The 72,089-nt window shown below is 42.1% G+C and overlaps 1 protein-coding gene across 1 annotated transcript; it reads left to right on the top strand.

Annotated features, from left to right (window-relative positions):
• Positions 1-50,405: 50,405 nt before the first annotated feature.
• Positions 50,406-64,414, top strand: Trmt9b (tRNA methyltransferase 9B (putative)). The gene is made up of 3 exons (XM_035452165.1): positions 50,406-50,559; positions 58,245-58,418; positions 63,107-64,414. The coding sequence occupies exons 1-3, from the start codon at positions 50,406-50,408 to the stop codon at positions 64,108-64,110; spliced, it is 1,332 nt and encodes a 443-aa protein (XP_035308056.1). The 3' UTR covers positions 64,111-64,414.
• The last annotated feature ends 7,675 nt before the right edge of the window (positions 64,415-72,089 follow it).

Genomic DNA, 72,089 nt, shown 5'->3' with positions numbered 1-72,089 from the left:
TGAGCTGAACTCTGGAATCCAGTTGCAGAGAGGAAGGAGTGATGAACAAAGGGATCAGAACCAAACTGGAGAAACCCACAGGGACAGCTGACCTGAACAAGGGGTTGCTCATGGACCCCAGGCTGATAACTGGGAAACCAGCATAGGACTGTTCCAGACTCCCTGAGCCAGGATGTCAGTTTGGAGGTCTGGGCAATCTATGGTGCCTCTGGGAGTGGATCAGTATTTATCCCTAGTATATGCATGGACTTTGGGAGCCTTCTCCACATGAAGGGATACTCTCTCAGCCTAGACACACAGGGGAGGGTCTAGGCCCTGCTCCAAATGATATGACAGTCTTTGAAGATCCCCCATGGAAGGTCTTGCCCTCTCTGGGGAGCAGAAATGGGTTGGGATGGGGAGGGCAGGGGAGGAGGAGTGGGATAGGGAACTAGGATTGACATGTAAAAGAACTTGTTTCTAATAAAAAAAAAAAATAAGTCTACACACCCACAACCAGGAAAAAGACAGGAAGCCCACACACACACACACACACACACACACACACACACACACACACACACACAGGAAAAAGACAGGACACACACACACTCTCACAACCAGGAAAAAGACAAGAAGACCTCCTCCCAATCAGGGAAACTGCACTTTGCTGTCGTCTTGGAATAATTGGCCAACAGCATTAAAAATTAATCTCGTGAGAAGCAAATCATGTTTTCTGTCCCTCAGTAAGAACCTAAACTATCTTTTCAAGTACTGGCCCAGCCCATTTTTCTCTAATATTCACCTGGGTCCAAAACCCCTGGGTCCAAAACCAGTATTTTGAAATACTTCCAAATAATTTCTCATGTAAAATTCTATTTACCTAAGGTTGAAAATGACAATCAGTGATACACTGCAAACCATTCCAAGCTCTCCTGAAGCAAAAACTTAACATATATTGAATTTATACATTTACTCTAGCAGGCAACCTCAGGTATAATTGAAAATTTGGGGAAAGAGATTCATTTGTATCAACATAGATGCCTTCCTGGGTGCATGGACATTTCCATTTCTCAAGTATAGTTAAATAAAGGATTTTGTTTTCTTGTGTACTCAGCTTGGACGCAGGGGAATTGTACTTGACTTTTTGCTTAAGTTGCTCACTTTAGGGTACACCGATTTGATTTAAGCCCAGGTAGACATGAGCTGGTGAGGGAAGGCTGCATTTGCTACATCATGCATTCCTGTATGCAGTCAGAATCACAAATGTCGAAAAGCTTTTGTCTTGCAAAGCTGCAATTGAAAATGGCCTATGAATCTGTGGCCTTACCACGCTAAACGAGCCTGATCTTCTCTGGGAAAATGATCAAGAGTTCCCACCTTCAATGTTAAAAAGTACTTTTCTGCCCCATGACACAGACTTCAACCTTTGTCTATTCCATCTGAAATCTTGTCTAGTGAAAGGTATTTACTCCTGTTCTGGTACCTTCCCCCACCCCTGGCCTTGAAGTCCCTAAGTAGTTGGGGATGACCTTGAACTTTTGACCCTTCTGCCTTCACCTCCTGAGTGCTGGGATTACAGTCATGTGCCACCACGCCCAGTTTTATGCAGTGCTAGAGATTGCCAGACAAGTACTCAGCTAACTGAGCTACAGTGAGGTCAGGGTCACAGGTGCTGGTCCCTAGAACTTTGGGGGGCAGGCAGGGCTGTAGTTTACCACTGTTGTCTTGCTTATCTCAGAATATAAACTACAACTATTATAAATTGCTTTCACACATATATGTATATGTGATAGATATACAGATATATATATATATATATATATATATATATATATATGATATATACATCTATATGTTTCTCTTTTAACTCAGTTTTCTGAAACTATTCTCCACTAAATCAATTTTTTGTAGCACACATTGGGACTTAAATCTTTTTACAGAAATTTTTTTAGATTTATTTATTTTTATTTTATGTGTATGAGTGTTTTGTCTGCATGTGTATCTGTGTACCACATTTGTCCAGTAACTGCAAAGACCATGAAGGGGTGTCAGAGTTCCTGGAACTGGAGTTACAAGTGATTCTGAGCCATCATGTGGGTGATGGGAATTGAACCCCCCAGTTCTCTGGATGAGCAACAAGCAGAAACCCCAGGATTTCTTAAATATTAATTTATTCTAAAATGTTTCAGAGCTTATTTTCCAAAAATGGGGTTAGGGAGAAGGCTCAGTGTGTAAAGTGTTTGCCATAAAACAATAAAGACCTGAGTTTAGACTCCCAGGACTCCCATAAAAGCCAAAAGCAGTGGCCCACTTCTGTGCACTCTACTCTTAGGAGGCAGAGACAGGTAGATTCCTGAAGGTTATTGACCAGTCAGCCTAACCAAATGAAGAGCCCCAACCACAGTGACAGACTCTATTTCAAAAAATCAGGTGGTTGATACATGTGTATACACCCACATGAACCATAACACAGAAAACAAAATGAAAATTGCACAAAGTGATTGTAGGAGAAAATATAAACCAGCCACCTTAAAAATCTGCTTTCTACTTTCCCCCAAATTATTAGGTCTCTAGGGACTCCACATTCCTTCAGCATCATGAGCACACACTGTACATGCTGTGTCATTTTCCTACCCCTATTTTTTGGGAAATAAGTCTTGAAACACTTTAGAATAAATTAATATTTAAAAATAAGTCATGAGATGGCTCAGAGTTAAAAGCACTTGTTGCTGGTCCAGAGAATTGGGAGGTTTGATTCCCAGCACCCACATGGTGGCTCACGACCACTTGTAACTCCAGTTCCAGGGACTCTGACACCCCTTTATGGACTCTGCAGTTACTGCAGAAACATGGTACATGATACATGTGCAGACAAAATGATCATAAATATAGAAATATTAAAAAATCTATATGAGATTCTACATCTCCACTCATTTTTTTTCTCCAAAACTGACTTTCATATAGACTCAATTTCACCATTATCACCAGCTATCTGTATTCAAGATACTTGGGCAAAGAGTCAATATTGACCTTACTCAGTGTGTTACTTTCTTGTTGTGGCTGTAAAATATCCTGAAAAAAAAAAAAAAAAGCAATGAAAGTGGCAGAGAAAGACCATTACAGAAAACCACAAACCAGTCAAAATGCAGAGTGGAGAAACACAGTCCCAACTGACACATCTGCATAACAATTCCTGCACCTAAGGCTTGGGGATCGTTTAGAAAGAGGAGGCAGAAAGACTGTTGAGAGACAGAGGAACAGGGAGTTTGCTGTGAGATTGTGTCTACTAGAAATGTCAGAGATGCTACATCCATGAAGTCTCATCAACATGACTACCTAATCACTACCTGAACAAGGATGGCACCAACAGATGCGGTACCATGGAAAATAGATAGCTCATGAGGCCTCCACCCTAGACAAAGAACTAATAGGCAACTGAGGAGCACACCAATTGGCTTTCTGATACCAAATGGTCAGCCTGGAAAACATACACATGTGGTGATATGTTGTTTGTGATCTAACAAATAAAGCTTGCCTGAAGATCAGAGTACAGAACTAGCCACACTAGTTAGCCACAGAGGCCAGGCAGTGGTGGCACACACCTTTATCCCAGCACTCAGGAAGCAGAGGCAGGCACATCTCTGTGAATTCAAGACCACCTTGGGCTACCAGAGGCTGGTTCGTCTAAAAGGGAAACAGATCCAGGTGGTGGTGGCTCATATCTTTAATCCGAGTATTTGGGAGTCACAGGCCTTTAATCTCAGCACGAGGGAGGTGGAGACAGGAGCCATATGGCTGGGCAGAGAGAGGAGAGCATTGCATTCAGTCTGAGGATTCCTAGAGACAGGATTGAGCATTCAGTCTGACAGGATTGCCCCTCTGGTCTGAGGATTCAGTAGAGGTAAAAACCAGTTGCTGGCTCCTCTGCTTCTCTGATCTTTCAGCATTAACCCCTATATCTGACTCCGGGCTTTTATTATTAAAATAAAACTCGCACTACATATACATACAAGTAACATTATACAGACTAAGCCAGTTGTATTTATACATTTTGGAATATATATCAACAATTAAAGAGAAAGGAGCCATGTTTTAAATTGAGATTAACAGGTAGTACATGGGAGGAGGAAATTGAAGGGGGAAATGTGATGATATTATCTCAAAAAAATTAATTATAATTTTAAAAAGCAATTTAAGAGAGACAGGACTTATTTTGACTTACAGTTCCAGGGACCTGTGGAAGACAAGATACGTAAGCAGGCCAGAAAGGTGTGGTACAGAGGAAGGAAGGAAGCTGGCTGGTCACGTTGCATCTAGAATCCGGAAACTGGGGTGATGGGGAAGTAGGGCCAGGCTATGAAGCTTCAAGACCTGCCCCAGTGACCCACTTCCTCTAGAAGGTTCCACCACCTTGCCAAACTGTGTCACTAGTATATTGAAAACACACAAGACTATGGGAGATGTCTTACATGCAAAGCACATACAATGAACATACAAGATTACAATCCGATATGGTGCACATGTGACCAACTGATATCTTGGACATAGCTGTGAATAGCAGTTTACAATAAGAACGCTGTGGTAATTGTGACCATTGTACTTAAAATAATTACATTCTCTTGTGTTGCTGTATTTGAGAATTGAAAACAATAGTAAGGAAACAAGAGGGCAATGTGTGGCCACTGTTTTGAACATATTTGATTGCTCAGAGCAGTGATGCAGGAACACAAGCTCCTGCAGGAAGAACTGTCACTGTAAATAAGGGTGTACTTTGCTCCCAAACAGTGTGGGCTCCTCCCCCTTAAACATATATAGATGAGCATAAAAATGAAAAGTCTACTGCTTGGAAGAAAATAGCAGAATTTTGGCATGCTTATCCAATTTTTTCCCTGCACATACATGTTAATATTTAATATTTGCAAAAATTGCATAAAAACCCTGCTCACTAAACAGTCTGTTCTATTTCCAAGTCATTCAATCGTCTTCAGAATCATGTTTGTCTTTTTCCATGTGTAAATGTTTCATGGCTTATGCAGCTCATTCTCTGTTTGCGGTATGCATTCTTTCATAGTCACTATCTTCCTATTATGTCAGGCAAGGTCACTAGTTCAATGCCCTGTCCATCCCCAGCTAAAATACACACACACACACACACACACACACACACACACACACACACACACACACACACGGTGGGGGGAGGAAATTCTATATCTGAGAGCCTGAGAGCATTTCTTGGGAGAATAATATAATCAATCCTGGAAAAAAGAATTGAAATATAACCAAAATGGGTGCCACTCACTGTTCTGGGGGTAGGGAGTGACTCCCAAAGTTTTATGCCCACAAATAGTGGGTATTTTGCTGAGAAACAGAAGATGCGTAGAAAACCTCCAAAGTCCCCAGAAGACTGAGAGAAAGTGGGTGACCAACACAAAGGCTAGCTGCAGGTAACCTAGTTTCTTCTGTTAGGCAAAGCAAAAACAGCCTCCTCTACAGTTAAAACAAACTGGTGGAGAGTAATAGAGGACACACAGTTGACACCCTCCTCTGACCTCTGCAAGCAAGCAAGCTCACACACACACACACACACACACACACACACACACACACACACACACAGTATAAACTGAGAGAGTGGATGAAGATGGAAAGCAATGGGACACAGACAGCTGGGGTAGAAACAATAAGAAAAGAAAATGCAGATTAAAAAGTATTACAAAGATAAAATTGGCAGACTGTAGCTGCCGATGAGAGACAAGGGGTAAGAAACACCAGTCTAGGGACACACCAAATGCCTGGAGGATAGCGATTCATAGACTAAACAACTACAAGTCCAGTGAGGTCCACTGAGGGCACAGGGCCTGTTCCCAGTATGCGTCATCCTGATAGAGATGTCAAATAAGACACGGGTCACCTGGATCTGGAGGTTTCGGAGACTTTTGAGGCATCTTCACAAAGTCTACCCTGCAGGGATAGAGGTGGCTGAGGGGGAAAGATCAGAGACAGAACAGCAGAAGATGGAAAACAGGTGACTGGGAAATAGTGAGATTTGGCAGATCAGTTTTTATACAGTATAACAAGACAGAGGAAAATGGTTCGTTCTCTCCTTGGGTCCTAAAATCCTATCAAATAAATGCTGGGACATGCACTATAGACCACCAGGAAGCCCCCAGACTTCAGAGATGTGGGGTATCCGGTCCTCCGGTCCTCTGGGCAAAGACAGAAGCTCCAGAACTTGTACCCAAGGGGCTGGAGAAGTGAAGGGCACAGGACTAAGTCATAGAGCATGTCCCCCAAATGCCTGGGTGGCTCAGGTGACTCTCCCATGTCCAAAGCGTACTGATTTACATTATAAACAGCTGTGTGGGCTCTTTGTTCCCCAGACCAGTCCAACTGGTTTGTGTAGTTAATGCTTTAAACCTGTGAGGTCTCCTAACCTTGCCCATCTCTCTCAGGGGTGTGTTTTTCTCACTACAGAAACCACCTCACCATTTCTCCCCATGACCTCAAACCAACTTCTCCCCCATTCATCACCCCACACCGTCTCTTCCCTATGCTTCAACATGGTCTTATGTAAAGCAACTAGAGTCACTCAAAATGCTGAGGGTGACTTTGAAGGGATAAAAACAGTCATGTTTGTAATTAAAGTCTCCATCATCAAAATACATTGTATACATGCATGAACTTTTTGAAGAATAAATAAATGTTACTTACGAAAGACTGCACACCTTTAATCCCAGCACTCAGAAGGCAAAAACAGGTGGCTATCGGTGAGTCGAGGCCAGCTTGGTCTACAAAGAGAGTTCCAGGACAGGCTGGCTCCAAAGTTACACAGAGAAACTCTGTTGAGAAAAACTGAAGGGACCAGCTCCCCATTTCGGCAGCCATAACAGCCGAACACGTGCTTGTCTGACCTTGTCTTAATCACTAGGAGGTCAGATGCCTGCCTCATGGGAAGGAACCAATCAGAAGTTAGCTGGTGGTGCTATGCTTTATGGCTCTGGGTGTGCTTTACGGTCTAGCACACAGCAATGATGAGCAGAGCCTAGCAACCACCTTGGGAGGGCCTATGAGCCATAACAACCAGTTGACCAATCAACACAGGGCAAGCCCTCCAAGCCTGGAGGCACACCAATCCTGAGCCTGTGCGTACCCCTAGACACTCACCTTACGCTGCCCTATAAGATCTCTATGCAGATGCTTCAAGCTGTCTTTTCTAGCCATCCGCCATGGTGGATGGATGGAAGGCCCGAGCTAACATGGGGTTAGCTCGTTAAACAACAATAAAGCCTCATGCAGTTTGTATCAAGCTTTCGAATCCGCCTGGTGATTTGGGTGACCAAGGTCCTGGGCTGAGATACAGATACTGGAGGCCTGAGCTTCCGGGGATTTTACAAAACCAAAACCAAACAAACAAGAAGACTCCAACCTACCGATATATAAGTAAATGACAAGTAGCAAAAAGGCCCAGTGCTAAGATCAGAGTCTTGAGAGTGGAGTTAGCCCTTGAACCTCATCAAAATCATGACGTTGAAGTATCATGTAGAGTATCAGGAGGCTCAGGGCAGTCTGTGTGAACCCAATTTAGGTGTATGCATTGAACTTTAAATACCTGAGGCTGTGGTAAGCAAGGGAGAATTAAATAAATCAAGCAATGCCCAACAGCTCTAAAAGAAAGACCTCGCACAAATTTCTTACCAGAAAATGCACAGCACTTTAGAGATGAGGAGGATAGAAGGTGAAACTATATAAGCTGGAAATAACTCATGGTTTTCTTTGGACCCAGAGACATAGCCAGGCAGGGCCCAGGTCTTGTGGAGTAGTGCACTCCACTATAGAGGATTCATGGTACATTCTAAGACATGGAAAGATAGCAATGAATGTCAGACAAAAGGACCATGGAATAATTTGGTTTTAATGTTTATGGATTAGATGTTTATTCTATATTTCCATAAAATAAATGATTTAAAACATTAGCTGCTGCATTCTGGTTATGGTTTTTATAATGGTTCAGAAAAACATACTTTATGAGAAATTTTTTATTTTTCTAGAAAAAAATTAAACATCTGAGAGATCTAGAGATGGTTCAGAGGTTAGGAGATTATATTGCTCTTGCAGAGGATCCAGGTTTAGATCCCAGCACTGACACAGCAGTTCAAAATCAACCTTTAACTCTAGTTTTGATGCCCTCTACTGACCTCTAAGGATCCCAGGCATGCCTGGGGTGCACATACATGCAGGAAGGCGTAACATTCAGACATGTAAACCAAAAAGGGAAGAAATAATGGTGTTTAAAAGTTTGATTGAAAACATGACCTGATTTACAAAAAAAAAAAAAAAAAAAAAAAAATGTCAAAGCAAACATTCAGAAGGTATGGCTTGGCTTGGGCTTTTATTAGGAAAAAGGAAGGAAGCCACTCAGGAAAAGCTACACAAAGGAAAAACTGGATCCCCTTCCTGTCTTGCATCAGGGACAATAAGGAGGCTGTACCATTGCATCAAGTCAGAAAAGAATCCGGTTGTCTCTGTTGCTTTACATGATTATGAAGCTCCAAGAGAAAGAAAGGAAGAGATGACTGTTGCCTCTATACCTATTAGCAGTCCTTGATGAGGAAACAGCTGCCTGAGGAAGTACAGTAGGGCAAGCTCCTCAGTTGCCAAGGCATCTGCTGCTCCCCTACTGTAAAACTTAGTGTGGTACTGTTGCTGCTTCCCCTGAGGCAAAGAACAAAGCAATTAACAGGACTGCTGACAAGCAGTCACAGCCTGGGCTTTAATGCACAGGTCGCTTTTAAGCTGCAGAAAAGACCTGAACCTCTCACTCAGTGTTAGCTAGTTTGAACTGTCGACTTGACACAATGTAATATCACCAGTGGAAGGCCATCTCAAGGCAGAATCTGGGTTGGGTTGGCCTGTGGGCATGTCTGTGAGGGATTTTCTTAGTTGGGAAACTCCATCGTGAATGTAGCTGCACGATTTTGTGGGCTGATCCTGGATTGAATGAAAATCAGAGAGCCAGCTGATCACTAGTGTACATTCACTAATTCATTGCTTTCTGCTCTTGACCATGGGTGTGTTATAATAGCTGCTTCAAATCTCTGCACCTTGACTTCCCTGCAGGGATGAACTGGAACCTGGAACTGTGAGCCAATCAAACCCTTTCCCATGAAGTTGCTTTTGCCTAGGTATGCTGTCATAGTAATGAAAGACCCCCGAAGAGGTACTTTCGTAGAGGGAGACCCGCACCCAGGAATCAGCGAGACCACGAGCTTGGATGCAAAACCGCAAGAGGCTTTATTGGAGATACGGGTACCCGGGCGACTTAGCTTCTGTGAAGCCAAGCACCCCGAGCCAAGGGAAAGGGGTCCTTATATAGGGAAAAAGGCGCAAGCTAGGAGCAGGGATTCTATTGGATAATTCTAATGAGGCATTGTACAGAGCTATTCCCATTGGTCAATGTATATGAGGCGCTATACAGGGTTATTCAAATGAGGCAAAGTACAGAGTTATTCAAATGAGGTGAAACATAGAGTCTTTCAAATGAGGCGAAATACAGAATCATTTCTATTGGATGGTTCAAATGAGACACAGAGCCATTCCAGATCAGCATATTCTCAAGGTCTGGTGTCTGGTACAACAGACTCAATTCCCCCTCCCTCCGCGTCCAGATGGCTGACCTTGGGGGCGGAGACCTTGGGACGGAGTGTTTCTCATCGGGCGGGGGCTCAGGGGCAGGGCTCCAGGCCGGCTCACTTGGTGTTTGTTCTCGTGCCGGCCCACCTGGTGCTCGCCCTCGTGCCGGCCCACCTGGTGCTCGTTCTCGGGCCAGCCCACCTGGTGCTCGTTCTCGGGCTGGGCGTGCGGCGGGTGGCGGGGGAAGTGGAAGCCGCCGGGGGTGGGGATCGGGGAAGCCGCCGACAGGAGGAAGAGGAGACAAACTTGAGAAAGAAAGGGCTAAGGGGCAGGGGTCTTTCAGTAACAGGAAAACAAAAACAAAAAGCTAAAACACTGTCTAATACAGCACAGGCTTGGTGCTGAGCTAGACACCAATATGTCTAACTGAGCTAATCATGTGATGGGCAAATCCGGGCTATATGTAAGTTAGCACTGTGGGTGCCCTTCTCAGAATACGGAGGCAAGCAAGGCATGTACTTGTAACTGAAGTTTTCTTGTCCCACCAGGTCCTGCCACTTCAGCCCCAAATGAACACACAAAGATGCTATATTAGTTATAAAACTGTGGCCAATGGTTAGGGTTTCTTATTGGCTAGATCTGTCTTAATTATTAACCCATTTCTATTAATCTAAGTATTTCCACATGGTCTTATTTTACCGGAGAAGGGTCTGGACCTGTTACTCCTTCCTCCACTACATGGCGTCCCTCTGCGGCACCTCTCTTCCTACCTTTCCCAGAATTCTCCACGTCTCCTAGTCCCGCCTATCTTCCTGCCTCTATTGGCCAAACAGTGTTTTATTCATCAACCAATAAGAAAAACATATATACAGAAGGACATCCCCCATCAGGTACCGAGGTGTGCACATGCATGAGGCAGGTGCTCATAGGTTCAGTCTGCTCCCAGTGATGTATCTGCCAGACCTGAAGAATTCAATAGAGGGTGGAATCAATTAAGTAACACCATCATTGCTGTCACCATCCTATACATAGGAGTAATAACATATAGTGTATTTATAAAAGGAAACATTAAAGGAACCAAGATAATTAGTCAGTATACAGTGAAATATTTTCTGTAATTCCAGAAGAAGCAGGAACAGCTTTTCAGCATTTTACAATGGTCTGGTTTCTGTAGACACTATCTCAACACATAGCATCATTCATTGTAAGAGAATGTCCATTGTTTCTATTGAAATTCTGCTCACCAGTAAGAATGGCATGCATATCCTCACTGGCTTCTTCATATTGTCTTCTTTTCTCCTTTCTTTCTTTCTTTCTTTCTTTCTTTCTTCCTTCCTTCCTTCCTTTCTTTCTTTCTTTCTTTCCTTTTCTTTGTTTGTTTTTGTTTTTCAAGACAGGATTTCTCCTATGTGTAATGGTGCTAGCAGTCCTGGAACTATCTCTATAGACCAGGCTGACCTCGAACTCACAGAGATATGCTTGCCTCTGCCTCCTGGGTGCTGGGATTAAAGGCATGTGCCACCACAGCCCAGCTCATTTCTTTTATATTTTTTAACATTGTATTTATGATTGTGTGAGTGTTTATGTGAGTGGACATGTGTGTGTCTCAGCATGTGGGAGATCAAGTTAGTCCTCTCCCTTACACCACGTGGGTCCTGGGGACTGACCTGAGCCAGTCAATACTTGGTAGCAAGCTCCATTATCCTCTGAGCTATCTCATGGGCACCTCATTTCTTTTATTATATACATATATATATATATATATATATATATATATATATATATATATATCTTCTCCAGCCTAATAAGCAAAGCTAGGAAATCCCATGGACTGGCTATGACTACCCAAGAGCAAAGATTTATTAAATCTATTTTCACGAGAAGTGTCCAGAATCATGAACAATGAGGTAATGTAATGATACACGCCCCCTCCCCAGTCCCCACCGAGCACAACAACCATCAGTGTTTAGACAGCAAAAAGACTCAGCAAAAAGACTCTTAAATGCCTGGGATAAGGTTCGTGAGCCAGGAGAACACCTAGAAGCTTATACCAGAATAGAACAGGGACCTACAGAACAGCTCCAGGACTTCTTACAAAGGTTAACTAGGGCAGTAGAATTACAGGTAACAGATCCAGAAACAAGACATTCAATTATATATACAATAGCTTATGAAAATGCAAACCCAATTTGCAGAAGAATACTTTTGCCTTTAAAGATCAGATCAGCTCTGCTAGAAGAATGCTTTTTGTATGCAGCCAACATTGATTATAATGTGCAAGATACTGGAGCTTGGGTAGGAGAAGCCATTTCAAAAGGTTTAAAAAGGCAACAGGAAATTAAAAGTTCTAGATGTGAGAATGCAAGGGCTTGGGAAGGAGAAGCACCTTACAGAGGTCAACATAGGTACCAAGAGGCTAGAGGTTACTACTACTATGAACCAGAACCTTGGGTAGGAAGAGCCTTCCCCTGGAGACCATGAAGGCACCAGGAACCTAGATGTTTCAACATCTTTTTGCTGAGTTGTGGAATTCTCATATCCAAAAGCACATAAGCTGTTTATTTTTGAGCCCAGCCACGTTTTCCTAGTATACAAATATTCTTTCCATTTCCATAGTCATCATCCGAATCGTCCAACTACAATGATCTACTTTTCTCCCTGCTTCCAGACAAGAGATTGCTAATTCAGATCCACATAGTATGTCAGGAGTGTCCAACTAGAGTCCACATGGGCTCCAAAATAGACATGAGTGTGACCCAACACATTTGCAGATTATGTAATGATGCAGTGTCAATGGGTAACATACTTCTCCCAGTCTGTACACACCCTTAAAATACGTGTATTTTATATAAAAAATGTATACATTCATTCTACAATATTCCAAAGCCCTTGTTGTAGAAGTCTATTTCCTATAAAAGAATAAGAACTTCTGCTATTATCATGTCTCAAAACTCTTTATAATCAAAACATTGATTATAAAACCCTGGCCACTTCACCTGTAATTATTTCCCTCATGTTTCTTATGAGATGTAACCAAGTTGTTTTGCCATTTAATCCCATCCTGTTTATCTCCTTTTCATGATAAGATAGTTATTAGGCCCCTGCCACGTACCAAGCAATATGCTACTGAAATGTGTGTTGCTGTGCACTGTTAGATGAGGTAGGGGATATGTCAGTACCTATGATACATTCTGTTTACCTTAATTGTAGATTTCTTGAATGAAAAGAAAAACGAGCAAACGAGCTTCGAGAGTCCTTCCTGCTGGCACCGAGTTCAAGAAGATAAACAGGCTGGCGGTTCTTCCCATCCCTTTTTAATGGGAGAGGGAGTCTGCTTTGTTATTCTTTTTTGTTTTGGTTTGGATTTTTGCTTTGTTTTGTTTTGTTTTTCGAGACAGGGTTTCTCTGTGGCTTTGGAGGCTGTCCTGGAACTAGCTCTTGTAGACCAGGCTGGTCTCGAACTCACAGAGATCCACCTGCCTCTGCCTCCCGAGTGCTGGGATTAAAGGGGTACTCCACCACCGTCTGGCCATGCTTTGTAATTCTTGACATTGCAATAGAAGTCTAAACAGAAGTTGTCCCTGTGCCACCCCTGCTCCGGAGTTAAAACTATGTGTTCTCCACCAGCCCTCCTGGCAGCACTATAAATGCACATTTTTGTGTTACCGTAGCATTGTCCCCACAAACATCCATATCAGACCAGCAACTCAACATCAGATTCTTATCCAAAGACTTTACCGAATGTGCTGAGCTTCGATTAGGGGAACACTTTTTTGTTTGTTTGATTGTTTGTTTGTTTGTTTGCTTGTTTTTAAGTACACAGACCCCTGCGGGTAACTGCGTTGTTTACTGGTGTAGGTTGAAGGTTATTAGCTGACACTGAAAGCAATTAACACTATTGTTGCAGAAACAATGATCTATGTCCATTTTAGGGGAACTCTTCTAAATTCCACCCTGCACCCATGCTGCCTTTGACCCACTCATTTTGGCAAAACATTGAAAAGATTAACCATGCCTTTTAAATGAAAGAGCTAGAACCTGTGCTGTGACAGCCTGGACTCGATACCTCCGATTCTGAGTCAGCCCAAGTGCACAGGCACCCAGTTGGTATTCCAGTTAGTGTATGTTGCGGTCAGGATCAAAAGGGAAGAGAAGCACTCAGGGTCACGTGGGTGTCAGTCACCACAGGTACTGAGCTGCTCTTGGGGCCGGCCAGGTGTACCCGCCCTGCGTCTCTCCCGCTTAGGAACCGACACGCCACAAGACACAGGAGAAGAGCGAGGCGAGGGACAGGAAGGTCATCCCGATCCCAGCCTCACAACACTGGCACGTCCGGGCGCGGCGATTGCAGGGGACCGGACAGCACAGCCACATTGCCTGGGCTCCGCCGCGCGCCCGCGCCTCAGCGAGCTGACTCCGAGGCGCAGCCGGCTTGAGGTCGCTGCCTAGGGAGAGGTGAGGGCGGGTCCGGGCGACAGGGGCCGCGGGAAGTCTCTGCTGCTGTCACTCTGGCGTCCAAGCCCTGCAGCTCGGCAGGAGATCCCCAAGCGAGCCTGAGCGCGCCTGAGGCCTCGCGGTTGCATTCCAACTTCTCTACCGAGCCGAGCAGAGCCGCGCTCCCGTCCTGCGCGCTCCCGCACACCCTGTCTTTTTATTTTTTATTTTTTTCCCCTCTCCCCACCACTCTTCTTCCTTTCTTTCTCAAGCTCCTAGGCCGACGAGTGGAAGTTGCGTTCTGGACAGCCGGGACTGTGATGCTGAAGAGCTGAAGAGCTCCGATCCAGCGCTCAGCCGAGCTTCCCTCCCGGATCCCGAGCAGAGACTGCCCCCAATCCCGCGCTGACATTCGTCTGCACCGCTCAAGGCGACCCCAGTCTCCGCTGCCCTAGTTGCGGCCGCTCTGCATCCCTAGGGACCGCGGTCGTAGCGGGCTGACTCCACACTGGGGATCTGCACGTTTGGGTGAGTTCCTGGTCTTCCTCGGCCATCCCGGTTGCCGTGGAGAACCTGTTTATCCTGCAAACTTGAAACGTGACCAAAGCAGACCAGCCTGCCTTGCAGGCTGTGCTTCCGATGACCGAGTGGATAATTGGGTACTCAGAGCCCAAGGGGACCAGCTCAGAGGCTTAAAGGTGAAGATGAATTCGTGTTTCTGGACGCACGTGTAGCTTTCCCTTTAAAAGCCGTGACTTGGGAAACGATTTTCCACCCAGCAGGAGGCGGGAACTGCGATAACTCGCAGCCTGAAAGTTTCCAAAGCTGAGGATGAAAATACAGTTTATTGGAAGGAAAGTCAAATAGGGTGATGGGATTCGTATAATGATATTTTCCTTCTGTGCGTTCCTTTCGCATTAACTTGGGCTCTTTATGATATATAACACGTAGAAAGAGGCAAGGCTTTAGACGACTCTGAGCCAAGACTTTCATTGTATCTTTGTTGATGTGCACGGAATCTTTAAAATGCACATAGGAAATTTCGTGCAGGAAAAGAATAGATCGGTATTGTTGGGGAGATTAAGGTTATTGTCAAGGATTAACATTTAACACTTTATTTCCCAGATAAAAGCACTATTATTCACACGGCCCATTGAAGTATCTTATCTTTCTGCTTCCTGGAAAATGAGTGATTAATTTGAATGAGGTTTAGCGAAGGGAAATTTGTAGTAGGGTTTTTCACTGATAACGATCTCTGCCTGGCCTCTAGGGCAGTGTAAACCACTTGGGTGTCTGGTGTCTTAGTGTCACTTGGGGGAGGGTCTCTGGGAGATGAATATCACTGGGGAGAAATGCCTGCTGCTCTTGTCCAAGAGCCACTGACTGACTGGCTGTGGCTGCTTATTTACAAGGAGACTGTGACTAGCTGAAAAGTATCTCATCGCTACGGAAAACATTCCAGAGAACAGTTGCTTTATCGATGCCTTTGGTCACATTTTAAAAAGGGAGTTTTTACAGACCCCTTTTCGAAAGAAATGCTACTTCTAGAAAGATCTGATTAATATAATGATGCTCTTCGGAAATAGTTTGTCCTTAGGTGTGTGTCTTCATATAGCTGAGGTGGTGACAGTGAAAATGTTTCGCCTATATAGTTAAGAACTTAACCTAATTTTAAATGTAGGGGCCAGGTGGCACTGGATTCTCAGGAAACCTTAAGCCTCGGTTTTGTGGGATTTTTTGTTTTGTTTTGTTTTTTTGTTTTTCGAGACAGGGTTTCTCTGTGTAGCTTTGGAGCCTATCCTGGCACTCCCCCTGGAGACCAGGCTGCCCTCGAACTCATAGAGATCTGCCTGCCTCTGCCTCCCGAGTGCTGGGATTAAAGGCATGCCCAGCGGTTTTGTGTTGTTTTTTGTTTTGTTTATTTGTCACTGATGTTTGAGAGGACTGTAAACAAGAAGTGCTAACTGGGCATAATTCTGAAGGGTAGGGGTGTTTGTGCTTCTTTAGGAGTTGGCCTCCAAAGTTTGACTTATCTGACTTTGAAGGTTTTGTTGATGGTTTGAGAAAGCCACAAGCAGACATAGTTAGCCATACACAGCATCTTGGTCTTGAGAGAAAAGTTCATGCCTCAGATATCTAGATTTCTAGCAGGATTTGAGCAAAAGATGTCATTGGAATTAGCACATGGCAGAGTGTATTGTGACAATTAGGCTGTCAGTTATCTTCCATCTTCATTTGTAGATGAATGAGAACATGTTCTAAAAGCAGTAGCAGAAAAGTGTGAAGAAAACTGGGGAAACTGAGCAGAGGCTAGAGGGACTGAAACTAAACTGAGCTCAGCTGTGGCATAATTTGGTCCCTAGGAAGGCACAAAGAACAGCGATTCTAAGTAGCCAGTTGAATGCCCCTTAGCTTTCATGATTCACTTCTCTAGGTAGCCAGTGAGAGAATGTTGCTCAAGAATTTAATAAGAGCTGCTCACAGGAGGTGAATGTCATTCATCTGGGGACTTCTATAGCAAGGAAACTTCCAGCCACCCAAGGAAAGCATTTTGCAATTTAACTAGGTCTCCTAAAGCACAACCCAGCTCACGCCATTTCCTCATGTGTGAAGAGGGCATAATGATTTCTCTGAAGGTGGTTGTGGGGAATGGACAGAATAATGGTTGTAAAATGCCCAGGCTACAGTTAACACACAGTGAGTTGTTATGAAGAGTGGATAGAGGTGCTGGAGAGGTGATTCCATAGTTAATAGCACTTACTGCTCTTTCAGAGGAACAAGAGTTCAGATCCCAGTTCATAAATGCCTGTGACTCCAGCTCCAAGGGATTACACCTCCTTCTGGCCTTTGTGAGCACTTGTGCACACACACACACACACACACACACACACACGCATAAATGGGGAGAAATAGAGAGGGGGAGAAAGACAGGGACTGGATAGAAGAGGAAGTGAACTGGGTATGTTGATGTAGTGATACCTCCTGAAGTTGCACTGCAGATGTCTTAGGGTTTCTATTTCTGTGAAGAGACACCATGACTATGGCAACTCTTACAAAAAAAAAAAAAAAAAAAAAAAAAAACATTTAATTGAGGTGGTGGCTTACAGTTTCAGAGGTTCAGTCCATTATCATCATGGCAGAGAGCATGGCAGCACATAGGCAGATATGATGCTGGGGTAGTAGCTGAGAGTCCTACATCTTGCAGGCAACAGGAAGTAGTCTGAGTCTAACACTGAGGGAAGCTTCAGCAAAAGAGACCTCAAAGCCTACTCCCACAGTGACACATTTCCTTTAAAAAGGCCACACCTACTTCAACAAAGCCACACCTCCTAATAGTGCCATTCCCTTTGAGGGCCATTCTCCTTCAAATGACCCCAGAGGTTTACTGAGTTGTTGTTTAGAAGTGAATATTTGCTCTTGAGCTTCCTGACTACAGAATCACCAGCTAAACAGAATTTTCATGGCAGCCTATAAGTAATATTAGGCACCTAAACTGTAGATAAAAGCACAAATGGAAAATTTGACCTCTGGAGGGACAGAGGTCGGAAATGCTGCTTTCAGAAGCTATGTGAAGGAAGAACATTTAGTGGAAGCTGAACAGTACCTGCCCTAAAATCAGAGAGGCTGGAAGAACTACCCAGAGCTCAGGTGTCTCTGACAGGAGCTGTGTGGTGAAGGAGGCAGGAAGAGTAGGGATGGCCTGGGAGAAATTTTTTTTTTCTTTTATGTAGTCTAAGTAGAAATCTCATTGTATGTGAATGTCTTGCTTTGGGATTGTTTTATTCAGGTTATATACATTATAAACCACAAATGGGAATTTGCAATTTTTAAGCTAATCTGAAATGAAACAGTATTTATCACAACTCATTTGCCAGTGCTTTGCATTAGACTTCAAGAGCGTGTAGGGCTAGAAGTACAATTCAGTACTCAAGCCCAGGTGTTGTCATATGCAAGGCCCTTAGTCTCCCTCCAGACCCTCTCCTTGACCCCAAACAAAGTTTAGATTAGTCTTCCTTTAGTTTTTTAAAGATGAATAGAGTTTGGTTTAAAATGTATGTCATGTATATTTCTGTCAATCACACAGGCATCCAGTTTGAATCTGGGGACCAATTAAGGAGCTGTAGGGAATGATTCATTTTGAAATCTCATGGGGAAGGCTCTCGGTGCTCAGAACAAAGGGCAGGGTAGTGGCATGGAAGCCTTCTGTGATGGGCAGATCTTCTCAAGGTCGTTTGAAGGACTTGTGGTTGGTCATCTTCTGAGCATAAGTGGATTTATTGTTTTTATTTTTATTTGCCTTCCCCCCTCTTTCCTTCTGTCTTTCCATAGGTATCCTTGATTACTTCTCAGCTTTTATAATTATGTTTTGACTTCAACTCCATCCCTTCATTTAGGTAGTCCTGGTCTAGTTTGTGGCCTTATTCTCTGTCACACAACCGTGTGTCAAATGGGCACAAACTTTCCCCTTTCATTTTTCTCCCAAAGCATTTCCGACCATCCGTGTACTGAACTCTCCCTTTCTTGTGACAATCAGGGAATTGTCACAGCCACTTTAAAGCAGGAAGGGGTGTAGTGTAGAAATGAAGTGCACACAGTAAAGTTAGAGTGGAAAGTTGCTATTTAAGAAAGAGGAGAGTGTGAGCTCCATGAGATTCCTGCTAAGCAGCTGGGCTGAAGCAGCCCCAGGTCTCCTGCCTTCATTGCCACTGTCTGAATTCTGAGACTGGGCCACTAGCAGAGGTACTGACTTCATGAATATGTCATTTTTCTGTATTCCAATAATCAGAGGAAGTCCTGCACTCTTAACCCCAGGAACCAAGGGAGGGAATACCATGCCAAGAGCAAAAGCAAGCCAACCAACATCATCCCTAGATACTTTCTGCTTCCTTCTCCAAGCATTCTCTCTGGAAGAACTTAACCTCTTGTTTCACCCTTCAAAGGATTCTGGGAAATGTATTCTACAGATTCCTACACTCAGTAATGATGGAATGAACACTCGAAGAAGTTAGGAATGAGAGTTGAATAATAGGCCATCATGTCTAACACGTATCTAAGATATAGTTGTCAGAGACAGAATACTTAATTCAAAGTAGGCTAAGATTGATTTTGGATTACATTTTGTAAAAAAGAAAAAATAGTTGATAACCAAGGACCCTTTCAAAAAGATTGATATTATAGGTTTAGAGTTGAAATTTCTAGGGGAAAAAAAGGGTTAAGTAAGTAAAACTTACTGTACCTGTCACTATACATCTAAACATAGAATAAATATTCATTGGTTTGGGTGAGTAATCAAAATAAAATATTAGGGCAATGAGTTTTTTTGCCTGTAACTGTGTGTTTTTATGTTGTGTACTTGGTGTATTACTTACTAGTGTGGATGTGTGAGTGTGCAGTGGTTAGAGGCTGGAGGCTGATGGTGGATGTCTTCCCTTGATTGTTTTCCACCTTCATTTTTTGAGACAGGATCTCTCTGTGAACCCAAAACTCATCAATTCAGCTATACTGGCTGGCCAGTGAGCTTGAGAAATCTGCTTGTCTCACCAGCCTCTCCCGACCAATGCTGGGGTTCAGGCACAAGCCATGATGCCTAGCTTCTTACACGAGTTCTGGGCATCCCAACTCACTTCTCCATGCTAACCAAGCAGGCACTTCAGACTAATCTATCATCCACATTCCAGGAAAATGATTTTTACAAGGATCTTTCCCACCAAAGCTTCAGCTGGCCTGGAAATACCTATTCCATGATGACCCACAAAACAAAAGATCAGTGTCCATTCAGAAGCCATGGTATCTGGCTGGCTGGGCCATTCATTAGATAAATCACCTGTGAACGAACATGCATGGGAGTTTGCTGCCTCTTTCCTCTGCAACATTCATAGTGTTCTTTTTAAAGCTGAAAAAGATATTAATGACTTCTTTCTTGGATAGCAAAATAAAAACATGCTTGAATTTATTCCAATCATTTCTTCCAGGCCCTGAATTTGTCTGATTCTTCTTCTTCTTCTTTTTTTTTTTTTCAAATCGCTTCTCTTCTGTTAGAACATTATGAGCTGTTTGCACTCAGAAATTATTGCATTAGAGTATCTCAGAATAGTCTTGATCATTGAATAAAATCATCTTCCCTTTGCTCCTAAAACTTAAGAAAGAAGACCTGAGCAAATGGAAGAGCACTGTGAATTTGTTGGTCTGTTAAATACATTTTCTTGAATTGAACTTATGCCTCAAAAGATGAGAACTGCTTCATTATCTTCCCTAGTAATTGATGAAGGCATTGAAATGCAGAATAGTAAGTGTTAGCTGGGTAAATCATTCCATCATATGACTATATTCTTTAGCTATTGTGATGACACCAATAATTTAGCCACTCTACCTCTTGCCATTAAAAATGAACATAGCTAAATCAAATAGTGTTGTGTCCTATGAAAACGTCCCCAGGTCTTCTATCCCAAGCCATCATCAGGGTGCTGTCCCATGAACCCCACTTATTTCATGGTCTCTTGTGTGTAGCTCTTTGACCCTTTGAGTTGATTAATTATAAAGGAGAGGAGGAAATACTGACCTCTCTATGTTGCAGTGACATGTAAATGATCTCTCTGATTCCTGCTTCTCTTCCTTCCCCCAGTCCTCTTTAATTCACAGTTGAGCAAACACTGGGAGTAGAGCTCTGTAGTCCCCTTTCTCTGGGCTGTAAAGGTGACACATTGTCACCTTGTCCAAACATATTGAGTGTACTTGGAGATAGCACTGTTTATCAAACTGCAGTTGTGAACTGATAGTCAAATGGGATTGAAAACATGACTCAGCAATTAAGAGCAGTCGCTACTCTTGCAGAAGACCCAGTCCCAGTTCTCAGTTCCTAGCACCCACTGGACAGCTCACAACCTTCTGTAACTCCAGTTCCAGAGCATCCAATGCCTCCGTGGACACCAGGTTCATATATAGTACATGCATGTATATAATCATATTTACTCATAGACTCGTATGAGTATATACTTAGATGTATCTATGAACATATACTCCTATACACTCATATACATGCAGACACTCAGACACAAAAGTGTAAAAAGTAATGAAAGAAAACCAAAAGCATCTTTTATTTGCTAAGTATTATACAGTATAAATGTGTATCTATTGTAAATAATAAGAGCCATCCAAATGTGACTCTTCCTGGATAGGTCATTGAGGTGCTGATTTGAAAGGGTGGTGAATGATGAGAGAATGTGTGGGTTTTTGGATGTCTTTTAAAGAATTCTCGGAGAACCAAGACTAGCATTTAATAATATATTTGTTCACTGACTCAAGAAGCAGATATTCTGAACTTTTTTGGTACAAAAACTGGTGCTGAATGCTAAGATGTGTGGCTACACCCTCGAGTGATTGTTGTCTATGGTGTAGATGCTAGTAGTGTTAAGATAGCATGTATCAGCTTGCCTGCATTTATGGTCACCAGGGAAGCACACCTCAGGATATGTCTATGTAGGTGTTTCTTGAGGGGTTTAGATGAAGAGAGATGGTCCACCCTGTGGGTGGCACCAATGTGCTGTGGTTCTGGACTAAACACAAGAAGAAAGTGAGCTGAGTGCTAGCATTTATCTTTATTGACTTCCTGACTACAGATGAAATGTCTTGTGCTCCTGGGTCCATGCCTTCCCCCAAACCCTCCCCGACACTCCTCCCCCCACTCCTTTTCCCTAACTCCTATCCCACCAATCCTTCCCCACCATGCCTTCCCCCAACTCTTCCTCCCCTCCTCCCCCCACTCCTTCCTCACCATGTCTTCTCACCATGGTTGTTGAGTCCCAAGAAAAGTAACTAATACAGTGTGTTTCTCTTGAGTATGGAGAGCAGTGGCTTCCTCACAGAAAATGGTATTGTATTTACTCATGATGATAGAAGATGGAATGAATGGAAATAATATTTCTGACTTCAGAGAATACTTTCCCTGACAATAAAAAGGGATTTGAGGAGTGAGCACAGTGACAGAAGTCTAGGGCCATATATTTATTCTTTTATTTGTATGGGGTTGGGAGTTGAGTAGACATGTGTGTGATGTGTGTTCAGAGGCCAGAAGATGGAGTTGCATCCTCCCAAGCTGGAGTTATAGGTAGTGTTGTGTTGTCCAGTGTGGGTGCTGGGAATCGAACTCAGGTGCTTTGGAAGAGCAGCCAGTATTTTTGACCTCAGAGCTACCTCTCCAAGCCTATGTCTTGTCTTTCTTTCATCACTTCTTTTAACCAACAGGAATTGGACCACACACATCTATTCAACATTGGGTAGTTTTAATGTTGAAAATAACAATTTCCTGAGAAAGGAAGATTGCTTTTGATACTCTAATATGTTCAAAATGTAATAAAAATCGGTTGAAAATGATCAGATTCTGTAAGGTTTCACCAGACATAGTCACTGTAATTCAAGAAAATTCAGCTATAGACATTTGCCAATAAAAATGAAACTACAATGGTTTATGCAACTAGATATTGTAGAACTAGATATAGAAATAGTCCCTGAGACTTATGATCTAAGCCCAGACACCTTTGAGGGTGAAGGGACACTATTAATGATTGTCCTGGAGATAGAAACATAAATGAAGACTGTGTCATCAAATCTGGAGTGACCAAGACTTATGGTAGCTGAAGATTTTAGGTGTATATGACCATCTAATTACAACACTGACTTTTTTAAAATGTGATTATGTAGCCCTAACTATTAACAGTAAGTGTTAGTTTATTACAGTGCAGTCATTGTGTGGCAGCCACAACCGTCCATCTCCAGAACTCTTTACCTTGTCAAAATAGAGCATCAGTTGTATTGCCTAGCAGTCCATCACCCAGCCTTCAATCCATAGTAGCTTTCATCTTTGTAAGTCTGGCTAGTCGAAGACCAGCTACCTTACAAAAGTAGATTCACACTTATTTGCCTCACTGGGGCTGTCATATTTCACTTACCATGATGTGTTCAGTCTTGTGTCATCCATCATCTGTTCCTGCCTCTCATCCATGTTGCAGTGTGTATCAGAATGTACTCTTTTTTTTTAAAGGCTGAATATTGTCTTAATTCAGGTTGCTATTGCTGCAATAAAACATCATGCCCAAAAGCAAGTTGGGGAGGAAAGGGTTTATTTGGCTTACACTTCAGCATTGCTGTTCATCATTGAAGGAGGTCAGGACAGGAACTCAAACAAGACAGAAACCTGGAGGCAGGAGCTAATGCAGAAGCCATGAAGGGGTGCTGCTTACTGGCTTGCTTCTTGTGGTTTTCTCAGGCTGCTTTCTCATAGAACTGAGGACCATCAGCATAGGGGTGACACCATGCACAATGGACTGGAGCCTCTTCCATCAACCACTAAGTAAGAAAATGTCCTACAGGTCTACCGAAAGACAGATTTTATGGTATTGCACATTTCATCCCACTCAAGGAAAGGAAGCCATGTTTCCTGTCATGACCACCATTGTGCACAGACCATAGGTGCTGCCAGGGGAAAGAGGTTCCATTTAGAATATGAGTTCTTATTCAAGTCAGCAGACTTCAGCAGCACAAAGAACCAGCAGAGCAGTGTGCACTTAAATACCAGAATGTTCCATGTGACCAAGAGCATATCTGAAACAGGGACCAGGAATTTCCTGGGCAAAGGGGAACCCACGCAACAACAGCTGGTGGCAAAAAGAAGAAACTGGCTCTTTCTGGATGTCAGTCTAGTTTCAGAGAGAAGTCTTCTACCCATTCAAGTAGGAAACTGAAAATTAGTTGGATATTTCTTTTAGATAGAGGACGTTCTATATGCTGTTTCTTGACATGACTTTTATGATAAGTCAATAGTCGTCACTAAAACATTTGTACTGAATACATGATTTAGTATCTACCCTAGTGAAGGCTGTGCATGAGCTACTCTTGCTTTCTGTTTATCTAAACTAGACCATGGCTGTGTAAAGGGTACTCATGACTCCAAGGTTTAGTCTTTAGGAACTAAATACATATTTTCTGTGCTGATGGACTCTCAGGCATTCACAACCCTCACCCCTGGCTTCGGGTTTAGCTTTGCATTCAGCTGCCAATTTTTGACTCAGGTTTTCGCCTGCCGAAGCTGTGTAATATCTCAGTTCCTACAAGTTGAGGACACCATAAAACAAAGATCTGAGCTGGGCAATGGTGGTGCATGCTTTTAATTCCAGCATTTGGGAGACAGAGGCAGGTTGATCTCCATGAGTTCGAGGCCAAGATGGCCTAAACAGTGAGTCCCAGCACAGCCAGACCTACACAGAGAACCCCCATCTTAAAAAACAAAACAAAAAAAAAAAATAAAACAAAGATCTGATGGAGCTTTCCACACAAGTCTTAGAGAACCAAGTCATTCCAGGTTTTTTTCTGTTATTTTTAATAAATTTTCAAAGATGCTATGTCTCTTCAGGTTTGAAAATATGCTTTTGCATTTCACCTAGTTGGTACTATGAACATACCTTATTAGCCATTGGCTTATATTCCACTTTCTTGACAATCAATAAAATAATTATGCTTGAGACAAAACAGATTGTATTTTATGTAATATTTATGTAATGTTTTCTGTCTGTGAGAAACATTTCTCTCCTGTCTCAGGAGCTTTGGATTGATGAGTGCTTTGTCTTATTTAAAGGTTTAAATTTAGAGCCAGAACTCTCTCATCCTGTTTCATATGCTTGAAAAGTAGATTATAATGTCTTCCCTTGAAGGTTGAAAATGGTATCTGTGGCTTTAAATCTGAAATAATAAACAGTGTACAAGTATACCCAGGCTTATCTCTGAAGAAACCAACCCAGTCATAAACTGCAGCATGGAAACTGAAAAAAAATTAAACTCTCCCAAACAGTCTGGTTTATTCTGGGCACCGACTTAATAACTCCTGCTGCTAGGAGAAGTACAATTTGCTGTCACAGGAAGGCTTAAAATGTCAAACATGCTCTTGTAAAATACAATGCAAGCTGCCTGCAAATGAGAGCATCCTTTCAAACTGGTGTATTTCCTACTTCTGTGCAGCTTTCATAATTGAGGCACTTACTCAGAATTGAAAACCTCTCTGCACAATGTAAACAGTCACACCCCCATGGCCCCGAAGAGGTTCTCCTAGGTACAAAGCGTGTGTGGGCTTCTGCAGACAATGGAGCAAACTGTAAGACCCAGCTACTAAGGGCTCAGTGTCACTGACCAACAGAGAACCCAGAGGGTGGGATTGGCGCAGGGAGCTCAGAAGGCTATCATATGTCAGGGTCTCAGGTGTGGCCAACCTTCCCCAGCATCTTCATCTCCTCACCACAGTACAGAGCCAACACAGCCTATAAGACAGTCAATGTAGGTACCACCAAGCTCACTTACCCAACTGACTTCTCCATTGCCTATGAGTCTTTGGGTTCAGATATGGTCAATGTTAAGCCCAAAGAAGATAAAATGTAGCAAATTAGACAGTGAGTGAGCCTACTTGAGGCAACTCACAGGGTGAGAAGTTGCAGCCAGTGACAAGGCCGGCTGCAGGGGGATTAAAAAGCATCCCTTTTATCCATGGTTCTGCATGCACAAATTCAACCAACTAGGAACCAAAACTATTTGGGAAACAATACCTCTGTAAACGTGCATTTTTTTTCTTGCTGTTATTCCCTAAACAATACAACTTGACAAATATTTGCAGAACATTTCCATTGTATTATATACAGGGCATCTAGAGATGGTGTATCAATTGCAGGAAGATAAGAATGTGTGATATGTAAATATGTCATTTACATGTTGTAGCTCTTGACACCAACAAAGTGGGAGCTCTTGGATAATTCTTGAGAGTTTGTTTGGAGGTTCTAGCAGGGGAGCACAGCTACTCGTATACCCTTGACCAAAGACCAGTCCTCCTCTATTCGGGGAAGGTCATCCTCTTTGAGCGAGTGTGCAGCTTCAGGAGAGACACACATGGAGTGGTAAGGGAGGAAGGTGACACCTGCCTAGCCAGCCAGATCAGCCCAATCAACCCTGCCCATCAATAGGGTAACAGATGTGGCAGCCAGATCGCCCTCACATCCTGTTGGATAATTCTTGTAGATACTAATAGGTGGCCATGTTCAAAACAGGTAAGGCTGCAGAGGCTTACATCCCTACTCTGTAACTCTCTGACATAATTTGTCCCCAGTTGAAAATGGTATTTATCAGCTGCCTAGAAAGAATAAAATTGTGTAGCATAAATTGAAAGTTTTCTGTGAAAGCCATTAAAATAAATAATACCTCAGTTCTAAAACAGATCCATTTCAGCTGCCACCCTCATTAAATATTGTGACAGCTTCTACTTTAACTGATATAAACATCAAACTCAGCATGTATTTATTTAGCAAGGACTCCAGATTAATACAGCGAATACTCCATGCCAACACCTTCTAACTTGCAAGAGCTGTCTTAGTTACTTTTCTGTTGCTGTGATAAAACACTATGAACTTATAAGAGAAAGAGTTTATTGGGCCTTGTGGTTACAGAGGCAGGGACATGCAGGGACCATCATGGCAGGAAGCATGGCAGCATGCAGAGAGGCATGGAACTACAACAGTGGTTGAGAATTCACAACTTGAGGTACAACCATGAGTCAGAGAGAGCTAACTGGGAGTGGCATGGAAATGACACACCTTCTTCAGCAAGACCACACCTCCCATTCCTTCCCAAGCAGTTCTGCCAATGGGAGACCAACTATGCAAATATATGAGCCTGTGGGGACCATTCTCGTTCAAACCACCACAAGAAAAGAAACAAGAGGGTGTGGATGCCAAGAGAGCAGCTCACTTTTGGTGTGGGCATCAGCGAACCACCTGATGAGAGATGTGGCTCCAGCCCCTTAGTGTTCCTTACCATATTCTTTACATTTGATGGTGTTCCCTCCCATTTTTGCATTATGATAGATTATAATCCAAAGAGATTCTGGGCTTCAACATCATTATACTCTCCAATTGATCACCCTCCAGGGACACTGGATATGCAGGTAGTTAAATTGTGGGTCACATGAACATAAGTTTTTTCCATAGTTCAGGAAAGGTTGGATGGATAAGCATAAATATTTTGCATGTTTTGTCCTCAAATATTGCTTCCCTCTGGAGTGGTGATTTTTTTTTTCTTCCTGAGTATCTTCACTGATACTTTGATCAGTTAAATAATAAAGCAAGGGGCAAAAGCACAAAAAGAAAGTCACTGAAGGTTTAGAATCATGTGTCCCTTGATGGGAATAAATGGTGCAATTGACCATTGGCCTAGGGACCTCTGATCTGTTCACAAGCTGTTCCCAAGTCCCTGGTCACAAGCTCTCGCTTCACTCTACAGCTCCCACACAAGGCTCAATCTTCTTAGACCACAGGAAGATGGCAGGGGCGGTAACATTAAAAGGCAGGGTGGTTAAAAATGACATTAAAAAAAAGTCTTGTTCCTGTTAATGTTAGGCCATCCTAGGATGTCTGCAGTTGGATTGTTTTTTAACTTTTTCCCACCCAAGCAGTGTAAGCAATGCATCTGTTCTAATTAAAGTAGCTCTTAAAACTGGCAATGCATCCTGATTTTCCCGTTTTTTTTCTGTTAAAATAGTCACTTTGCTACTATAATTACAAACATCAGTCCACCAAATGCCAGACGGTGTATTCTGGGTTGATGAATGATTGCTGTGGTGTGATGTTTTCAGAGCATTGTATGATAAAATGATGATCAATGTGCTGATGGGAACTGGAACCAAGCTCAGCAAGTAGATTTGCAGCATTGGTACAAGTTTAACTTTGCCATTGATCGGGTAGGAGTCATTAAAAACATAGTTGCTTTGTTTTGTTTTGTTTTGTTTTGTTTTGTTTTTGTTTTTCAAGACAGGGTTTGTCTGTGTAATGCTCTTGGCTGTCCTGGAACTCTCTTTGTAGACCAGGCTGGTACTGAGATCCACCTGCCTCTGCCTCCCAAGTGCTGCAATTAAAGGTGTGCCCCACCTCTGCCCATCCACGGCTGCTTTTTAAAAACAATATGTAGATGGATGGATTTGATGGCTTAGCCAGCAAAGATGCCTGCTGGACAAGCCCTGTCACCTGAGATCAGTCTCCAGGTTCCACATGGTAGAAGGAGAAAGCTGAATCTCTGCAGCTTGTCCTGTGACCTCCACATGTGTACCATGGCACACAAGGGCACACACATACACACAATAAGGAGTATACACTATTTACATAGTGAATGAGACACTAGACCCATTATAAAAGACGTCTATGGCAAGGGACTCTACAGAAGTCTGAGGAAGTAAGCGACCACCCTGGGTGTGGCTTGTTAATAAAGGGTAATGTCAGAGGGGCATAAGGTCCACAGACCTTTCTGATCCTGACCCTTTAGTCTAGAAAACTGTAGGCTTGCCCTTCAGATGGAATGTTCCACATGGAGTTTTCTGTTCTAAACAAATGCTGTCCAACGACAGTTTGGCAATCCTGGCTTATTTGTCACCAAGAACTAGATATTTGTAATTAAGCACAAAATAGCCATTCCTTGCTTTCTAATTTGAGGTCTGGGTGTTGTTCATAAAATTCAGTCAGGTTGGAAGGCCTCAGAAGACCACCATGTTTCCAGGTGCTAGCTGATGACCTGGAGAACTCCTCCCTCCACCGCGTTCAGCTCCCACTGGAGCAGCAGCCCAGGGAGCACCACTGTGAGTTTTTACAGGAGCATCAAGGGTATCTATTCCTCTCGTTCAGTAGGTATCTTCCTGTGTGACAATGCCAGTTAATTACTAGGTATATGTGCAGCCATGCTGTCCATTGATCACACTGGCATGGCCTGGCTAGATTGCAAGCAGAAGCAGGACTGTGGGACCAAAGCCAGAAGTCACATAAGTCACATATATAGCTCTGCACTCAGCATACTGGGGGGTTGGTTCCAGGATGCCTAAAGTTGTCCTGCAGACACTTGGACACCTTATTGAGAGTGACACAGTATTTGTACATAACCTATGAGTCTCCTCCTAAATGCTTTAAATTGTTTGCATTAATTATATTACCTAATACCAGGTGAATGCCATATAAACAACTACTATGTTATTTAGGAAATAAGGACTAGGAAAAGTATGTAGATGTTCAGTACAGACACAATATTTTTTTCAAAATGTTTTAAATTTTTTATTTATTACTTGTTGTGTACATATATGTACGGAGGTCAGAAGACAACTTCCTGGAGTTGGCTCTCTGCTAACATGATATCTGGTGATCAAACTCCACAAAGTTCTGTTCTGACCGCTCCATGCATGTTATGGAGTAAGTGTGTCCCACACATACACACACCCAAGCACACAAAATACTTCAGAACAGCTTCATTTGGAAATGGAAATAGGAGTAACCTCCGCGCTTTGCACTAGCTGTTTACTATCTGATGTGTCACTACTTCCCAGCTCTGATCTGTGTGATATGATGGATTTGAAAGCTTTGTGGTACTGTGGGGCTGTTAAAGAAAATTTTCTGCATCAAGAATCAGGGTTTAGAGGCTGGGGAGTAGATCAGTGTTGGACAGAGCTTGCCTAGTATGCACGAAGCCCTGGTTTGATCCTCAACACTGCATAACCTCATAGACTGCTGTGCTAGCTTGGGCTTATAAAGAAATATCAGAAGTTCAAGGTCATCCTCAGCTGCATAGGAAGTTCCAAGCTAGCCTGGGACACATGAAACACTGTCTTTAAAAGAAAGGAGGTAGAAGGGTGCAAGAGGGAGGGAGGAGGGAGGGAGGGAGGGAGATAGAAAGAGAGAGAAAGAACACCAAAGAGGAAGGACACTTGCAGAATTGTCTCTAAATTTCCTTATTCTTGCTTTTAATTCTATTTTGAGAACTCCACATATAAACTTCTGCATCTGTATCACTTCTGCCCTCACTTTCTCCAACTCCTGTGTTCCATCCCAGATTCATGATCTCATTATTGTTGCATGTATATATAATGACATATTATATATTACATGTAGTTATATATATGTTCAAACATGTATATAATATCAATGAGTCCATCTAGCATTACTTGTATATACTTATGTCTAGGGATGACCACTTGGGATTGTGGGTAGCGCAATGTGGGTAGCACAAGTCACAGTCTGCTGTGACTTCAACTTTTGAATTTTTGTGAGGCTTAATATTCATCAGTGTTTCAAATTTCAAACTTGTGCTTTGTTGAATTTAAGATGATGATTATTAAGGCACCTGGCATCAATATCCAGCATATGGTTGAGATTTAAAGGTATTTTACTAATTGATTAAGCATCTCATAAATAGCTTGTCCTACACTCAAAAATAGGGAGAATCCCCTCTGATAGAAATTAAGAAATAGAACTGGGCCAACAATATGGCTCAGCAGGTTAAGGTGCTTGCCAAGAAGCCTAACAATGTGAGTTCAATTCCCAGAACACTCATGATAGAAGTAGAGCTCCAACTCTCAAAGTTTATCCTCTGGTCATCACAGACAAACTGGGACACACACACACACACACACACACACACACACACACACACACACACACACACACACAATTAAAAATAGTAAATAAGAAAATAAATAGGGGAGAACAAAAATGGTTATTACTAGAATATTTTGAGCACTTTTCAAACCTCTGTGTTGGAAGCTGGTGCTGATACTTGAGATTAGGGGATAGTTAGTGCCCTGGATCTACATCTCTTAGGAAGGGTCTTGGTTGCCTGGTGTGGTGTCTCAGAGGGGTATACCAGAGCTGGGTCTGGGAGAATGGAAACAACTAGACAATGACCAGCTGCTCCTAGAAACAAATGCTGTGTGGAAGGACTGTTGCTGGGCAACTCTGGCGGGAACAGGAAGCTAACAGAAAGGAGCTGGTCCCTCCTCTGACTTTTGCCCTCTAAGTCCCCATAGGAAGAGTCACCTGCCAAAGGAGAAATGTTGTTTGTAGAGTCCTGCCCTCCAATAAGAGGAAAGTTTGGAGAGAGTTGTTGATATGATACTAGGTGTGGTCCCAAATGTGCTAGGTGGACATGGCTACCATATGGAGGTAGGTGACTATACTACCTAAGCAGGACTTGTAGAAGTAACTGAAATTTTTGTTTTATTGTGGTTAAAAAGCAAAAACAAAAAACCCAACAGGTGTGGTGGTACATGCCTTTAATCTCGGTACTCTAGAGTCAGAGGCATCAAATGTCTGTGAGTTCAAGGACAGTCTAGTCTACAAAGTGAATTCTGGGACAGCTAGAGTTGTTACACAGAGAAGCCCTATCTCAAAAGGAAAAAAAAAAGCAAGCAAACAAAAAAAAACCCCACAAAACTATTTTAACCATTTATGAATACATATTTCAGTGGTATTACAAACATTCACATAACTAAGCAACCACCACCACCAAGAGGGGAGTTTCTTGTGTGAAAGCCAGTGGAAAATCTGTGTCTCTGCCCAGGCCTTTTTTAACAGCAGCAGCAGAACCACCCCACAGAATCCACTTCAGGGACATAAAGCCACCTACAAAACCTGGTGGTCCAACATCACAGTTTGGCACACAAACACTCTAATAGTGAACAAGTTTTTGGTGAGAATGCAGGAGTCATTGTTGTAACTTGTGACTGACTGCTCAGTGTACAGTGACAGTAGTGATTTGGAGTTGGAGCAAAGGGAAGCAAGCCTTAGACAACACTGCAGACCTAGCAAACAAATGCGAAGCTTCTCTTGTTTACAAGGGGACACAGAGCACAACAGCAGTGAGCGGGCTGACCTCTCTCCCTTCTCTCTTTCCCTTCCTTCCCTTCTGACCTCCTTTTTATTTTTTCTTTTCTTTCCATTTTTCTCCTTGCCGCCCAATTTGCTGGGTGCCAGCTACAGACCAGGCATTGTCAGGTGTTTTATGATCATAAACGTGATGTTGGTAAATCAGGAGAGGAAACCCTTGAATTGAGGGCAGCTTATTTTAAGGACTTGGTGATCAGAAGTGGCATTGAAATGAGGGCTTAAACCAGACCACAATCCATGTTCACACATGAAAGAACTGTTCATGTTTTTAGAAATATTGAAATACATTTTATGCTAATGGAAGAATCTAGTAGCCAGGATAAAAACTGATGATTGAGAGGAAAGAAAGGAGGGGGGACCTGTGCATTGTCAGAACAGAATCAGCGTAGGGCTATGGGGTTGCTCTATGGACAGCACAGTTCATTTTCTTCCCTCTGAGATATGAAAAAATGCAAATAGGTTCATGGAGTGACTTGCATGATCTTATCATCTGCTGCTTTTCTTCTGAAAGCTGTGAGTGAGAAAAACAAAATGCCTCTGGGAACTGGAGTTATCAGACATCTGTAATTATCCTGGGTTTGTCTCTGGGTTTGACTTTGTAATTGCCCTTCTAAGCATGCAAGAAGGCTACCACAGGTCTAGGGGCAGTGAGCATTGGAGGAAACATGGGATTGGCCGATTTCTCCGCCTTTTATAAGCAAACTCCTCTGATGTGGGAGTCAGGGATCCCTCAAGGTAAGGGACATCCTTATGCAGGCAAGGAAAGAGACACATCCCTGAAGCCTCAGATCCAGTTTGTATCCTGAATCTTGGAAGTCACTCAAAGCACTTAGCCATGTGTGAGTTCATGTACTTTATTAACTTCCAAGCTTCCAAGTTCAAACCAGGAGGTTTTTGTTCAGCTTCTGTAACCCCGTGTAACTGCAGTTGTTAAGGGAACTAAGCTTATAGCTTGAGCTAACACCTTATTCATTAAGTTTAATCTTCTTCTTAAGCTATTCAAATATCTTACCACCTCCTTAATTCCTTGAGTCCTGCATACTGTTCCTTGGGGAGAGTAGTTCTGACCCTTAAAGTCTTATTCCATGAGGGCACCCAATTCCTACAACTACGGGTAGTTAATAGGTTAGTTTTAGCCGCTGGAAACCTCCAGCTCACTCTCTGGTTTGTTAATGATGCTGTGCAGGGTTTCCATATTTCACTGAGTGGAGTACAACTGCCAGTCTTTTAAAAATTAGTCCCAGGTAGTTGTGGTGCACGCCTTTAATCCCAGCACTCAGGAGGCAGAGGAGCCTGGTCTACAGAGAGAGTTCCAGGATAGCCAGGGCTACACAGAGAAATCTGTCTGGAAAGAACAGACACAAACAAAAATAATTAGTTAAAAATTGGGGCTTGGAGATATGGGTCAGCAGTTAAAGCACTGGCTGTTCCTGCAGAGAACATGGGTTCAGTTCTCAGCACCACATGGGAGCTAACAACCACCCATAATTCAAGTTCCATTGAATCTGATGCCTTCTTCTGGCCTCTACAGGTACTTCACCCATGTGGTACACAGACATATAAAGGCAAAACACTTACACACAAAAATTAAAATAAATGAATAGTTTTTTAAAATTAGTTTAAATGGGCAGGGGAGATGGCTTTGGGCCATAAGAGCACTGGTCCTCGAAAGCCACATGAAACCCATGTAAAAATCCTAAGAATCTTGAGTATCTGAATATAGGTTCCATGACCAGGTCATGCTATTTGATTCCTAGGGCTGCTATAATATATAATCACAAACTGAGTGGCCTAAAACAATAAAATTCACTCTTCCAGGGCTCTAAAATCCAAATATTCTGTATCAACTTGTCAGCAGGGTCACGCGCCATGGAAGGTTTCAGTCCTCACCTGCACTACCATGGCTAGTGGCTCCACGTTCATTGACTGTGGTACCCTCCCTGCTATCACAGCCTGCCATTTTCCCCTTCCTTCCATCTCCTCTACTGTAGGTGGTAAGGATGTTTGTCTTTGGGTGTAGGCCTGACATGGATGACCAGGATAATCTCATCTTGAAACCCTTGAGTACATCTGAAAACTCTTTTTCCAATACACTAGCTCTTGTAAGTCCCAGTGATTAGTACATTTTCTAGAGGACCACCATTTAACCCACTAAACCATCCTGCCAGTACACAGGGAGTGGGGAAATTCCCCTGCTTCAGGGATTATGGAGACATACAGGGCCCCTAATCTCACCAGTTTTGCCTACTGTGAGCATGTCCCAGGAAAGACTACAATTGGGAAAAATTACAGCTTGGCGTTGGACAGCCAATTGGACCAAAGAATGGCTAGCTACTTCAGTTCAGGTAGCAAAGTGTATCTGTATAGTATAGTGTGTTATCTGTCAGACAGAAGAACTCCATAGAGAATATGCACAAAGTAGTCCTCATCTGTGCCTGCAGTGATAGAGGGGATAAAGGAAATAGCAAGCAGAGAGGGAACAGATGAACAAACAGCATGAAGACATTCAGAAGATCCTACATGGAGGAGGGAAGATGTAGTACTTAAACAGGAAACTTGTACTCCAATGTACATGAATCATTTTCTTTCTTCAAAGCAAGATTGTCTTCCTGAAAGAAGCCATGCACTGATTTACATTCTGATATAAAGTTCTCATCTCACTGAAACCCAGGGCTGCTGTCTATCTACTGCTGGGGGCAGTGGCAGCATTCAGGTGAGTGTGGCAGGTGAGTCATGAGAAAGGCTGTCCCCCGCCAAGGGGACTCAGCGCATCAGTCTTTCCGAGGCTTGCTAATGTACAGGAACTTTTGTCAGTGCTGACAGCAAGAGACTACCAGGGTGCTCTTCATAACACACAGCTATGAAAGTGGGGTGAGGGAGTGGGGGTGGGCGGAGGGGTTAGGACACCATTACAGTTCTCTTTCCCAAAATTCAGTTCTTTATGGCAGGGTTGGTTTGAAAACATGGCCGTCAGTCCAAGATGAGATTAAAAACATTGAAATGGTTTGACTGCCTTTTCATAGAGCCAACCTTTTAGTTTGAAAAGAAAGGGCTCTCTTTTCTGAAATTAGGGTCCCCCAGCTTCTGTGGGAGTAAAGCTTTCCCTTCATCTGAGCAATTATGGTGACAGTAAATGCTGAGTTTTAAGTGCTGTGTCATCATCTGTCATCTGTGTGATGTCCTAGATCTCAGTGAAATACCAGCTTTTCCTGGTTAAGTAAATATCCCTGGAGGTTTTCCTGGACTGTAAAATCCACAAGGAAATGGGACTCCTGGGCTAGGTAAGAGCCTAACCTAGGCTGAGGGGTTGGAAAGGACTTTGGGAGACACACCAGACAGGCAAGATGGGGGAGGAACCCATAAAACAATGTCGCCGTCAGCCTGGTTTCCTATACTTTGCACACACAAGGACTCTTCCTGAGACCCAAGTATATTACCAGCTTTCAGTACGAAACCAAGAGTTTCTGCTTTGCAGTTAATTGTATTACCAGATATATTTTGTGAGAAATGCTAAAATAGCCTCATATTTCCCCCTCCATTTCACTCTATAAAATTAAGATTATCTGTGCATTTGTTGGTTTCTAGTTAGTCACCATGATCTTCATTTAAAATCTCTTTATAGAACAACTCCCCAAGTCCCATCCCTGAGTGACCATTCATCCAGACAGCAAAGTAGATGGATGATGAATGGTTTCGTCTGATATTGCTGTTCAGAACATCAGAATCATCTCATCCTGGGCTGCTGTCGTGAGATCTGATTCTTTGATCTCTGCATAGACTGGAAGCTGGTTTTATCAAATTGACACCAGCAGGGATTGCCTCAGGGAAGCTGGTCTCTCTATTTCCATTCCCCTTAAATTTTGTATTTGATTTTCTTTCTCTTTTCTGGCATTTTCTAATCTGTGAAATCAGAATGAATTATAATCTAGTGACCATGAAGAAGACTGAGCCATTGCCTGTGGAGCACAACCTGTTAAAGGGTCTGTCTCTGTTGGAACTCTTGGTTCTCTGTGTGTGTGTGTCTCTCTCTGTGTGTATGTGGTCTCTCTCTCTCTCTCTCTCTCTCTCTCTCTCTCTCTCTCTCTCTGTGTGTGTGTGTGTGTGTGTGTGTGTGTGTCCTCATCCTCATCCCATAACTTCTCATGTTCATATTCCCCACCCAGAAGTTATTCTACTCATTTTGATTGTGAGGATAATATTCCATTCTGCAATAGAAGTTCATTTAGACATAGAATCCTTGAAATTTTTGAAGAAAATAATGAAGTTTGGGGGGGGGACATGTTGGGTCTGTGTTCTTTTCCTTAAGAAAACAAACAAACAAACAAACAAACCACATCGCCTATTGTCCCCTTCCCTTCAATATACTGTTTCTGCAGAGCTGGCTGATGGGCATCGTTGTAATCATAGAGGGGGCCATGTATTTTGTTGTTTTGAAACCCAGCTTCACGGGCATTCTGTTGGAATTCTTGCATTCCTTTCCTTTCCTTCTTTAATGAGATCTCTCTGGTGGATCTCAGGGAGTTTCTGTGTAGAATTCTGAACATTAATGAGACTGTTTCACTTGTGTCATCATTTAAGAGCCACAGAGTTTGTGTCACGCCAAACTACAGAAGCAACTCTTGCTATCTGTGCTTTCTGTCAGTCACTCAATCTGTCTGTCCATCCGTCCATCCTTGTTCTCTCCTTTTGTACTCAGTCATTTTTCTTGGCTGATCTGTATCAGGCTTGAGTCTAGACAGTGGGGAACTGCATGCACTGATTTTTGTCTTGAGGGACTTTGCTGTTCCCTTTTCCCTGAGTTTCAGATCAGATGCTGAGTCCTGGAGAACACTTTAAGATAAATAGGCTTGAGTTTGAAATGGAGGGGCCGATCCCACTTGCAGAGTCACTTTCTCTGTGAGCTCAAATGGCACTTGCGATTCTGTCGAAATAATGTACATTACGGGAGACCAAGGTTAGGGTGGGATAAAGAGCAAGAGAAAGTTGGAGGAAGCCATTACATCCCACTCAACCATCCTGACAATTGCTGCATGTACCAAAAGGTGTATGTTGTGACCTTTTATGTGTGAAGAACATAGACAAGGATCTGCCCAACACAGACGATGGTGGTTGATAGAGACTGAAGTCTGGTGGCCTCATTTATAGACCAGCAATGAAGGCAGAAGCATTGATTATAGAGTGGACTCTTCTCTGACACCAGGCTGCTCTTAGAATCTCATTTTTTACCCCATAATCTCTATGTTACTAAGAGCTTTTTGGTGTGTAGGTCACTTGTGCTTTTTTAGGTGTTTTTTTTTTAAGTTGTTGAAAGTCTTTGATGGATTCTCTGCTAATCTTATAAAAAAAATAAGTATGAACCATCCTGGTTGAATAGGAGTGTTTATCAAAATTATAAGAAAGTAACAGATACTGTGAACAAATATGACCTAATGACCCAGAATGACCTAATACAATTGGTAATATTATCTCAGAAATACTCATTTTTATTGAAAACTATTTTTTTCCGTACAAAATATCCTGATCACTATCCCCCTCTGTCATCTCCTACTGGATCCACCCAAGCTCCCCACACTTCAAACTCCAGGCCTTCTTTCTCTCTCTCTCTCTTTTATTTATTAGATGATAAACAGACAATCAAAACAAAGCAAAACAAGCAACCAAACAAACCAGAACAAAACAAATTAAAAAAAAAAAGCTGAGAAACACACAAATATGCACACATATACACATGCACACATAAACAAAACTATAAAAACACAAAATCAGAAACCATAATATACAAGCCAAAAACCAGTAAGGGAAAAAAAATGCCTGACAGAGCAATATGAGACAAAAAAAAAAAAAAAAAAAAAAAACCTCCAGAAATACCATTGAGTTGGTTTTATGTTGGCCATCTACTGTTGAGCATGGGGCCTGTGTTAGGTGTGGTTTGTGTCCCCAGTGAGACTCCTTTGGAGAAAATGAAGGTATCTTCTTGGATAAGTTTGGGAGTTGGTGCCCTCTCAGTGCTGGGGCCCCATCTAGCTTTGACCTGTGCCCCAGTGTCTGTGAGTTCGTATGTCCCTCAGCCCTGATGCATGTGGGAGGTACTGTTTCCTTGGTATCATCCATCTTCATTGGCTCTTACAATATTTCCACCTCCTCTTCTGCAGAGCTCCCTGAGCCCTGAGGGGAGGGGTTTGATGGAGACATCTCATTTAAGACTGAGTGTTGTTGCAAGGTCTCTCTTTCTCTGCACATTGTCCAGCTGTGGGTCTCTGCATTAGTTCCCACTCCTGCAGGAGGAAGCTTCTCTGATGATGGCTCAGTGAGTAACTGATCTATGGGTATAGCAGAAGGTCATTAGGGGTCATTTTATTGCTATATACCTTTAGCAGAACAATAGTATCAAGTAGTATGTAGAGATGTCTCTCCCTACTTATAATTTTGGGTAAAAGTACTGCCTGCTTTACAGAAAGCTTAAAAACTGATTTTTACAAACTGTCCTGATAATTCTAGCACATTCCACATATTAGCCTTTCTTTGTAGTTCTCACCTCCTTCAGTGATTGATGGATAGGTCAGGAGGTCAACCTGGCAGTAGCAGGTTCTATAGTCGTACTTTGTAACTGGCCTGTTTTTGTTTTTCCTTGTAGGGCCTGGATTCCCTTCAATGACTCACACTGAATGACAGGTCCTGTGATTTCACTCTTCACTCTTGTTTCTTTCATGTGTGTTACATGTATGTTATGTGTTGAGAGAGTCATGAGAAACAGCTATCGCTCTCTGAGGAAAGGAACTGCCAAGATTTACAAGACAAGAAGTAATCGACTGTGATCACAAGATGATCCAGGTTAGTAGCTCTCCACTCTTACCGTGATTCAATCCATGTGAGGTCTCTGTGGTGTGTATGCATCAAGTCTAATTAGTGCCATTCTTGTAGTTCAAAATGTGTGGAGATGTGCTGGAAAGTGGATTGAAGCTTCATTTTTTGCACTGGACTGGGGAGGGGAATAATGTATTGAGTGAATAAAAACTATACAAACAAATTTGGTATTTGGTTGTGCTTTTCTAAGATATATAAACACACACACACACACACACACACACACACACACACACACACACACACACACACACACACACTGGTTTTTTCGAGACAGTGTTTCTCTGTACAGCCCTGGTTCTCCTGGAACTGGCTGGCCTTAAACGCATAGATCTACCTGCTTCTGCCTGGTGAGTACTGGGTTTGAAGGTGTGTGCCATCACTGCCTGACTTCATACAAACATATATTTTTTTTGGTTTTTCAAGACAGTGTTTCTCTGTGTAGCTTTGGAGCCTCTCCTGGTACTCGCTCTGGAGACCAGGCTGGCCTTGAACTCACAGAGATCCTCCTGCCTCTGCCTCCCGAGTGCTGGGATTAAAGGCGTGGACCACCAACGCCCAGCTTATACAAACATATTTTTAAAAGATAGGTTTTGTAAGTAATTAGATGTTGTTTGAAGTAACGTGTTTGAAAGTGCAGTAAAGGCTACCTGTTCTAAGGAAGTTTTGTCATTGTTCTGATCGACTTGTATGTTTACTAGAGAATTATAGCTGGATATTTCCAATATCCTAGAAATTTAAAGCAGAATTTGATGCTGTCTTCTTATCAGATACTATGTTTTCTGTGGCATTTATAAAATTTGATTTTATTGTTAGTTTAAGATGTGTGACAATTATATGAGTAGGGGGTGTCTATAAAATCTCAATGGACAAGGAATATTAAACACAAAGTAGGAATAGGGGACCTGAGTCTTCACTCTACTCTGCTCTGAGCACTTTCTGGGCCTCAGGTACAGTATTGACAGCTTCAACCTAAGGATTCCTTACCTAGAGTAAAGAGTGCTGCTGTCTGGTGAGTGAAGACAAAGAAACAGGCATTCATTCATTTGTTCTGTAATGATTCAATGATGCTCTGTGTTCAGCACTATCTGAGACAATGTGGTTGGTACATGAATTATATATGATAATATATATCATATATATCTCCTGTTCCATATGATATATATGGATATTTCCAATATCCTGGAAATTTAAAGCAGAATTTGATGCTGTCTTCTTATCAGATACCATGTCTTCTGTGGCATTTATAAAATTTGATTTTATTGTTAGTTTAAGATGTGTGACAATTATATGAGTAGGGGGTGTCTATAATATATATATATATATATATATATATATATATATATATATTGTACATCACATTTATCTCCTGTTCCAGGGCCCACATTCTAAGTTTGTAGTCCAGTTGCTGGATACATACAGGGTTGGAAGTTGAAAATCCTTCTAGGGTGCCTCTTGTCTCTGGAATAAAGCTTACATTCCTCATTCACTGTCAAAACCCACCATTATATGGCTCCTAAATCAATGGTTTAGACAGGATACAAGTGTGTCTACTGAAGGTTACAGGCTGGAGCTTGGTAAGAAAACTGGTCCAGCCTGGGCAAGAATAGAGGTTCCAATCTGCTTTTTTTTTAAATTCTTTTAATTCATGGAGAGGGAAAAATGATACATTATAGCCAGCAAGCCAGGAATGTCATACATGTATGCTGTGATTGGAAAAGAATGTGCCCTTGGGGATAAACCTAAGCCTTCCCAGAGTTCCTTAGACCTCTGTGGGTCAAGGTCAATGTCTACCTCCTGGTGACCCAAGCAGGACACATTATCCCTGAGAGCACTTTCATCTCTTCTGAGTACTTTTACCCAGTGACTTTCAAGAAGTGTTATACTTGGGTAAAAGGAAACAAACCTTTCATTTTGTTTTGTTTACGGTCACATCATATATCCAGAGTTTGCTTTTGAAATTGTGGCTGTTGTTGCTTGATCTTCTTCTCAGCCCAGAAGTTTGACATTCCAAAAGTTACTCATGGTGGGGACAAATGGGAGCATTGGCCTACAGAGGGACACAAGGGAGCCTTGGGGCGACGAGTGTGCTCACTATCTTAAATGACTGTGTAGTTTTACAGATGAGGTACTGTGGTGGTTTGAATAAAAATGGCCCCCACTGGCTCATAAGAGTGGCACTATTAGGAGCAGCCTTGTTGGAGGAAGTGTGTCACTAGAGGGTGGGCTTTGAGGTCTCATATGCTCAAGCCATACCCAGTATGGCATTCTCTTCCTGCTGCCTGCCAATCCAGGTGCGGAATTCTCAGCTCCTTCTCCAGCACCATGTCTGCCTGCATGCTGCCATTTTTCCTGCCATGACAATAATAGACTAAACCTCTGAAACTGTAAGCCAGCCACAATTAAATGTTTTCTTTTATAAGAGTTGTCATGGTCACTGTGTCTGTTCACAGCAATAGAAACCCTATCTACAACAGGTACTTTCATTATGTGCAAACTGTTGCCTATAAGCCCTGCCTAGAAAATAATGATTTTAAAATTCAAAAATTAAGATAAAATATCCCTGAACTGTTGAGTTTCATTATTCATTTCCTTATTAAACATGTTTTAGGATGTGTTATGTAGGTCAGTGGTAAGGTACAAGTGAGCATGAGTTCCTAGTTTAAGTGAGACCCTGGTATCTCTCAGCATGACCAACACACACACACACACACACACACACACACACACTCACACTCCCTCAGAGAGAGAGAAACAGAGAGAGAGAGAGAGAGAGAGAGAGAGAGAGAGAGAGAGAGAGTTAGAGTTGAGACTGAAGGAGTTAGGGTTGTACCATCTCAAAGTAAGCCAAATTGTTATGTTGTCTATTTTACACTGAAGTCACTGTAACTTTAGAAAGTGCCATTTGGTTGTATTTTCCTTCATGCCACAAGACACAAAGGTTGTTTTGGAAAGGATGTCCTCTGCCTAACAGGCCTTGTCACCACAGACTCCTGACTGGTGATCTAACAAATCTGTATAAACAATGTTTCTGGCGGAACCCTTACCTTCCACAAGCACTCACCTACCCCCACATGTATCTCTGGGTAACAACTTTACTCCCCTGGTCCATTCATTGTTCATTGGTCTTTGCCATTGTTCACTGGTCTTTGCATTCCTCCACACATTTATTGCTCTTTGTCTAAAAATATCATGGTTCTCTGATGAAGATCCCATTTATGTGCCAAATTAATAAAACTTTCTTTGTGGAGACTTTGGAAAGTGATCCAGCAAATCACACTCTGCTTAAAGATTTTCTTCTCAGAAGTAGTCCTCATCTTTTCTGATCATGATTGACATCCACCTGAGTGGAGAAGGTGAAGTGTTTAATCACACACATGCAGAAGAGATAATCCAAACACTTGTGATTGCTTAATGAGGACCCTGCTGCTGGGAGCAGGAACTGCTAATGTCCTTCTAGCTGGTCCCCAGCCAGGCACCTGCTCTGTTAATTTCCCATTATTTCCTCTCCTCTCTGTCATGCTCTTAGGAATAAAGGCTGCAAATGAAAGAAAGCAAGAACCCTAAAGCTTTGATGTCAGAAGTCTCTGAATTAGGGAAGGCCGGTAGTGTTAAGGTCAGAAACCCAACAAGCTTCAATTGAGGCTTCCACTCTGCCCTGGGAGGGTTAGGATTAGTTTCTGGGACCACAGGAACACATTTCAAAGAGACTGGAATTGGACTTCCTACTACCCCCACTCTCTCCTCTCCTCTCTCCTCTCTGTTTGCTCCTCCCCACCCCGACTTCATTCCCTCTACCTGGAGATGGGTCTTTACCATATGGCAGGAAAGATGGAGCCAACAGCTTGACCTTTTCATCTTTCCAACTCTGACATCAGAGGCAAAGCTGCTTCCTATTGAGCACCACACAGAGATACCTGAAGAAGGGCCCATCTGAGCCTGTCTCACCTACTCACCCTGACCAATGACTGTGTCTGGGGATGTGGATCACATGCATAGCTACAGCTACATCACAAGACCATCCAGGCAGGGCAAGACACAAGTTCTCAGAAGAAGGGCATAGCAAACCCAAACAATAGCTACTCTATGTAAAGTTAGATATGCCTAGAATGTTTTAATATAGGCACTGCTGTCCTGTTAGCGTCCCACCTCACCTACTTAAAGCCACTTCCTACTGCATTTAGAAGAAAATCTGAATTAGCACTGAATTTCAGATCATAGCTTGTCCCTACCTTCCCCATCTCTCCTGACTCACCGGTGAGTATCACGTGGACCTTTGTTCTCCAAACATGTCTCAGCCTAGGGGACACTTAAACTAGGCATCTGCCTTTACAGTTGCTTACTTTCTAGTCATGAGTGCCCCCACTTCTTCCTCTGTCCCTCTCCTTCTTCCCTCTCTTACACACACACACACACACACACACACACACACACACACACACACACACACCAAACAACAACAAAACCAACAATTGCAACAACTATGAAGTTGTCACCACAATCAAGACATGAAATATTTCCATCCACTCTGGAAACTTTTCTTACTTCCCAGTTCTCTCTCTACCCCATACTCTGGCAAGTACTGATCTCACTTGTTTGTTTAGTCTTTTCCTGTTGTACTTTTATAATTATAAAACATTATATACATATATATATATACACATATATATGTCAATCATACACAATCATATATACATATGTATAAATTATATATATATACATATGTAATTGGTGTTTCACCTACGTGTATGTCTATGTGAGGGTGTCAGATCCCTTGGAACTGGAGTTGCAGACGTATGCAAGCTGCCATGTGGGTGCTGGGAATTGAACCCTGGTCCTCTGGAAGAGCAGCCAGTGCTCTTAACCTCTGAGCCATCTCTCCAGTCCCTAGAAAACATGCTTTACATATTCAGAGTTTTAAAAAACAAAACCAAAAAAAACAGGAAAGAAACTCTAGAACATAAGCAGGATGTGGGTGATTGACAGAAGCCAGGAGCCAGCCTCTCAGATCTGGCTTTTCTGGGATCAGAAAGGGAAAGATTACATGTGACAGGGCGTAGGGAAAAGTGGGAAGCAATAAAAATAGTAACTGCAATGTGGTCTGACTACAACTTCTTAGACTCAAGGTTGGGATGTGGGGCACTGTAGAAGCCAGGCGGGGGAGAGACAACCGTGGTGGCAACCTCTGTGACCCTTTCCTGAGCTTCTTCCTACAGAGTCAATTCCTCCTCTTGATGTTTTTATCCTTTGCATCTGGACTTCCCCTAAAGTCACATGCTCCTATGCTCCTGATGACAAAAGAGGGAGGTGGAAGCCTTGGGCAGTGGGTCCTGGCTGGAGAAAGGAGGTCAGTGGGGGTGTCCCCTTGAAACATATTCTTTACCCCACACCCTTCCTCTGCCCCTTTCCCTTGGCTTCCAGGCTGTCGTGGTGAATGGTTTTCCTTAGTCATGTGCCCCAGCCATGATGCTCTACCTCACCTTATGAGCCCAAAGTAACCGGACCAAGTGTCCATGGTAATGTGAGCCAAAATAAACTTATTCCTTTTAAGCTGGTCATGTCAGCTATTTTGTCATAGCAAAGCTAATTCAGCCATTGGGTTTGCCATCATATTTGTTATTTTATTATTATTGTTGTTGCTTTTGTTGTTATTATTCATGTTTGGTTTTGTTTGTTTTTGCGGGGATTGCATTGTTTTATAGACTGTTTAACTAGTAACACTAGCTGTTAGTATCCCTGAAGACTCCTTTCTTGAAGTGTAAAATGATCATTTCCAAATGTTCTGTCATTTAAAAAGGAGCAATTTAATATTCTGCTCTCCTCTTCAGATCGCATAAAAAGAAGCATTTTGCCTATCTTAGGGAAGATGTGTGGCAAGAAACACAATGTTACTGGAGGGGAGAAGAACATCTTAAGGCTACCTAGAATGCACTTGAAATTTCAGGTTGGGAACTGAAGAACTTCAGACTCAGGCCAATACTGTGAAGTGACAGTTGTCTTGGCGTCACGTTGCCATGAGACAATGGTCTAGACCCCACAGAGAAGCTAGAACTAGGTCATAGAGTAGGCTGTCCCCTCTTCCTGCTTCTTTCCATTCAGTCTTTCTGAGACACCACAGTCTCTCATGCTGTTAAAACCCTACAGCTACATTTCTTGTGCAGAACAGTTTTTCTCTTGACTCATTTACAAGTGCATGGTTCAAACTGGACTCCGAAAAGCGAGAAGCACCTGTGCTCTTGTGATTCAACTGGTCCTTTGGTTTAAATTCCCAAGGCTGAGCCAGCTCCACCTATGATCTTGTTCTCCGTGGAGCTAGGTTTCACCCTGGCTCCAGGCAGTATAGTAAAGAAGATTGCCAGTGACGACAGTGCTATTCTGTTTTCTTTTACAGAACCTGCAGTCACAGGAGTCGCTGAAATAACATGGGTGCAAAGGGGTACTCTGGAAAGACTTCCTTTGCTTCAGGGACTTCCTTGAAGTGGAAGTCACTAGAGTGACATTCTCCCAAATACTCTGTGCACATTATTCTCTTGAAAGATGAGAAGCAAAGAAAGAATAGCCAAGGGCCAATGGTTTTGAGAAATGGGTGATTTTACAAAGCAACTGGGACTCTTTATCCAAAACCCATAACATTCTGGTGAGCCTTCCATCTCAAAGGGGAGGTACAAACATGGGACTTTGACTCCTGACCCTTTTGATCTGGAATATTTTGCAGGCCTGGGATTTTGTGACATGCAGGACAGGAAGTCTGGCTAAGCTAGTTTCCCTGCCCTGTGCTCCCCTAGAATCCACTGCTGCTTTCTCCCTTTACTCTTATTAGGTCAATCAGCTATCCCAGGAGGAATTTGCTTATTGAGCCTACATAAAATTCTGATAGAAATTAATATAGGAAACTCAAACCCACAGAATTTCAAGTTCCATATTCACAATCAGTAATTGACTCTGCAGCATTTAAAGCTTGCATGTGATACGATAAAAACAAAATGGATTCGCCCTGCTCACTCACTTTAAGGCAGCAGTCTCCAAGGTTACTTCTTTCTGGTAGAAGCCAGGCAATTTGGGAGAGCACTCAGAGGAAAGTCTCCAAGGGATGCTATTCGGATACTAGACAATTTGCACTTAAATTGGAACATTTTTTTTTGCTTACTTTGGTATTTTATCTCTCACCATTTAAAAAAATTCCTCTCTAATACATTACATCCCAAGTACAATTTCCCCTCCCTCCACTTCTCCTCCATTTCCAATAAATAAATAAATAAATAAATAAATAAATAAAGCAGACCTCCCCAGGATATCAACTAAACATGGCATAACAAGTTACAATAAGCCTAAGTACAACCCTCATATCAAGGCTGGATAAGACAACCCAGTAGGAAGAAAGGGGTCTCAAGCGCAGGCAAGCAAGTCAAAAACACCCCCCACTCCTACAAGAACACCAGCCTAATAACCATAATGTATATGCAGAGAACCCATACATAGGTCAGGGTCCCTGATTTTTGGTTCATTTTCTGAGGCCTGCTTAGTTGGTTCTGTGGGCCATGTTCTTATGGTGAAATTAGAGTCAGTTTTAAGAATGCACATTGGGAGGGATCCAGTCTATGTCGTTTGCCACTTGCATTTTATTGTAGTTGTCAGAGTCATTTGTTCTAAGGTTCTCCAAAATATATGGTCCAATTGGTTCCCTAAAAGACCAATTGCTGAGATGGAGATTTTGACTGTTGCTGAAGTTTTCTTTCCTGTTTGGTCCTGCTGCTGCTTCAGCCCCAAATGAACACACAAAGAAGCTATATTAACTATTAAACTGTTGGCCAATGGCTAGCGCTTCTTATTGGCTAGCTCTGTCTTGATTATTAACCCATTTCTATTCATCTAAGCATTTCCACATGGTCTTATCTTACCAGAGAATGCCTGGCATGTCCTATCCTCCCAGTATCTACATGGCAACCCTTGTGGCACCTCTTTCCCAGCCTTCTCCTTGTCTCTTAGCCTATTTTCCTGTCTCTACTGGCTATTGGTCAAACAGTGTTTTATTCATCAACCAATAAGAGAAGCGTATATACAGAAGAACATCCCCCATCATCTTGACTTAAAAGAAAAGTAAGCAGGGCCTGAGGAAATGGCTTGATGGGTAAAGTGCATGTTGCACAGCAGAACAGCAGGAGTTCAGGCCCTCGGTGCCATATAAATGCCAGTATGCATGCGAGCAGGTACGCCTGCAACCCAGGGCCTGGGAGCTGGAAATGAGGGATGCCTGGAGCAAGCTAGCTAGCTAGACTAGCTAAGTCAGCAAGCTTAGTGCGAGATCCTTCCTCAATGTATAAGATGGAGAGCTATCAGACAAGACACCCAGAGTCAACCTTTGGCTTCTATGCCTGTGTATTCACAAACACAAACATGCATGCATATATAAGCATGCATGCCACACATAATACCCACGCACACGTAAACAAAGAAATGAATGAACAGAAGATAATGATAAAATATTTTGAGGATTCTCCTGTGTGGAGATTTGAGTCCTTGTACATCTGCAGAGATGGATCTGAGTTGGGCGGTAAGGGAATGGCAAAAATGTGGACAGACATGCAGACAGAAATAACTGACATCAGGTGACCTGGGTTTTGGTTGGAGAAACCACTGCATCCTGGAAGCTCAATATGTTTACTGTATGGGGTTGACCATGGAGACAGGGTTACTACTTACATCTGAACAAGGAAGAGGAGCAATTGCATACAGATTACCAAGTGTTTGTGGAGGAGGCAAGTTTCACTGACTTCTGTATAAGTCTTTGGAGAAGCAATCTTCAGGTTGTAAATATCCATGGGGAGGAAGCTATGGTAGATACTTTCTGCACACACTGTCCACATGAACTCGAGGAGAGGAAGGCTTTGCCATTTCCCTCGGAGCCTCCCCCAGGATTGGAACAACAGAGGAGGCTTTGCCATTTTATTGTTGGTCTGAGGTCCTTGACATGGCCCTGCCCATGTCAACTGTACATATTCACTAAGAACTCTACCTATTCAAGGTTTCCTACAGCAGAGGACTAAAGCCGGTATAAATACTTTGTAAACCCTGACTGAGGGTGCTATCGAAGCTGGATCAGCTTGGGGACAAGTATCTTTAGACCTCACGAATTGTTTACCCTGTAGCAAGAGTTTGTTTGGATCTTCCTCAGGATCTTCCTCTGGGCAGATCCCAGGAAACTAAGGCTGCTCCAGAGACAATGTCTTCATTTGGTGATAATTATGGGGGTCATTGTTTCAGGGAAGAACTAGTAGTGTATACTGAAACTGGTGGGTGAGCATGTGAGCAGCAGAATACTCACATAATTCAAGACTCCCTCCAAAGATAATCTGCTATGTGTGCATGGATGTACGTTGAGAGTGGCACACAAGCACGACAGCACACATGTGGGAGTCAAAAGGCAGCCTGGGTATCAGTCTTTGCCTTTTACCTTTGTTGTCTTGATGCTGTGTAGCTCAGGCCAGTTGGCCAGCCCATAAATGTCCAGTGATTCTCCTGTCTTCACCTCCCATCTCACCAGAGGAGCCCCGGGTAACAGACATGTGCTACCAATCCCAGCTTCACATGGTTTCTTGGGATTCAAACTTAGGTCCTCAAAATTGCTCAGTGAGTGTGTGACCCACTGAACCATCTCCCTAGCCCTGCCCTACATGGACTTTAAATTTATTATCTCTATGTATGTATGTATGTATGTATGTATGTATGTATGTATGTATCTATCTATCTATCTATCTATCTATCTATCTATCTATCTATCTATCTATCTATCCTCTATTGTGACCCACTGAACCATCTCACTAGCCCTAAATGGACTTTGCCTGCTTGTATGTCTATGCACAGCATGTGTGTCTAGCCCCCACAGAGGCCAGAAGAGGACTTTCTATCTCCTGGAACTGGAGTCACAGACAGTTGTAAGCTGTCATATGGGTGCTAGGAATTGAACATGGGTCCTCTGGAAGAGCAGCCAGTGCCCTTAACCACCGAGCCATCTCTCCAGCCCAGATGTCACTTTTAAAACACAAAAGAGGCATTACTTTTTACAAAGAAGTAACATGGCAGATAGCCAAGTGCTCCTGATTCCTCAACATGGATGTGGCAATGTTCCCAGACTATACCCAAAGATAATATGTTCTCTAGTCACATTGCTATGTGTATGACTATAGATATTGGGTCCCCTCACTTCCCACATTGCCCAGGGTGACAGTTCCTCCCACACTAAAGCCAGTGCTGCTTTTTATGGACTTTGCTCAGTGTTGACGGCCTTCAACACTAAGTGAGACAATCTCTGTTGTCTAGGGCTCTCCAGGTAGTGAGGGAGGCCTGTCCAAAAAACTTTTACAGAACTGTGTGCATCATGCAACAGAGACAAGAAATCTCACAGGTACCCATAGGGCCAAATGCTCTTCTAAGGTATTGAAAATACTTTCATATTGATTGGTAAAAAGCCACTTTCTGAACCTCTAGCCACTTCTCTTGGGTATTCCTTGATTTCATACCACAGTAGAATAAAAGAGCAAGTGCCTAGTAGCAAGGACCTGGCTGCTGCTCTTGTAGCTTTCCCATCCTTTCTGCTGGCCCTTATCCTTCCTGGGGGAGGGCATGCCTGTGCTAGGGAAAGTTTGTGATCTGCCCAGCTCCTGTTTGACCTGGAATGTGTCATATCTGGGAGGCCTTGGGTTGGTTATTATAGGTTAAGACTGTGAGAAATGAACTCAAAGAGATAGGTTGAGGTCAGCTCACAGAGGACATTGCAAAGCCTCCTGAGCCAGAGGAACTTAATTGGACAACTATAAAGACCTTGAAGATGCCCAAGCTGGGAAACAACATGACTGAGTGAACATTTCAACTAAGTAAAGTTAAGTGGTTAAGATGGATGGATGGATGGACGGACGGATGGACGGACAGGTAGGTAGGTAGGTAGGTAGATAGATAGATAGATAGATAGATAGATAGATAGATAGATAGATAAACTGAAGTGCCAGAAAATCTGTTTGCAGGATGTTGAAATAGCTCAGGTCAAGAACTATTTTCTCAAGAAGAAACAATGTACACAGAGAAATTATTGGAATCCAAATAATTTAAAAGGGTAAATTCATGAAGTATCCCCACACCCCTGTGTGTGTGTGTGTGTGTGTGTGTGTGTGTGTGTGTGTGTGTGTGTGTGTGTGTGTCTGTGTCTGTGTCTGTGTCTGTGTCTGTGTGTCTGTGTGTGTTGGCCAGAGGTCATCCTCAGGTGTCATTCCTCAGATGCTATCCTTGCCAGTTAAGCTAGGCTGATGGGCTAGGGAGGCCCCAAGGATCTGACCATCTTCATCTTAGAACTTTACCAAGTGAGCCATCTCCCCAGCCTCACATGGCTTCTTGTTTGGAGTGGTAGCTTCCCGTTATAAATTTTTTTAAAAATCTACCTAACATTAGATAGAATTTCATTCAAATGAAACCATTTGATATTAATGCGGCCATGCTTCCAAAGTGAAGAATTGATCCTATATAGGAAGTTAACCATGATTAACCTATCCCCAAACCATTGGTTTCTCAAAGTGGGTAGATGAACACTACTCACTTATTAATGTTATGGTGATGATACTGAGGCTCCAGTGAAGGTTTCATTGCAGCCATAAGAAAGTACAAAGACCAGCATAGCTTTTACAGTTGTAGGTTTGACTCTCAGTAAGTTTATGCCCCCCTTTATCTCTGTCTGGTTCGTTCTCTTACCTGCCTGCCTCTGTTGGCCCTGCTTTCCCTAGGATGGATCCTGAAGCTGCCCAGCTAGAGAAGCAGCATGTGCACGATGTATATGAGAGCACTGCTCCCTACTTCAGTGACCTGCAGAGCAAAGCTTGGCCACGAGTCCGCCAGTTCCTGCAGGACCAGAAGCCAGGCAGCCTCATTGCTGACATTGGTAACCCAGACTTTTGTTTTGCTCTGCGTGGTCTGATGTATATCCAGTTGCACCTATCCTTGTCATTCATATCTCATTTTCATTCTAATAAGAAATATGATGCTGTAATCTCTAGAATATCTACTTTATAGCAAAAATTCTTATCATCAAAGTCATCAAGAAAGAGACATCCCCCAACCTATATTCTGAGAAAGCAGTGATCCATTCTGGGCCTTTATGCACATCCTCCATCAGAATCAACCATCGAAGATGGAATAAATAAGGATGGAAATGATGCAACATTGGTCATTTTTGATTTAGAAACTTTCACTTGTGTAAGATGTGTTTTGTAAACTTGGCTCATTTTGAGATGTTCCATCTACGTTTATGGAAGAGACAGACTCGTGAGATCATGAATGAAGTCTTACATTCTTATACCCCAATGGGTTCCTCCCCTATTTGCAGGCATCAAATTGTTAGGACATACCTTTAATTATGTAGTACGTCCATAATCACCAATTTATCTGGAGGACCTTAGCTCAGCATCTCTCTGAACTGAAAAGTGGTAAGCCACAACTTAGTTTAAGACTAAGATTTAAGGTGTGGTTGGATTTCTACTTCCCACTAACTCTGCTTCCCAGGAATCACAAGCTTGCTGTGCCCAGAAGAATCGTAAGTCTGTAGTTACTCATTCTTAGCCTAGGTTGGCATCACCCTTAATACAGATGGGAGAAACTGGTGTGTGTGCAGAGCGATTGACAGAGGGTATGAGCAGTTCGGTCTAGGAAGAGGTACATTCCATGCTGAAGTTGGGAGTCTGGGGAAAAAAGGATCCCTAATGTGTCAGTTTTTAAAAATAAATATGGTTTCCTGGACTTGAGATATGGTTCAGGAATAGCAGGCATGCTCTCCATGTTCAGAGCCCTGGTCAAATTCCAATACCACAAAAGGGGGAAAGGTGTCTGGTTTGAGACAGTAAAATGAGTTCAGATTTCCTGATGTCCACTATTTATGCAAAGCACAGCACTTTGATATGGGTGTCGAGGAAAGGGGCGATTCACTCAGCAGGTTTGGGATAGCTTTATAATAAGATTTTACCTGAAGAAATTCCAAAATGAAGTAAAGGTTTAAGCGTAAGAAAATTAAATTATTGAAGGAGAGTGAACTTGTTTTTAAAATAGTCCTGAGATGAAAGGCCTCTCTCTGTTTTCAGACTTCTATTGTCCATGCTTATTTTTTAAAAAAAGGCTATAAGAGAAACAAATTGATTGTCATCATTTGTAGTGTGTTCTCAATGTATTGTAAACATTATATTAATGAACACCAACTCACTTCCCTGAAGAAACATCTGAAAAGGTTCAGATACACATTAATCACACATTTTTGTCAGTTTGCTGGGTTTCTTTGTATTTCTATTTAAGGATGTCTTGTTCACTGTATATTCCTGATTTGTTAACATTGAACTCTCAGTCAATGCATTATACTCCTGCTTGAACAAAGCATTGTCTCATATATTCTGCCCACAGACAGAATTACCTTTTAACTGCCTATCAGTGAATTACCTTTTAACACAGGAATGCTTCAGGGAGGAGGGGCAAAGTTTAAAAAAGCAAACACACAAAGTGCAAAAGCTTTGGTATGAAATAAATTGTAAGAAAGACACTTCTATACAGTGTTAGCTGACATAGAATCTAGCTAGTAAAAAGCAGAGAAGAATTTATTTGGGCTTTATTAGGATAGCAATGTGGGAAACAGTAAATTCCAGTAGCTAGGAGAATGTGCTCCAGGATCTTACAAAGGTGTCATTGATGTAACTAAAACTGCCAGGAGGTTGCCAATGACACCTCTGTTTGCCAGGACGTGTGACTGATGTAAGAAGAGTGTTCAAGAAAAGAATTAGGCACAGCCTGTCTCTGGGCAGTTTAGTTGGAGAGAGGAAGGTGTGGTTTTATAAATGTTTACAAAGCTAGCAGGTTTCCTCCCAGAAAATTGCAGTTGGCACCAGATCATGGGGTCAGCTTGAGCCTGGTTGGGTACTAGAGAGTTCCGTTCAAATGTTCACCTGTCATAAGCCTGATGGCTCACCAGGGCCTGGAAACTCATTTTAAGTGTCCAGAACCAATTGCTCCACTTTGATTTTCTTGACTGACAATAATATGGAAGCTGCAACAACCCAGACTTTTTTGTTGCCATATAGTGTACATGCCTGGATAATCATACAAGTGGTGTGAAGGCTGACTGTCGAGCTAGTAATAAAGTTTAGCAGATAGATGAACAGTGAATACAGAATCAGTAGTGTACAAAGACTGGACTAATAACTTTGATTCCATAAAATTAAAAAGGTTTTAAGAAGAAAGTCTAAGTGAATATATAAAGTCTAAAGATCAAAAAGTAAACTAAGTAATATATCCACAACACTTCTAATAGAAATGTACAGAAATGTAATTCACAGGGCTGGAGCTCGGAGGTTAAGAGCACTGGCGGCTCTTCCAGAGGTCCTGATTTCAATTCCCAGCATCCACATGGTGGCTCCCAATCATCTGTAATGAGATCTGGTGCCCTATTCTGACCTGCAGGGATACATGCAGAACACTGTATACATGATAAATAAGTAAGTCTTTTTTAAGAGAGAGAGGAGAGGAGAGAGAGAGAGAGAGAGAGAGAGAGAGAGAGAGAGAGAGAGAGAGAGAGAGAGAGAAATGTAATCCACATGTACAGTGACTTCAAAACAAATTGTCGGGATGCTGAAGGAATAGCTAATGTGACTCTCACTGTGACCCTGTCCACAGCCAGAATATGGGAGAAAGAAAATTTTCTTACTCTATGGAACATTTTTCAAAGTTAGCATAAAGCCCCAAATCCTATCCTTTGCAACATGTGTAAACACAAAAGACCTTATGCTGAATGAAATGAGCCAGACAAAGAAAGACAAAGACTACATGATCTCCATTGGATGTGAGACCTAAATAAGTTGAATTCACAGAAACAGAGTTTATAGAAGTGATAACCAGGGTTTAGAACGGAGATGTGTGGGGGGGGGGGGGGGATGCAGGGAATGAAGCAGGTGGTGAAATGTTGGTTAAGTGATGCTCAGGTTCCATTAGACAAGAAAAATAAATCCAAAAGATGAAAAAGAACCAACAGGCCCACAGACAAATGGTGAGAGATTCTCAACAAACCATTGCATGAAGTTGAGAATTAAGGTGTGCTTTAAAATATTGGAGAAGTAATCCACATACAGGGGTTTAGTTACAAGCACACACAATGAAATAAGCCACTCTGCACATCCAGTGTCTGAACACCAAGTCACCCACACTGGAGGTGACCCTTCCCGCCAGCTTGCTATGTAATCTTAAACTATCATGTGTGACTGTAAGAGCCTTGTGCCTCCAGGTATGTGGGTGGCTGGATTTCCCTTTCTTAATTACACAGATGGTTGTACAGTACACAATCCAACATCTAGTCTTTGTCACTTTCAATATGTTGCATGTTCACCTATATGAATATGTTGCCCAGGATTAAAAGCTGCATAGTATCCAAAGTAATGGTACCACATTAACAAACAATTTTTCCCTGTATTTTTTGGTACCATAAATATAAGATGAATGATAGTCTCTGAATCCTTCTCTATAAATCACTGACTGTATCTGTTGTAAATGTGTTTTTGCACATTTGGATTCTTTAAATCATGTGTGATTTCTGTATTTAAACAAGTCAGTTAATGCTTTTAGATTAGAAAATAAAGGGGATATTTTAAAGTAACTTAGAATTAAAGGAGAAATAATGTTCTGACCAGGAAAGTTGTATTTCACTGTGCTGGATTTAGCCGCTAAATGGAAGGCTGGTTGGGAAGGGAAGAGCTGCATTAGTAATAAGGCAGAAAATTGAAAGATGGGCACTTTCTTCAAAACCAGGCCTCCTAGCTAGGGGTTGTTGGCATGAGGCTTTTAAAGGAATGCTGATGAAGCCACATCAGCAAGGCAGACACTGAGACAGCTATAATTTTAGGGTGGTCTGTTTTTCCTGATACATAGGCTGCTGTTATCTGTAGATCATTGAGTGCACTGGGCTCTGTAAATCTAAATAAAAGTTTTTAATTAGAAAGCCATGACTCATCTTCTATTTCAGTTTATCCCCCTGTGGATAGCTAATTCTTCAGCTAATTGCTAGGATAATATGGGCAATGTATATGGTACATCTGAATGAAAAACTGTCACTTTGTGTGATATATCCTAATAAAAATTGAAATCAAGTTATTGGGACTAGCTCCCCCTCACACCCCTCCACTACCCCACACACCCTATAGGAAGAAAGATGGTCATGTTTGCCTCAGCATAGAAGAAGACAGAAAAACTGCTTTCACATCCCTTGTTTTATATGGTCCAGAGAAGTGATCTATGATAGCTGTACTTGTGGCTTGAATGGGTGAGTTTAATAAGACTGTAGCCAGTAAAAGTACAAAGACAATAGCTAGACAGAAGAGGCAGGTAGATAACAAACATCTTCAAATCAGTTTACAACATCCAGCGGAGACCATCATCAAATCTTGTTTACAACATCCAGCAGGGGGGTTGTGGTGAAAAATGTCTCACTATATAGTGCAGATGTCTCAGCTGATATTACAGGTATCTGCTCCTATACCATTCAGGAAGCCTGAAGGACAGAGATTAAGGAAACAGAGAGAATAGCCTAAATGATCAGAGTATCAATGGTTCAACAGCAGAAACACTGGGACATATCCTGGAAGCACTGCAACCGACCCATGTGGTCATGTAATTTACCCAGAATTGGATGGTTCATTGTATGTCTTGCATGCAGAGTGGAGGGCAGCATGTGGATTGAAGTCATTACCCATATCCATTCATAAACTAAGAGAAAGACCAAAGCTGGATTCTTTTTCAGCAAGATTCCACTCATAATTAACTCTAGAAATACCTGCCCTAATAACAATGAAAATTGTATTTTTGTGTGCAAAATGAATTCTTTAATAATTAAGATTCCTCTTGACTTTTATCTGTCAGCATTCTCTGTTTCAATGGTTGTCTTTCATTGGCATTAATTCTCTAATGGTCTTTCCTTCATTTGATGCAACAAAAGTTAAGAACACCATCTTCGTATGGCTAGACTATGCTTGGCCAATGACAGAGTTCCTCAACTCTGGAATCAGGAAATGGATTTAAAATGTGCATAATACTTGTTTCTTTAGAAGAAAAAACAGAAAAAGAACTCTTTTAGGGGAGATATTAACGAAGAACTATTTTTTTTTTACATGTAGTTGTTTCTGATCTGAGAATGTGGGGTCCTGGGTTCAATTCCAAGCACAAAAAGCAAGTAGTATTTTTCTACAAACTTTAGAAAAATATTCATTTTTGTCATTTTCAGCAAATATTCACCCATCTTGACCTAAAAGGTTCTGATGAACTGGAGTCATGCTCTGTTATCTTCTGTAGACACTTTGTGGTACCGAGTACAAAACTGAGAAGATAGAGAGTACACAAATGCTCTCTGGAGTCTCACTTCAGTCCTGGGCATGGTTATCATTAATGAGATTTTGCAACGGAACATGATTGTTTGTTTGTTTTTATTTTTTAAAAAGTTATTTTTCATTTTACATACCAACCCCAGTTCTGCCTCCCTTCCCTCTCCCATTCCCTCTCCTCTCCTCAGAGGAGGTAAGGCCTTTCTTAGGGAGTCAACAAAGTCGTCATACCAAGCCCCCCCCCCCCTGTATCAAGACTGAACAAGGTAGCCCTCCATAGGGAATGGGCTCCAAAAAGTCAGTTCATGATCCGAGGATAGGTCTTGGTGCCACTGCCAGGGCCCTCCCCGCAAAAGATCAAACCACATAACTGTCACCCACATTCAGAGGGCCTAATTTGGTCCTATTCAGGTTCCCCAGATGTCTGTCCATAGTCGTAAGCTCGCACTAGCTTGGAACAACTGTCTTTGTGGTTTTACCCATCACAGGGAGTGTGACTGGTATGGATTGGGGTTTGCCATGGTATCATGAACACTCAGGGTACATCCGAGATTGTGGGAAGACCTGGTTTGGTGATGGACCTGACTTCCTCATGATGTGAACGTTCTCCCCTTGCCAGCATCTCAGGGTGTGCACTTAGAAATGAGCAATTGCATCGTGTTTGGAGGTTCTGGTCAAAGTGATGCTATTATAGATAAAGGTGGGAAGAGTACCAGAGTGATTAGCTCTAAGAGAAGAGACCTGATCCTCCTTGTTGCCTACAGTCCCACTATCTGTCATGGTTTATGAAAATGTTCCTAACAGGATCATTGAAGAGATTTCCCCTTTCCTTTCTCTAAATGCATCTCTCAAGCCAATGAAGGGAGAAGTGAATTTTCAAGATATTTATTAAAATGGAGCTATCATCTTTGACACAGGCAGGACTTCATCTTTGAAATGCAATATGATTTATATTTTCCCTGTGACTGTCTTCAAATAACAGCCACTTTTATTCATAAGCATTAGGAACTGTGGCTGTGTGATCTAAAATGAGTATCTAATCTTAGCCATTTATATTGAAATAATAACATTGGAAGGCTTATTATATTATTCCCTTCCCCTCCACTGTCACAGCTGACATCAAGGAACCTTCACTTTGTTTTTCTTGTCTCATCGTCTTGAAAACAGTGTATTAAAGAAGAGTTATTAAAAAATGTCCCTGACATTATTCAGAAGCAGCAAAACTTTCCATCTGAATATTGATTGATATTTTTGGGGCTGCAGAAACATCTCTAAATAAGAAATGCCAATGTATACAAAATCAGCTTGCTTGATTGCTTCAAATCCCTCTAGCAAGGACCTAGATGACATATTCCAGACTGAAGGTCATACTAGCAGCCAGGTGCGGTGGCATGCACTTAGCCTGCCGACTTCTTGGCAGACTGAAATGGGAAAACTGACTTTAACCCAGGAATTTAGCCTGGGTAATACAGTGAGACCCAATCTCAAGAAAGAACTTGATATAAGGTGCTATATGATAGAGTTTTTTTTTTTTTCCAAGATAACCTGCCATTCATGTTACTCTCTCTCAAACTATAAGATTTGATTGGCCTTAGTCTTTGACTGTGTACTTGGGCCTCTGCCACTAGGAAAAGAATGTCAAAATGGTCTCCTTTCTTAAACTCTTTGTTAGCACTATGGACTGACCTAACAAAAATGTCCTGTACCTAGCGTTAACCTGAGAACATGTGAAAAGATGCTACTTTCTTTTTTCAGTCACTTTTGTATGTTTAAAACCACATTTGATTGTATAGATTATTCTAGTTCTAGACATTGGAAAGTCATTAGCTGTAGTTTGTTTAACATGATCAGAAATTGGTAAGACCCGTTGGAATGGACATTTGACACAGCCTGCACACACCAAGTGAAATGTGTACATCAAGGTAAGGATACTGATCGCTCACTGTCGGCCTCAGTTTCTGCATGTTGGAACTTATGTTTTCCCAGGGACAGGTTAGTTCATGTGATTGGACTGTGTTGATGTGTTGAGTCCCATGGGCACTGCCTCAATAAATATTCCATACATATTATTTTCTTTTTTACCATACTCTGACTTTCCTCTCTTCTGTATGAAATTATGTATGTATTTCCTGAGGTGTTGTCTTGGTCATTTAATGTAAAGTTTCTTTAGCTGTTATAGGACAAATTTCCAGTAAGGACAGCATGTAAAAGGGCTTTTCTCTTACAGGTTGTGGAACTGGAAAGTATCTAAAAGTGAATAGCCAAGTGCATACTCTGGGCTGTGACTACTGTGGGCCTCTGGTAGAGATTGCCCGGAATAGAGGGTGTGAAGTCATGGTATGTGACAACCTTAATCTCCCCTTTAGGGACCAGGGCTTCGATGCTATCATCTCCATAGGAGGTAAGGCAGCCAGGCCACAATCACACTTTGCCATGAAAAACCACAGTCAAGACAATCACATGACTCAGTGTCCATTCTTTGCAGAAGTCTATGCAATGCTTTTTACCTAATTTGTATATTCTATGGCATAACTTATTTGACTCTTGCCTAATACATTTATGATATATATGTTGTTTTAATTTTAAACCCTCAGGCTATTATTGTATTGTTTTTGATTGTTTGTTCCCATTTTTTTTTACTATGTGCATGGAAAAATGCTAGGGCTTTTACTCATTGAAAATATTTTTTCAATGAGTTTTTCGTTGTGTGAGTGGTCTAAGGCGCCAGACTCAAGCTCAGCTTCCTCAAAAAATGTGCTTTTCTATATTGAAATCAGGACAGATTCTCCTGACATAAAGTAGATTATTCAGGTGTCACGTTACTGAAAATAACAGGTCACAACAGTTCCCTTTGTTAACAGGAAATTCTAGAACTAAACACCACCTGGACAGGTAGGTGTGTCACTCACTGGTATTCAAGTTCCTAGAAAAGACAGGCCCTACCTGGTCTCAGACTGCATTGTTTTATCATGTCTTTGTGTTCCTAATTCTAGATGTTGATGATTCTATCTTCCCAGTAAACTCAATGCCAGAGCAAACAAACTAACAGCAACAACAAAATCCATGCCTGAAACATGCATGCATATACGAGCTCACTTTACCCACCCAGTGCTCTTTACATGCAATGAGTTGGTTATACGTAAGTGTGCTAGGAAGACCTGTATTAAAGGAATCCTCTAGCCAGACATTGTGCTATACACCTTTATCCTCAACATTTGGGAGACAGAAGCAGGTGGATCTCTGTGAGTCTGAAACTAGCCTGGTGTACATAATGAGTTCTAGGACATCCAAGGTTACATAGTAAGATCTTGTCTCAAAACAAATAAATAAATAAAATAAAACAAAAATAAAGGAATCTTCTACTAAGGTCTTTACAGTGCTAAAATCTTTTACAAAGCTAATTGCTTGACTCAACACATTTTTTTAAAATTAACCTTTTGATGTAACAAATTTTACCAAAGCCAGGTGATCTTATGGAAACTGATTCATGATTAAAAGATTTTAAAAAGATACAGAATACTACTACTTATTTTTTCCTGAACTAGAGAAGAGATTGCCAGGTCTCCTCAGGTGGAAACTGTATCTTTGTATACTGAGAAGATTCAGGCCTGGGTGTCTGTAACCCTGAAACAGTAAACCTTGTAAACATGGTTGGGAACAGTAAAAGGTGGTTGCCATGGGAACCTCCCCTATTTGGTCTTACTTCCTGTTCTTGAAACTATTCTGTGCATTTTGTTGTAAGCATCAGTCTATGTGGGCTACTATAACAAAACATCATGGACTGCTGTGTTTTATAACAATAGACTTTTATTTCTTACATCAAAGAACCAGTGGAGCCAGTTCCTTAGGAGGGCTTGCAGATGTCTGATGCCTCCATCTTTTTCTTTTATTTACTGATTCCCCATATGGCAGAGGTAGAGGTTGAGCATCAAGCCTGCTGGCTTCTTAGTATGGCACTAATCTGACCACACAGGAGGACATCTGAACCTAGTGATTTCCCAAAGGTCCCACTTCCTGTGGACATAGTCTTGGTTGAAGTGACACAGACATAACAAACATTTTTTTTTTAAACCTAAACTATGCTATGCTGCACTTGGTCACTTTCCTAAGAACTAGGAATTAGAGGGAATCTGGGAAGAAACTTTGTTCTCTTTCACTCATGATGGTTTCTCAACTCCCATGAGGCCATCTCAGCGTAGCTCAGCTACTATGAGGGAGAGGAGGGTTCTTAGAGCTTTTCTGTGTTTGAGAAATGCTCTTCTCTGTTCTCAGCTTAAAGGCTATACCATTTCCCTTACAGAAAGTGGAGCATGCTATTCTCTCATTTGTGGCCCTTCCACAGCTTACGTTAGAGTTTGTCATGGCCCTCCTGAATGTATGAAAACTGAGTGTGGAAATGGGTTAGTTGTCACAAGAGAGAGATGTGTGTGCCGTTTTCCTAGGAGAGGTGATGTTTATAATTTACCTAGTCTTTGGCATTCTGTTATAGTAGCAGAAATGTACTATCACATGCTGTTACTACCTTCAATTGAAAATGTTCCCTTGATAGACTCAATGGCACATATATATATAATCCCAGCCCTATGCAGGCTGAGGCAGGCACATCATGAGTTTGAGGTCAACCTGGAGTACACAGAGAAGTGCTGACTCAAAATAAATAAACCAAACAAAAATAGCCCTTTAAGTGGAAAAGCCAAACATGCTTTTGGGAGCTAAAGCTATGAGATAGCATGATAAGGTCATTTTCAATCATATTTCACATTTAGAATAACATTGTGAGAAATTTTAAGACGTTTACATTCATATATATATATATTTATTCCCTATTTTGAATTGCATATTTGGCATTGTTTCCTTGTCTTGACATGAAGACATATCTTTTTCTCTCCTTATTTTCTTGCTTTTGGAGTCTCAGTAACAGAGAGACAACTGTCACTCTTGGCTATACACCCATCGTGGTTCCCTGGCAGATTCAAAACAGAAACACACTTCCTGCCTATAGAGAAGCTCAGCAAACAGTCTAGAAGAATCCAGCAACATAATCTGGTGAAAATCAACTACCCACTTTACACCAGCTCTGAAGGAGATTCTGTCCCTCCCAGCCCCCACTCTCCACAGGATATTGAACTATGTCTGGCAACATTTTGGGGTACTCATAAAATAGGTGTATGTATGCTTTGTCACCTAGCGGGTGGCTCTCCCACAACAGGAATGATCTAGCTCCAAATGTCAGTGGCACTAATGTTTTTTAAACCCTATTTCTGCTAAACCCCTAAGTTCTGAGTGCTTAGCAAGACCTACGCACTTGCAAAGTTAAAGAACAGTAAGTCATAAAAATGTGACAGGGTGTTAAAGGAAATCTGCTGTCACAATTTGGTTCTGTAATCCAAAAGTTGGATTCAAGTTATTTTTTTAGCCTCCCCACAGGAAAATTGCTCCAGATGTATATATATAGAGAGAGTGCTATATGGAATACTATTTTTGCATTTAAGTTGTGATTCACAAACAAAAATATTCTTTTAAGTTTTAAATTTTCAGCATAGTTTCTCAGTAATAGCATTTCAGACAGATTTCACTATAGTGACACTCAACAGTGCTTTCTAACAGAACATGTATGTGTATGTATATAGCACATGTATGTATGTGTGTGTGTATATAGCACATTTGAGATGTGTGAGGAAATCTTCCTCCTTAATCCTCTTTTTCCTCCAAAACATTTGGCTTGGGGCTGGAGAGATAGCTTAGCTATTAAAAGCATTTGCTACTCTTGCAGAGGACCCAGGTTTGGGTCCCAGAACCCAGGTTGGGCAGGTCACAACTGCCTACTCCAGTACCAGAGGATCCAACACTCTCTTTAATCTCCATAGGCACCAGTATACACATGGTATTTGCTCACACAGATACATATGCATAAATAAAAAATTTTTAAAAACGTGTTTTAAAAGCTGTTACCCATCCCTGTTAAATATAAATTTAAAACATTAAGAGTCGCTTTTCTGCATAAGATTATAATTAAAAATGAATTCTTCTGTATTTATCAATAAATGAAGGCTTTGTTTCATACATAATACAAACAAACACCCTTTGAAACTGGGTAGAATCCTGGAAAATTGAAGACCCATTAGCCTATTCCAAATATTTATTGCATGAAAATAGTTCTGTTTTAATATGTTTGACCTGACTCCTCTTTGGGCTTTATGAAATCAAAGCAGTGAGTTGTCACACACCAGAAGCTGGGTCCTGTTGTCTCCATGAACACTGCATTGCAGCTCACAACTGTCGCTTACTCCACTTCCAAGGGATCCAACGCCCCCTCCTACACAAATGTGGTATACATACATACTTGCAGGCAAATCACCCAGACACACACACACACACACACACACACACACAAATAACAAAAATAAAAAAAGATAGAAAATAATGCAAATTGTATTATTGAGTGATCTCCCTCTGAAATAAATAAATATATATATATATATATATATATATATATAATTGTGTCATATATATATCTGTATTATTGAGTGATCTCCCTCTGAAATAAATATATATATATATATTGTGATATATATATATCAGACTTTCTCTTTAGATACTCACTACACTGAAGGAAGTCAGGACGGGAACTCAAATAAGGCAGGACCCCAGAAGCAGGAGCTGATGCAGAGGCCATGGAGGGGTGCTGCTTACTGGCTTGCTTCCCCTGACTTGCTCAACCCACCTTCTTATAAAACCTACAACAGCCCAGGGATGGCACCACCCACCTTGGGCTGGGCCCGCCCCCATTGATCACTAATTGAGAAAATGCCTTACAGCTAGATCTCATGGAGGCATTTCCTCAACTGAGGCTCCTTCCTCTGATAACTCTAGCTTGTGGCAAGTTGACACACAAAACCAGCCAGTACACAGACCCATGCTGTTTCTCCAGTTTATCGAGACAAGGCTCTCTCTAGGTCAGAATTGCATCATTGGTCTGCGGAAACGCATCAGTGTGTGTGTGTGTGTGTGTGTGTGTGTGTGTGTTTATGAATACGATGTATGCACAGTGATATCTAAGTTTTGTTTTGTTCTGCTTTTCTTTTTCAGTCATACATCATTTTTCAACAAAACAAAGAAGAATTAGAGCAATAAAGGAAATGGCCAGGGTCTTAGCTCCCGGAGGCCAACTGATGATTTACGTTTGGGCAATGGAACAGAAGAACCGACACTTCGAGAAGCAGGACGTGCTTGTGCCATGGAACCGTGCATTCTGTTCCAGGCTGCTCTCAGAATCCCACCAGTCCTGGGGGCATCCCGTGAGCCAAGGCTACCAGGGCCCTGGCTCTGCCTGCGGCTGCGCAGTATGTTTCAAGGGCAGATGCGATTCCAAGCGGTCCCACAGCATGGACTACGGACCTGCCGTGGCAAGAACCTGCTGTGAAGATATTTCGAAGGAAGATGAGGAAGAGAATGGACTGTATAACAATTTTGGAAAATCTTTTCGCTCCTGGTTTTTCTCCAGGTCTTTAGATGAATCAACCCTGAGGAAGCAAATTGAAAGAGCCAGACCCATGAAAATCATGGAGGGTTGGGCCAACAGCACTGTGTCCCGTCAGCCTTCCAGACACCCCAGCTTAGACTTCCATCCCCAGGAGCCGTTTTCAGCAAAAGGACCAAACTTAGATGAAGTGTTCGTAGACACATCTTCGCAAAGACACGTGGGTTGGCTGGGGACACCAGGCACTTCAGAGAATTTCAGTGGACACGAGGGAGGAGAGGGCAGGAGGAAGGAGGGCAGCGATTTTCTGGACACCTCTGACACCAGAGACAGGGTGGCTGCAGGTCATGCCAGTGATCCTTCTGCCAGAAAAATGTTAAGGAGAGTTTCTGCATTCGACTCTACAGATTCCAAATCAGAAGATCCGAGCTACGCGGAGAAGCAGGGGGATGCCCTGGATTCCAGGGCCTTCATGCGATACTACCACGTGTTCCGGGAAGGTGAGCTGTCTGGACTGCTGCAGGAGAGTGTGTCCGAGCTGCAGGTTCTGAGTGCCAGCAATGACCATGGCAACTGGTGCATCATCGCAGAGAAAAGGGGCAGCTGGGAATAACTGCATCACTCGGGGCAGAAGCTTCTGAGGTGCCCCTGCCCCCCACCCCGCGTCATCTGTCCACTGGGGCTGACGTGGGCACCCGAATCAGCATCCTGTTTCATTGTTTTCAAATCTGGTACGAGATGGTCCTTGGGCACTTTGACCTGGTTCTTTGGGTTGTTGAGTAAGCACAGAACCTGGGGCTTACTGCGTCCGCCACAGGATGTGCCTGCTGAAATGTCAATAAAAGGATCTGAGGAAGCAATAGAAAATGCCCTTCAGTACAGGCTTGATTTTTTTGCTCCCGGAGAGGAAAATATTATAATATGTGTATGTCAAATGTCAGTATTATCTTTGATTTTTAAATATTCTGATGTTAAATATACCTTTGAGAAGCAGTATTTTTTAATAGATAAATTATGTTGGTCCTCAAGCGGTTACTTAGATCTGTATGAGATAACAAGGACACCAGTTCAGCTACTGGGTGTGTATTCATTGAGGCTTGCTGTGGGGGTGTCTTATTTCCAGACTTTGCCTCTATCTACTTCAAGCCTTCAGAGAAGTTGATACGGTGCAGAGAAACAGAAGTATTGCTCAGATTCTCCAAATCACAAGCAAATGTCCTTCAGGATGGTCACTGTAAAGAATACTGTCTTCAGTGTTGCTCCAAAGGTTTTTAAAGGCACTGTGAGCAGAAGGTATGGCTCAGTGTTAGAGTAAGCAGCTAGCATGTCCAAGAATCATCATCCATGCACAGATAGAAGAAAAAGAACAAAAACTGTTAGCATGCAGAGAGCATTAGATGTTATGTCTTCTGGTGGCATTTTCCCCACAGGTATTAAAAGAATAAATACCCTACTGAGATAGTGCCAAAATTGACCCAAAAAATGCTTGTCAGAGATATCTGAGACTCTAATTATATCAGTTTTCCTTTGGATGTGAGGAGCGATCTGAAGAGCTCCATGTACTTGGGCACATAACTGGGATTTATTGTTGCATTCCTGGGCATTTACATCTGGAAGGTGACCACAGTAGATTTATTACATCAATGATCTAGACAAAATTGAAACTTACAAGTTGAATTTCTGGTACTCTATAGAGCAATGGTCAGGCTGGGCACTGAAAGATTGTTGCTTCTATTTAAATTTAACCATGAGTCTGTTTAATTCTGTGTCATGGATCCCAAGGAACAATTTATGACATAACTAGAGGTCAGACTTGGGAGAAACAAAAATAAGTTGGCCAAGGAATATGGTTCCAGATCACCCTTTAATAAGCAGAAAATCAAATAGTCATTGTACTTTCTGGACCAATATAGTGATGAAGATTGGATTAAAATCCAATCTTCATTTTATTTTTTTCCACTACAAAATTAACAAAAATCATAATGGATCAAATTTATTTGGTGTTTGCCCACTTCGATGAGTTTGCTAGAACTTAACAGAATGAAGCTACTTTTGAAGAAAATTCAAAGATGATTTTAAAACAGTATTGGGAAATCCTTGAGGCTTCAAACTCAGATTGCCTCACCCATGCTGTGGAAGTGGTGCATGTGACTTGCACTTTTCAATGCACATTTTATACAGGGAGCAATGACAATAGACATAGGGGTAAAGTAGAAATTAAAGAAGAGAGTGTGCCTTCCATTTTTCGAATTAAGGCATTAAACTTCAAGTCCAGGTGGCTTCCTGGGAGAAATGGGGTCTCCAAGCTGCTCTTGATGACCTCCTTACTAGGGTTTCCTGCCTCTGAGGTCTGTTGTCACTACTGTCATCTGGCTAGACGTCCAAGCTTGACATCATCCCTCTCTGATTGTATAACATGCTACTCAGAGGTCACTATATGGAACTCAGTTCATTAGGCTGTCACAGAATGGTTTGCCAGTTAATGTGTCTGAGCAAGCTCATAAAATAAACATACACCCCACTTTGTATTAAAGGGCCTTGGAATGGTTATTGGGGAGAGAGAGATTTTCATACTGCATTGACAGAGCTGTGAACACTAATAAGAACAATCTTTTGCTCTTTGTAGAGCACAAGATTTCTATGCATCCAGATGTTATAGTGTATAGTCTAGTGGCTGGGTAGCCACTCTTCGGGGAATCCTTGTGAAAAGTACTCTTACACTCAATTTTTGCCTCTTGATAATAAAAGCCATTGAAAACTAATGTAAATATCTTGATCATTCAAAAGCTTGCTCATCTTTATGGTTGTCCTCAGAAAGAAACACAAGCCATAAGTGAGTATAAATGGGGACAGTGTGTGTCCATCAGCCTTCACCGGTCTCGTGTGTAGATTCCACTGATATGCCGAAGTGATCTGAAAATCTTCTCTGCTGCTAATAGACAACATGATGTTTTTTGTTGTCTTGTTTTTAGTTCCTTGCTGGTGTCAACACAGAGTCCTGCTGTCTGACATGGAGGGAAAAGCTCAGGGACGTTATGAGAGAACCCTTAAAGTTTGAACTAGTGGTGCCTCACTGGCTTCCAAGGGGAACTTTGCATAAACAGGCAAATGCATTAACATAAAAGAAAAATGAAATCAAGATAATATTTTCCTGGCAGCAAGTGATTGGTTAGCTTCTCTGGGTTATTAGGTTTCAGAGTTTTTGTTGTTGTTGTTGTTGTGTTGTTTTGTTTTGTTTGCTTATTAGCAGAGTGATGAAATTTGACCAGTGTTCTGTGGTAACTACAGACTAGCAGCACCCAACACTGGCTGTCATATGGATATGATCCTTTCCTCTTACCTCACCCGCATATAGTCCATCACTAATTTCCATTTATAGCTTTCCCTTCTCCTCCATCCTGGTTCTAGACACCAAAGATTCCTGTGTGTTTGACTGACCTTCATCTGAGTCAGCAAAAACTGAAGGTAATCCAGACAGGTAATCTAGAAATGATCCGAATGTAAACCAGAATGTGAATGTACTTCATACTATTTGCCACTGAACAAACGAACACTGGTGGCTCTTTCAAAAATGGGCTCCCAGAATAGAAAATGGAACTCTAGTTGTGCTTGGTATGAGAGTAAATGCCTTAAAATGAGGCGTGAAGGGCTGGAGGGGTGGCGTAGTGACTCAGTGTTTGCTGTTCCTGCTGAGGACCTGAGATCAGTTCATAGTACCCATGTTGGGCTGCTCATAAATGCCTCTCCAAGACTCTGAGGGCACCTACACTCACATGTACATGGACCCACACATATGCATGTGCACACACACATACACACACACACACACACACACACACACACTCTCTCTCTCTCGGAGGGGGGTGCAGACAGACAGACAGAATTAGAGCATAAAAAATGAATCTGTTTTTAAAAACTTGACTATGAACACCCAATTTCGGAGAAAGAAGGAAATTGGAGTGTCTACTGACTCTGAATCTAGACTATGAAGAACAAATTAAACCAAGATTCCCTTCCTCTGAACATTAAAAAATGGTAAATAATAATAGCAGCTAACTATAGTAACCAACATTTATTATTTTGTTTGGAATCTTCTCCACAGCTCTCTCAGATAAATAGACTTATGTTTCCATTTTGCAGATAAAATCTAAGGCAGAAAGAAAGTATGCTAAATCATGAAAGTCTACAGGGGCAGTAAAGATCACACAGTTAGTTAAAGGCAGAGCTGAGATTCAATCCCAGATGGTCTGGCCCCAGCCGGGGTTTCTAACCACAGTTCCCCACATGCCTGCCTGCTGGGTCCCAGGCTCCGTGCTAAACAGGTAATAGAGTGTTCAAGGCTAACTATGATTGGCCCTGTTCACAGGCGTTGAGCAGGTTAAGAAAAGACTATGCATCTCTCTCCCCTTTGTTTCCTTTTTAATTTTCTGTATGTATTTATTTGTGTTTGTCTGTCTATGTCTTTGTGTACATGTGTGTAGGTATGATGAAGACAACTTGCCAAGAGTTGGTTCATTCCTTCATGACCTTCATAGCTGGTGGCAAGCATCTATACTTTCTGAGCCCTCTCGCCAGCCCTGTGGTTTCTTTTTTTTTTTTTCACTTATAATATAGCAATTTAACTTGAAAAAAAAAAGTCCTTGATCACAGAACACTCTGATCACTTTTCTACAACTCTCTAACCTTCTAAAAACCTATGTCTATTTCCCTATTTTATGAGTGAAGAACTTGAAGACTAACCCGGGGATACCATTTATTCCATTTGTTCAGAGTCTTGCAGTGCCCCAGATACAAATGATGAGAGGGCATGACATATCTGGGGTCTTGAGTTGCACATAATATTAAACTTAATGACCTAAAATTCAAATGTCCTACAGGAACACTTTTTGTACTTGCTGTATGCCTATGACCATATTGTATGTGTAGTTTAGTAAAACACAGTATTCAAGCCCCTGTTCTGGGGTGGAGGTGGTGGCAAGGATCACATATGCATATTAATTAACATGGAGAATGCCTGTCTTAAAGACCTACACTTCATTTAACTGAGCTTACCGCAGGCCAATGGTCACCCTCTTACTCTGTAAGTATATTTCCGAAAAGAATGTGTCCTGTAGGATGAGATAGAAACTCATTTGAAAGGCATGCAGGCCCCTAGTAAACCAAATCATGTTATTTTTCAGACTCATTTCCTACAATTGCACCTGTTTTCTGTTCTGCAATCTGCTATTTTAAACAATGATCTCATTAAAATTACATAATAACAAGTAATTATCCCATCCCTTGAAGGGATCCAATATATTCAGACTTGAAATGCTATAACCATAAGCTTTCTCAAAGACAGATGCACAGTCGGGCTCATTTCATCAATGGGTACAGGAACGCTAACATCCGTTCATCTAGCAAAGGACAGTCCATGGGAATGTAAGGAGATCAGGGGCCCCATTGGTTATTCCAGTCCTCTGGTCTCATCTTGGCTCAGAAACCAAAACACTGTTTTGATGCTATGACCTCCATCCTCACACCCTCAGCTATGTAAGAACGTAAAAAGAGCTCTCATTAAAGCCAGGTAAGGTGGCACACACCTTTAATCCCAGCACTCAGGAGACAGAGGTATGTGGATCTCTGAGTCTGAGGCCAGTCTGGTCTTCAGAGTAAGTTCCAGGAAGGCCAGAGCTATATAGTGAGACCCTGTCTTGGGGCAGGGGTTGGAGGCAGGGGAGCTATCATCAACCAAGGACTGAAATCAGCACAAACAGCATTCTGCAGGAAAGAGAAAGAGAAGCCTGGGGGAACAACCAAACAGAAAATGCAGACTATGAAGAGTACAATGTTTTTGTTTTGTTTTAAACAGGGTCTCATGCACCTTAGGCTGGCCTCAAACTTATTATGTACTCAAGGATAACCTTGACTGTCTAATCCTCCTGTTTTATGTGGGGCGGGGGATCCAATGCAGGACCTGATGCATACAAGGCCAGTGCTCTATCCACTGAGCTGTATCTCCAGCCCCAAGCTGTATAGTGTGTTTTTCACCCTCAGACCTACAATGTCCCATGGTAGTAGGAGTGTTCCCCCACAGACTGTCCCTTCTCTATAAAATTCTCCTTCAATTGATTATAAACAGACAATGGATCATGTTCTGTTGTCAGATAATCTATCTGGCTAATCTTATGTGTTAGCTCTCACTTGGGAGAGCTGATATCCAATTGGGTGCCCAGTGGCAAAAAACATGCTTTGTCTTTCTTTCGGCTAGAGTTGGGAAAAATAAAGCTGAGACTAGTCTAATTGTTAACTTGACCACACGAAAACAAGTGATTTTCTTCACATTGGTTATTTATTTGTCTAAGACTCCTCCCTCCTCAAGGAAGAAAGTGAGTCATAGTAATTCCTCTGTGACAAGTGTAACCAGACACCAAAGTCCCTAGACAAAGTATACATGCACTTATGTTCACTCAGGAGGAAAACTATGGAAGACAAGCATCTTTCTCACGTGTCTGAAGGTGATGAGAAGGCTTGTAGATTCAAAATACCTTTATTCAGATAAATACCAGCCAAGCGCAAGCCAGAGCATACCCAGAGGCAGCAAGGCAGGGAGGCCAGAGAGGTGCTCCCACGTGTCTGTCGCATCTTAAGAACCTCACACGCGTCACCCTGAACTCCCCTTGACCACGCCCTGACAGGCACACCTGTAGCCAGCCCTTAGGAGGCGTGGTTACGGTGTCTCTCTACAGGTGTCAGTCCTAAAACTTCTGCTTAGATGTTCTGTCCACGTACAGTAAAGATTCAAAAGTCTCCCGTTTGTTTATCCTGAACATTGGCAATATTTAAGACCCACATACAAGTGGAAGATCCAAGCCACTCTGAATATGTATGCCAATATGTCCCAGGTTCTACAGACGCTCTTAAATATGTATGTAAATATATATGTACATATGCATATTTCTAGACCTCCAATGTTGGCTGTCACTACTGACCAAGAAAAGTTCTTGTCCGCACTTGTGGAAAACATTAACTTAGCAATTACCATAGAAATGTATTTCATTGAGTTGGCTTTGTCATTGTTTCAGGAACATTTGAGACGATTGCTAGATGCTTTAGAGCCTTCTCTGGTGTTGACATATGTGTTTGTGTCAAAAGTGTAAAGCTCTTTTTTCCTACAATACAGAGTTATCCCAACTCCTTTTTCTCCCAGAGGAAACTAGCAATAGTTTTAGAGCACAAACTGAGGTAAAACAACATCTTGACTCTTGTAACTTTAAGGTATTTTATTCACCTTAATCAACAATGGCCAGGATCCTTTTGTAACAAATATTAAAATAGTTTAATTTGTATGCCCGGAATATGCATTTGTTTATTGATGTGTTTGTGTACCCTTTAATAATAGCTCTAGATAAACAGAATTGTGCTTTTCTTCCTTGAGTGTGTCATGGCAGGTGCTGTTCAGTTCACTCATCCAATGCTCATTACACTTCAACAAAACTGGACAAGTTTGCACTTGAATTCTGTTCTTGTTGTCTGGAAGCCAGGTTAACTATCTAACAATACAATATATTTAATGGGTTAATAAAAAGAAGATTATCTACTTTTTAAAAGGCATATTTTAAGACTAATAAAGATGTAGTAGGCCAACCTAAAGTAACAATGTATGTATTTTATGTTACTTGACCTTCGATCTGCTCCATCTGCAGGTTGTCAGGAGAGTGATGACAGGGATGTGCACTTGGCACCATTATGGCTCCCATGGAGCTCCAAGGAGATGTGATCCAATAACAACAGTATCTTGGCATCCAGCTGTTTGACAGCCCCTGATCTGTGCTCTCAGAAGGAGCAATCATGTCAGTTGGAGGCAAAAAAGAAGAAGAAGAAGAAGAGGAGGAGGAAGAGGAGGAAGAGGAGGAAGAGGAGGAGGAGGAGGAAGAGGAGGAGGTGTGGAGACAGGAACTTGGACTGGAGCCTTCAGGCATGTGCTCTGCCATCCGTCAGAAATCTTCCAGGTCAAAAATACCTGTCACTCTGGTCTTTAGAGGCTGTCACTTCTTCCTCTTATTCCATTTTTTAAAGTAACTATCAATTTAGCTTCAAAACTATCTATCTTCCAGGCATTTGGCAGGCTTTTCAGTTTTCTAGACAGTTAAAATTGGAAGAAAACTCTTAGCTTCTATTTTCCCGCTCGATTCCCCACACTCCACTTGTGGGAAATTAGGGTATTTGAGTGCTATACTGCCCCCACTCAGTTGAGATGCCAGTCCTTTAAGGGTAATCAGTGGAGAGAAAGGTTCAGACAGCCTCCATAGCAAGGAGCCCTTTGGGACATGAGCAGCCCTCCACATGCTGTCTGTCCCCTGACCCAGGGTGGCTCCTCCTGTTGCAATGGATCTGATCAAGGATAGGTATTTGGGAATTGGATTAGACTGGCTCTCTTACAGAGTGGTTTAGCATAAAGTGAGTAGGACCACTGCCTGTAAGTGTCACAGTGGGCCAAATGGGTTCTGTGCTGCATGTGAAACAGATGTCCCCATCTCAATGTACACGAGGTACTCATTGCCCAAGGCCATAGTCCCCAGATGTCGATGAGTTTCTCACCATAAGCTGTGT

Source organism: Cricetulus griseus, assembly GCF_003668045.3.
Source record: "Cricetulus griseus strain 17A/GY chromosome 1 unlocalized genomic scaffold, alternate assembly CriGri-PICRH-1.0 chr1_1, whole genome shotgun sequence".
In the NCBI taxonomy this organism is placed as follows: domain Eukaryota; kingdom Metazoa; phylum Chordata; class Mammalia; order Rodentia; family Cricetidae; genus Cricetulus; species Cricetulus griseus.
This window is presented reverse-complemented; position numbering and strand designations above follow the sequence as displayed.

Excerpts from the sequence above, each read along its gene's own strand:
- Trmt9b (XM_035452165.1), top strand. The coding sequence starts at position 50,406 with ATGGATCCTGAAGCTGCCCAGCTAGAGAAGCAGCATGTGCACGATGTA. Across the intron at positions 50,560-58,244 it reads CAGCCTCATTGCTGACATTG|GTTGTGGAACTGGAAAGTAT; the intron begins GTAACCCAGACT and ends TTTCTCTTACAG. Across the intron at positions 58,419-63,106 it reads TGCTATCATCTCCATAGGAG|TCATACATCATTTTTCAACA; the intron begins GTAAGGCAGCCA and ends TTTCTTTTTCAG.